This window comes from Aspergillus bombycis (genome assembly GCF_001792695.1).
Source record: "Aspergillus bombycis strain NRRL26010 chromosome Unknown contig00115, whole genome shotgun sequence".
In the NCBI taxonomy this organism is placed as follows: domain Eukaryota; kingdom Fungi; phylum Ascomycota; class Eurotiomycetes; order Eurotiales; family Aspergillaceae; genus Aspergillus; species Aspergillus bombycis.
The window spans coordinates 1-67,564 of NW_019170117.1; the positions used below are offsets into that span (position 1 = coordinate 1).

The window sequence follows — 67,564 nt, forward strand, 5'->3', positions numbered from 1 at the left end:
AGACTAGGTTCTCAACCAGGGCGTGGTGGGAGGGGCTTTTGACGGAGACGCATTCGTCGCGGTTGGTTACCTTGGGCATTGAGTTAATACACGTTTCTTGGTTGGGGGGTGAGTGGGATGGGATGGGATATACTTCGTTGTCGTGGATGTAGTAGTTCGTCCCGATTGCGTCGATACCATCATAGCTGCCCAGGTTGGCTCCTCGGATCGTGAGATGGTACGCTTCGACGTTCACGGCGAAGTCCAGGATAATATGGAACTTGGGACTATCGACCAGGATCAGGTCATGGACGGAGGCGTTTGTCGGAGAGATCAAGCGGACGAGACGGGGTCGATCCGTGCTATAGTCTCAATTAGATCAAATCGATTCAAGACCACTGGACATCTGAAAGAAGCTGAATCCTCATACTTGTTCAAATTCCGATACAGATACCCCTGTCCCTGAAACGCGCCCAATCCATTGGAAGAATAAAACTCGAAATCAACGGCTACACAACACCATCAGCCCCTAACCACACATATAGTACATATCACCGCAAGATGGAGAAAAAAAAAGATACTCACCATTAACAATCACCAAAACATCTAACAAAAACTTATGGTCACCCTCTCCATTAATAGTCGCATTAAGCAGGTCAACACCAGCAAAGCCCTGGAGGATTAACGAACGCTCAATTTCCCAGCTCCCGCCGTACGCGGCCGTGATCAGTCCGTCCAGCTGGAAGGCCCAGTTTGTGGCATTGCTGAGCACCACGCCCCGACTGAGCAGGTACTGGCCTTCTGGGACGACGAGTCGACTTCCTGGGTTGGGGCGCACGCAGTCGTTGAAGGTTGTCTCGAGGGCGGTGGAGATATCTGTGCTGTTATCGGCGACTGCGCCGTAGGATAGGATGTTGCATTCGGTGGTTTTTTCGGAGAGGGGCGTGGTTGGGCCTACGGGGCCAATGAGTTGACCGACGGTGAGGGTGGAATAGAGGAGGAGGAGAAGTGAGCGCATCATTGCTGGTTGGTTTGGGCTTTGGTGCTGGGCTCGATGCAATGGGAGATTGTTGTCGGCTCTGGGGTGTGAGTTTTATAATTTTAGATATTTTTGTTTTCTTATATATATTATTAATTAGAATTAATACACTATATCTCAAAGTACTATACATGAATTGCGACATGGGACTACGGTTTGGAGTATTCGGCGCATACTCTGACTTCGTGTTAGGGCTGGACTTGCTAGTTTGCTACTAATCTATACAGCAGATACCCTCAAGGACGTATCAACCGAGCATTGGATAAAATAACCGATATCCGACCTAAAATCCTTCCAAATATGACATGACAGTATTATCCAACCTATTCAGAGCATCAGGACAGGTTGTCGTGATTTTAGAGTCGATCAAGTCATCACTTTAATATAAGTTTCATGCAGGACGATAAGCACGTGGATTGCGACATGGCCGACATTATGATGCCAGTTAAGCTAAAGCTTGATTGATTCATTCCACCGATGCAGAAGCTTGTCCAATTTAACCGTTATCCCGCAGTGCCAAGGGGATATTTGTTGCTTATGCTAACTTGCTCAGCTATCTTGCGTGAGCTCATATGCGAGGAAATGATATCATCTGCGGCGGAAGCTGTCCCGCAGATGGAGGTTTTCTGGATATGATGCGAAATTTGAGGTAATTAAATCGTCTTGATAAGAAAAATGAGGCAATACACTATATTAACTTGCGGTAATTGATTCCGCATCCGGTCATATCGAGCCCTAATACTTTGGGTCCTGATCGAACCATACCAAATGCCAAGATGGCTTGGTTAACTTGCAATTACAGAATACGGTAGGTAGTATCTAGAAGCAATAATACAGATGATCCCATTGCCCACTCTAGGTATTCTAATTTAGTTGCTCTTCTCTGTTTCCTGCTGCAACGCCTCCTTCCGGGTCTTAGACTCAGGATCAAGATAGGGCTTCTCGGCCTGTGGAGCAACCCGTAAACCGTGTCTTAGATGAGGAACTGTACATCGAATTAGTAAACCCCCCAAAGTAAAACAACGGACCTGTCTACAATACTTACAGTAGTCAAAAATCCCCGTATGGAAAGTAGCCCGGTTATCCCAAATAGCAACAGCGTTCTTGGTCCACTTCCATCGGACCTGGAACTCGTAGCCCTCAGCGACAGTCCGGTACAGAGCGTCAAGGATACCATCCCCCACTCTCTTCTCAAGACCGACGATCTCCTTGGTGAAGTTCTCGTTGACGTACAGCGTCTTCCACTTTGTAACGGGGTGTGTACGAACGACAGGGTGCTGGTTGTGTGAGCTTTATGTTAGGTTATTCAATAACCAACACTGATGCGATAACCTACAATGGTCTCAATAGGATCCCTCCTCAGGCAACCGCTCGTCCGGAGCGCCTTTTCCGCTTGCTCGAGACCACTATGCTTGGCTTCTAGAGTCTCAAGAAAAGACCTCAACTTCGGCGAGAGAGCTGGCAACCAATCCATTAGCCTTGGCCTTAAGCCATCCAACGTCCTTGTTCACAACCCAAGAAAAGAAAGATAGAAAAAAAAAACTGAACTCACATTCATATAAGGCATACCCACTAGCCCAAATAGTATCCCCGCCAGCCAACCCCCCCTCGGTCCCGCATTGGGCAAAGTATCCATCTTCAACAGCGTCAACCCCGGCGGCTGAATCTCATAACTCACATCCGAATGCCAAATCTGATGCGACCTCCCATTGACCGCCGTCTCATCCTTGTGGATCGGATGCACCCAGGGCAAATCCGGGATAATGCCGGCCATCTGATGAATATGCAGATCGCCAAAGTAGGCCCCGAAGGCGATCTGCTCGTGCACATCCAGGTCCTGGTCACGAAAGAACACGACACCCCGTTCGGCGACTAGCCGCGCGAGGTCGTCTTTCTGCTCGTCTGTGAGGTCCTTCAGCTGGAGGCCGGCGAGCTCGGTGCCGATCTCGGGGGTCAGGTGCGTGATGGCCGTGGCTGCTTTCAGGAGGCGGGACTTGGTTGGGTCTGCGGACAGGCCGCGGTCTGTGAAGGGCCTTTCGATGAGGTTGGGGAGCTTGAAGGGGGTGTAATTTGGGTATTGGAGCCTGCGGCGCGGACGGACTGGAGGGGAGAGACGCCCCGGGGTGTTTGATACTCGGGGTGTGGGAGGTTTGGGGGACGTTCGGGGAGGGTGAGTTGGGGTTCGGGGGCTGGCATTTTGAGCAGAATATTTGGGAGGACTCTTTAGGATAGTAAGAGAGGACCTCTGCTTATGGTTGGGGGGTTATTTGAGATAGATTAAGTATTTCTTCTATCCTTGTGTCTCGCCGTGTGTAGGGTTCGCGCATTGTTAATATATCCTAAGACTAAATTGAAGAGTTGCCATTATTGGTGGGCTTATGCTCTCGCGTCATTATAGCTGCATTGATGCTATGCCATCAGACAGGGAATCATTAGAGTAGTGTCTAGAGCTAGTAAAAAGGTAATAGTCTAATACAGTCGACTCATCTGACTCTATGTAATGACAGGGTTATCTATCCTAAAGTTCATCCCAGCTTTGCTGTCCTCTGCGGCCCACATCTAGCTATCAAACAGGAAATCCAGCCTCTTGTTACCTTGGTCACTAGTCGTCTCAAGATAGTGAGACTTCTGCTCTGTCGTCATTGCATCCCATTTGGCGCGTTTCCACTTATTCCTCGCCACATAGTAGAGCTTTGCCAGCACGTATGCTACAATAGTCGCGACGTTGATGGCAATCAGCTGCGAGTTTCCCCGATGATAGTATGGCTTATCATCCTCGCGGTAAATATTCGAAGACGCAATCCCGGAAAGCTGAATAGTGATGTTATAGAGAGCAGCGCTGACAGCCCTCGTTCGGACCGCATTGCTTAGCCGAGAACACCACCCGACTTGTGCAGCGTGAATAGAAGGCCAGCCAAGAAGGACAAAAGTAACCGCGTAGAGCCCCCAGTGGGATAGCGTACTAGCCGAGGTATACAGAACAATGAGGAGAGGAAGAGACCAGAGTTGGGTCAGAATTCCGAATATAGAGATCTGTTTGAACCGCTCGGACAACTCAGTGATGATCAGCAGATTTATTGCTGCGAAAACGGTCACCGGAATGCCAAGTAAGGTGGTTTGGAAGGTGCTGAAGCCGATGGCCCTCAGCGATAAGCTGAGATATGTCTTTGGTGGTGAGGTAGGGATCTCGAACAGGATACCGATGATGTAGACTGGCCAGAGATCATAGTCCTTCAAACTCTGCCAAAGCATTTTCAAGCTCAACGCCTGACGGTTATGCATGTCTCCCTTCGATGGGTCATCACGCAGGACCCGGTTGACAATGATCTTCTCTTCTCGCTCGGTGAAGTATCCCTTGGGATTCCACCTGGTTGCTGTCTGCGTGGGGCCTGGAACGAGAAACAAGAAACTCAAGAAACCAATCACTATACTTATCAAGGCTTCGATAAGAAAGAGCCACCTCCATCCTTCGCGGCCTTGTACGCCACGCATATGCAAGACACCGTAGGCGATGAACGAGGCGATCACTCCGGACATCGAGTCAACAAACCAAAACCACGCCAAGCGTACGGGCATCTCGGTTTTCTTGTAGAAATATGAGAGGTACAGGATGGCGTCTGGAATGAAACCTCCCATGAAGAACCCAAGAAAGAACCGACAGGCAAAGAATCCTGCTCTGTTATGCATAAAGAACTGCCCACCGGATGCCAAACTCCATAGAATAATCTGAATGGGAATCCATCGGTCCGGGCCAATCCGTTTGCCGATCATTTGTGAAGGAATCTCCGCAATCAAAAAGCCGATTCGATACATGTTTTGCGCGTTGTTGTAGTCGTTGGTGTTGATATTCAAGTCCGGCAACAGATTATCCGCAGCAGCATTTCCCAGGTTACCCCGATCAATGTTGAGCCCAAAAAACATAACCAGGATCCAAAGAAAAATCTTCAGATCTGTTTTCCGGCGCACCGATCTTTCCTCACGGTAGGTCCATCTTTCAGAAGGGTCAAATCGATGTAAATTCTCGTATTGCGGATGTGGCTGGTAATATTTGGCCAGATTCGGGTCATCGAACACACTCCTCGTAGTAGCAATAGCATCGAGGTCGACCGACTTTTTCTTTGAGTAGAAGATGGACAGGAAGGTACTGTATTCAGGTACATCTTCCGGCTCAACAAGATTGATATGTGTTCCATCTTTCGCCACTTCAGTGCTCTGAATATCCCCGGTCTTATGTTGGTTGGCTTGGGGGCTTCCTGGCCGATTTTTATCGTTCAAATGACTTGAATCCGATGTAGTCGACATCCTAGTAGTTTCCTTGGACCAAGATCAACAGATACAGTCCCAAGAGAACCGGTTCAGGCTCAGCGTAAAGCAAACGAGGACTGGCTGGTCGACCGCATTATACGGGCAGGGAATGTATCGGTTATATAATATGGCTAGCATTGTCCGTGATGCTTTATCTCTATCGTACTTTTTGGCAATAGTCATTAAGAATGGAGTGCTCCCAGAGCTTGATGGTGCAATCGACGAAGTGCTGTCCCGGTAGGCCAGACGATAATAGTATCATACCGATTTATCCCTGAGCGCTCATGCCAAAATGACAGTCAACGGCTAATAACGAGGGATAGAAAAATAAAACGCGAGCTGGACAATGGCTCGGTGTAGAGAAATTGCGGTTAGGGCATTGCTCGTCATGTAAGTGCGTATGGCATCAGCGCTCACCAGATTGTTCTCATAGCCCGACTCCTCCGCCTCAACGCTTAGTGCAAATTGGCTCTATGAATCAACCAGTAGCTGGTTTTCGCAAGATTTCTTGATAAGCTTCCAGCTTATGGTTGGTGGATAAATTGAACACGTTGGGAACCCTCTTTTGACAATGAGTCGATAGCTCATCTAGAAGGCAAGAAGATATTACCCTTCAAATTGGCTAACCACCCTAGACAACAACTGAAAGTAACGGCCCCCCAGAGCTACATCCTAGCACGTTACTCAAGAGCGATATATCATAATATGTCGACGAATAACAAAGGTGTCACGCTCCGATGTCTTGAACGGCATTATATTAAAGATAAATTTAGTGCGACTGTTGGCGTCCCCTGGCCCCGTGGGAAGTATTGGCCTGGCAGAACCACGTTCGCTTGTTCTAGTCCTAGGAATGGATCCATCGCTTTACAATCATGGGTAATCGCGTACTGGCCAGATGGGTCAATCAAATGGACTGCGCATGCCTTTGCGGCCGGCACCGACATGGCTAGCAGCTATTCAGTGGAAGCAATCCCAACGACGCCTAACCACCTTGAGCCTGTTAACGCAGGTATTTTGATCAAGCAGGATGCCTGTACAGGATTCATAGAGGTTGACACTGGCAAGGTCCGCGTGATTTTTCCTACCACCGGCTCGGAGTTAATCAAGAGTATCGTCCTGAGCAATGGGACGACAATTGGCCAAAATGGCCGACTGATAGTGCGCTCACAAGCATCACCTCCAACGGAGACAGAAAAGTCAGATAGCCACCAATTTCTGAGCAACATTGAAAGCGTAAATATTGACCAGGAAGGCCCCATAAGGGCTCTATTGACCGTACGCGGAAACCACCGTGCGGTTGATATTAACAGCCGCTCACAGGCACCATGGCTCCCTTTCATTCTGCGATTTTATCTATATTATAATTCAGATTCCATCCGGATTGTCCATACAATCACGTATGATGGAGACCCACAAACAAGTTTCATCAAGGGCATCGGTATCCAGTTTGATGTTCCGTTGGAGGATGAATTACCTTGCAACCGGCACGTCCGTTTCGCAGGTGTTGATGATGGCATTTTTGGGGAGGCCGTACAGGGTGTTACCGGCCTTCGCAGAAATCCAGGATCAAGTGTCCGCACGGCTCAGATTAACGGCGAACCTCTTCCTCCTATGGATACCTGGCTTGGCGAGGTTGGAGATTATATGCAGTGGGTGCCGTGCTGGAATGATTACAGTATTTCCCAACTATCACCAGACGGATATACTATGAAGAAAAGAACTGCATCAGGTCACAGCTGGGTCAATATTCCTGGCGGTACTCAAGCTGGCGGGCTTGGATACCTTGGTGGTGCAACTCGAGGAGGTCTAGGGCTAGGAATGCGTTATTTTTGGGAACGATACCCAACCGGCTTAGATATTCGAAATGCCGCCGAAGCCACTGGAGAAATCACGCTGTGGTTGTACAGTCCATCCGCAGAAGCAATGGATCTCCGCCCATACCATGACGGACTGGCGCAAGAAACCTATGATGAGGAGCTTGATGCCCTGCGCATCACATATGAAGACTGGGAACATCGGACAGGAACGCCTGTTGGAATTGCACGGACGAACGAGATCTTTCTTTTTGCTTTTGACCATACCCCCACGTCCGCACAGCTAAGCAGTTCGGTACAGTATATGCGGGACCCACCGGTGGTGATTCCAGACCCTGAGTATATCCTGGAAACAGGCGTATTAGGCACATTTTGGTCAAGGGGTGTACCCACAGAGAATACCACACCTGCAGAAGCGGAGATTAACCGAAACCTTGACTTTCTTTTCGAATTTTACAAGACACAGATATCTCAGCGCCGATGGTACGGCTTCTGGGACCATGGGGACATCATGCACACTTACGACGGAGACCGCCACTCCTGGTGCTATGATATAGGAGGCTATGCCTGGGACAACTCTGAACTCTCTCCTGACTTGTTCTTCTGGTTATACTTCTTGCGGACGAGCAGGAAGGACGTATACCGTCTAGCCGAAGCCCTTACCAGGCACACAGGAGAGGTGGACGTGTACCATATCGGGCCATGGAAAGGGCTTGGGACCCGACACGGGGTCCAGCATTGGAGCGATAGCTGCAAGCAAGCTCGAATATCGAACGCCTTGTATAGATGGATCTTCTTTTACCTCACGGGAGGCGATGAGCGCACTGGCGAGCTGCTAGACGAGACACTGTGGGCAGAAAAAACTTTCTTAATTCTAGACCCATACCGTAAGGTACGAACGGATAAAGCATCTTATAAACCTACCACTGAGGCTGTATCCATCTCTTTGGGAACCGATTGGTCAGCCTTTGCAGCAGCATGGCTCATCGCCTGGGAGAGACGAGCACCCGGTTGGGAGGAGGCGAAAAGCAAATTGTTCTCGTCCATGGCGGGCATATCTCAGCTCCACAATGGCTTTGTGACTGGAATGGCTCTTTACAACACCCAGACAGGGCAAATCCACTCTCCCTCTCACGATTTATCAAACCAAGGAGTCGTCCAAATCTCCCATCTTTCCGCCATGTTCGGCCTGTTCGAGATCTGCGCGGTGCTTATCGATTGCCTAGCCAGTGATTTACCGAGAGGGTTTGAAAAAGCATGGGTGGATTATTGTCTTTATTTCAATGCCACCGCAGAGGAACAGGTACAGAGGTACGGGGTAGGTTTTGGAAATCTGATATTGCGCCAGGGACATTCTCGTTTGACAGCATATGCGGCCAATAGCCTAGAAGACTCGGTTTTAGGGCACCGTTCCTGGAAAGAGTTCTATAATGGTGATGGCTATGCGCCAGATTTGCCATGGGTCAGCCGGTCGGTAACCGGATGTCTCGTCCCAGTCAATGTTGAGGAAGCAAACTGGATATCAACCAATCTTTCGTCGCTTTATGGTCTGGCGGCGATCCAGAATCTTGCTTTGGTGAGAAGAGCTTTAGCATAGCACTGACAGTTTTCGGCATTCTGTAACCATCATTCGGTGCTACATTTATAGCTAGTCGGCATTCCATCGTACGGCGCAGACGGTAATACATGTGCAAAATCGCTGTAAATAGTTTGAGCCAGATGTAGACTTAAGGCGAAACTGAGCGACCAGCGAAGACGGTACAGATGCACACGCCCCTGCACAGCTACCGGGATGACATTGCCGCCAAGGTGCTCCCTTGCAAGAGTATCACAGACCGAGTGAGTCTTTGTAGTCTGCTCCATGATGTAGAATAATGATGCAAAACACATAGTTAACAGGATGTTTAGAGCAGCGGCTAGAAGTTGGGAGTTACAGTAGAAATACGGCCATAGATAGCCGCTATAGTGGTCGCTTTTAGTATCAGTTTGCAAGTCCTCACATTCTTTGTAAAATAAAATTTGTAAAATATTTTGAACTTTTTATTTTATTTTCTTATTTAAGTTTATAGTTTTTTATAAATATATACCCAGTTCCTTCGCCCCAGTTACCATGCCCAATGTCTTTTTACCCCATAACGCCGAAACCAAGCCAAGCCACAGAATAAAAGCAAAAGGTGTAGATGGAGTATTACTGTTCTCCTCCATCACTGCCACCAGAAGCCATTAATTGGAAACCCTTGACCAAACCCATGGCAGATCCTGCTGCAACACCGCCAACCAAGACCATTTGTAAACCACCTATGAGTCCGCGTCGAACATTCCGACCACCCTTCCAGCCGCTTACGAAACAAGTTTTGCCATAACCGAACAGGAACAGCGCCACAACCATAGTAGCGATGGACCAACGCAGCGCAATAAAGGCATCGTTAGGCCCAACGAAAAAGTAGGGGAGTAGCGGGATGAAGCCACCGATGAAATAGCCCAGGGCGATTGTCAGAGCGCAGATAAAGGCGCGTGATCCGGAAGGTTCTTGAAGGGTATGATGGAAATTCATGAGAAAAGATGGTAGCATCGGGGAGGTCGAAAGATGTCTGGTGAGTTCGGAGACGAGGTGGGGAGGAAGGTCGTAAGGCGCGAAGATATCGGAAATTGTGTCCGTCACCCCGGATGGATCTGTCATGGTTTGGCTTTCAGTCTCCTTTAATGTGGCGCGGTAGGATTCCCTGCACAGACATGTTAGTGAAAGCGGCCTTTGAGATCATGCGGGTTCTACTTACTCCTCGCTTTTTGCTCCCAAATATCCTCCTAGACCCATGGATATGGCACCCGCAATGAGTTCAGCCATTCCACCGAATACCACGACTTTTGTGTCTCCCAACGCAGACAGCCCAGCAGTCAATGCAAAAGGCACCGTCATACCGTCGGAAAGACCGATGATGGCATCCGATACCAGTCGACCGTCGATGACTTTAGAGTCCGCTTTCTCCGTTTTTGGCCGACAGGGCTTTGCCTCGTCGGCTGAAGACTCGAGGTCGCTCGACGATCCATTTCGAAGGGGTAGTTGGTATTCCTTCTCCAAGTCCGGCGAGAATTCCGAGACGGGGGAGTAGCTGGAGAGGAGTCCCCTGATGGAGGAAATTGACATGGTGGTATGGTGGTGTGTGTGACGACCTGGAATACTAGGACTATGTACAGTGCGGACCTTTCGAAAGAGAGTCAAGTGATGTCGGGAACGCTGACGGGAAGACGGGTTTATATAATTATGTACGTAAAAATGTTCTACTCCCGGTGGATCGCACTATTGTCTAGTGTCACAATGAAGTATCAACGACAGAGGACCTCCGATAAGGAGCGAGAGAGTCTGATCAAATGAGAGCACCACGGGACATATACCCTAGTAACAAGCATTGGAGGTATGCTCCACCGCGAGTGGGAATTGTGCACATTTGAGAAGAGCTTGTGCCGACTTGCTCCAGTGTCACCTGCCACAGAGCCTATTAAGGGAGAATGACCAACAACGTGCGTGAGGTGAAGAAGCGGTCATTTGCCTCAAATGAGGGGATCTCTTGGCACGTGGGGACGTGATTCGTCCAAATCCCCAGAGAAGCGGGTGGGGTGCCTGGAAAGCTTGGATTCAGGCACCTATCCCACTTCAGGCTTAGTCCTCCCTTCGCAAGGGCCCATCGGACCGGCGCCTTGGACCTATCATGTTGGAGTCATATCTAACCTCTGGATGCTGGCTGATCCACCACTGCAGGACGACTGGTCTGACCACTTCCCGAGGGTACCACAGCGCAATGGATTCCGACGTGATACGGAACTTGTCCTTGCATCCTGCATGTTCATCATTGCAGATGCGACTTACTACTACTAGTACTAGCAGTCCGATGGAGTCTTGAGTTCTTGCAACATACTCAACCGAGCATGGAAGAATTCCAAGGGGACATATTACATTATTAACGCGGTGGTACCCCACTAATATACTCACTAGTTCAATAGTGCTCGTTTTCGACGCAAGGGTCCGCCCGCTCTATCCCGTTTTTCGCAATTCCTCGCGCGACCTCCGGAGACCGCCGTAGCACTCTTCCACTTGATCAACATGTTGCAGTGATGTCTCACATGGCATGAACTGGCCGCAGCTGATCTTTCCCGATGATGTCTCCTACCAAGAATTCTGTTGGGAAAGAGATCCTGACGATGAAAGGTGGACCGTCCCTTTTCGCTCTGGAATGTGACGCCCTACCGGTGTGGCGCAACGAAATACCATGCGGTATGGGAATAAATATCGCGCGTCGAGCCCTGCGATAGGTCTCGCGATGTTGAGAAACGAACGACGAGATGCAGTGGACTTGGTTGATCCTAGCACTAGCAACAGCTACTTCGGCTCTACCTCATGAAGCCCACAAAGATGTCTGGGGCCAGCTCCGGTCAAACGTACGTTAATCATCCCTGTCGCCATGACTAAACGAAGATCTAATTTTATTAGATCAAACATGTAGTCTACTTGATGATGGAGAATCATTCCTTTTCCAACATTGCCGGGTACTGGGACTTTCATCCAGATATTGACAACCTGCGCAATAGGAAATACTGTAATGAATACACTAACCCCAACTGGACAGTTTGGGGCGAGCCTCTCGATATATGCGCCGGGCCTTACGAGACGGAAGTGCCATTGGAAGATCCGGATCACGAGTTCGCCGGGGTGACATATCAAATCTACCGGAAATGGAATGCAACAAATGACGACGTCCCTAACATGGGCGGCTTTATCGAACGCCAGTCAGAGAAATACCATGCGACCCCAGGAGAGTCGGCGTTTGTCATCAAGGCTTATGATGAGAAGAAATCCTCGACTCTTGCGGAGATTGCCCAGAATTTCGCGTTCTGGGATTCCTATGTGAGCATATTGTGCAACCTTCATACACTGGTGGACGTGACTGACGGGACAGTTTGCGGAACACCCTGGACCTACCAACCCGAACCGTCAATTTGCTACCTCAGGCTCGACCTGTGGATACGTCGATAATACGGACCAAGCCGCAGGGTTCTTCAATAACGTAACGGGCACTACTTGTGCGACTTCAATCTTTGAATCGCTTAGCAACAAGAACATCAGTTGGAAAAATGTAATGTGGTCCACTATTTCTAGGTCTCCAATAGCTAATGCTGTTCCAGTACTATGAAACCGATATTATTGATGGGTGGATGTACAAGGTAAGAAAATGGCATTCACCGTAAGGTACAAAAGCCAGCTAACAGTCCACAGTGGGTCCAAGACAATGCGATAGACAATTTAGCCCACGCCAGTGACTTCTACCGTGATCTGGAGGAAGGCACACTGCCAGCATTCTCTTATATCAACCCTGAATGTTGCAGCATAGATTCGATGCACCCGAAGAGCAATATGGCAGCTGGCGAGCAAATGATCAAGCACCTATACGATGCAGTCCGGAGATCCAAGTATTGGGATAATGTGTACGATTCCATTACATGCGTCGTTTCGAACGTCATAACTGACCCACTGTTTAGTTTGATCATCATCAACTTTGACGAGCACGGAGCTTTGCGGACTATGTACCGCCGCCCGTCAACGTTCCCCAGCCTGAAGATGGCATCGGGTTTGACGGAGAATCAGAGGGCCGCCCCGTTACTTATGACTTCACTCGTCTTGGTGTGCGCGTTCCTGCGTTCATTATCTCGCCATACATCGAACCGAACACCCTCATCCACAACGACGGCACCATGTACACCAACAACTCAGCGTACACCCACACCTCCATGCTGCACTTCCTGCAGGAGCTCTGGGAACTGGAGGGCCTCAATAATCGCGTGCAGTGGGCCAAGACCTTCGAGCACGTCTTCTCCAACACCAAGCGCGAGGACACGCCAGAGACGCTCAGCAAACCTGTATGGTACGGCGAAAGCTGGGAGCCAAAGCCCGAGCCGTTCTACCTGTTGAATCAGGACGAGAGCTACTACGCGAACCGGCCATGATCATGAAATATGTCAAAGTTATTCACTTCATTTGTATTCATAAACGTTCTTTTCGTTCATACGTCGTATCATCATGCCCAAGAAATGATAGAATAGAATAGAAATAACATGACATGAAAACTGGCAAGAGCGAAGATCAGAAAAGAGTAAAATCATTCTGAGGTGATTCTCACCAAAGAGATGGGTATCACAACAGAACGCATGAACGATATAAAATAACGACGTCGGTATAATCAAGCTCACAAACACCTTCGCCTCAGAAACAGGCAAGGGAAAATCTACTTCGAATACCTAAATCCAGTACACGTCAGCAAAGATCCCCAACCAGCACCCCCAAAGGAAAGAATAGAAAAGAGAATAGAATAGGATAGGATACGTACCCCCTTCTCCTCTCCGCCTCCTGCACCTCCGCCGCCGGCTGCGTCATATTCCACAACCGACTCTTATAAGCAGGAAACGCAGTATGGTTCCACATATTCACCAGAACACTGTCCCATTATTAGCAACCAAGGATCAAACGATACAAGCCCAGAAACCCCCGAAAAGAAGAGGGGGGAAAGAAAAAACGAACCTCTGGGTCCGGTCCTGATAATCCTCATTATTCAACTCCTTCACTCCAACCTTCATGCCGTCCTTCGTCCATACCACGTTCTTCTTTTCCATCTTGGACTTCGTGTTGCGCGTTACTTCTTGCACGATCGACCAGGTGATGTACCCGATCACGGCGAGGACGGTGACGACGACCACGAGGACGATGAGGGGGACGAGGCTGCCGCGGGCCATATTCTTTCTTTCGCTTTTTCTTTATTCTCGGCTTAGATTGTGATTTGGTTGGTTGGTTGGGTTGTTTGTTTTGGAATGCGATGGGATCGGTTAACTTGAGTAGGTAGAGTAAGTATTCACTGAACGAGAAGAACAGGATAAGACGAAATGGCTCGTCGCCGCCTTCTTAAATCAAATAAGGCGTAGGGCTGAGCGGGAGTGGATCAGGTGCGGTGGCGGCGTGGCTTAAGAACCAAAAAGATTAAATCGTGACCTTGGGAGAAATGGGATGGTGCCTTGCGATGCAACTATTTATAAGTCCGGGGTTCTCGTTTCGAAGGTAAAGAAAATAGAACAAGGGCGTCTGAAACCAAATCAAAAAAAAACATCCCAGGTGACAAATCAGAAAAGAAAAGAAAAAACCAAGGAATGAGGAGAATGAACAAAACAGCAGCCAAATGCCCTGTGCTAATTGCCAAGCGTTGGCAAGCGGGGCGGGGGTTAAAAATCGAATATGAAGAATATTGATGCCTACTTTTAGCGCCCTCGTTTTTTCTCCTTTAGTTCTCGTTTGGGCGTGCCGAGGTTGTCATGTTTACTTTGGGTATACTTGTCATCTTTTGTCAGGGCCCCTGGTTGAGGGATTTGATTGCCATTGGATCGTTGGTTATGGGCTTGCATTGAAGTGGCTGTGTTGGCGCTCTTGATGGTGTGTGTGTGTGGCTTGTGAGGCTTCAGTCTTGGTTCTAGATTAGTTACATTTAATTGACACTGACACTAATACTGACAGTGAAGAAGCCAAGCCACGGTCTTTTTATATCTACTTTAATGTAGAAGCCTAAATTTCTGGATCTTTTTCTGTTTGTTCCCTTTGGCCTCTTTTCAACCATGAAATATCTACCTAACTTACACTCCTCTGCAATCTTCCTATTGATGAAGATATTTGGCTCTAAGGTTACATGCCAACCACTGTCGTCATCATGAATCATACCTCCAGTACCTCAAACACTCTCGTAGTAGAAGTAGTAGTGATCAGTCAGTAGAAAACCATCATCTATACCCCCCTTACAGCAAAGTGAAAAAACCCAATTCATACTCCGATAAAACCAACCCTAATCATGTGCGACGTCCCTTTCCTCCCGATCTTCCCCATTTGCTTCCAATGCGGCACGGACCAGAATCCCTGTCGCTGTAAAGTCCTCGGCCCAACGTTAGGTATAGACCGATCGTGTTATGCCCTCTACTAGACATGTATCAGGGTGAATGGCTAATGGACGGTCTAGGGTTCTGTGTGACGATTGTTGCGGCGGTATGTACTGTACACATTCGTATCTGTAATGGTTGGTCTCCGAGGGCATATGAGTACTGACGCACCGGGGATGCAGATTGTTTGTTATCCTGCGTCTATCTTTTGTGGCTGTTGTTTGACCCAGACGGGCAAGGAGTGAGTTTGCTCTTTTTTCTTTTCGTTTCTTTTTTCATCCTATTTCTACTTGGTGGGTTTTCTTAAAGGATTGTTCCCACTGACTTGGCACTTACAGTATGTTGGGGTATCCGGTCACGTTAAATCAAAAAGTCAGCGATGCTATACCCATTTGATAGGGGCTGGGTGTATAATATAATTGTAATGACTTATATGCGATTCCTCAGCATGATGAGCGACAATCAATCTTAAACACTAGTCTTAAATTAACCTATTACTCGTAACAATAACTGTGCACAACAGAGTAGGTATAAAGTCATGCGGGCAAAACAACAAAACACAAAGGTATCCAGACCAAGAATCAAGCAACACCTCCGCCCACCAGTCTTGAATCATTCAGGCTGCTGGCTCATGATCGTAACTGTAATAATAACGGATCGTTTCAGGGTACGGGCCAAGACCATACAGTTGGCCGTCGGAGTACAAAAGCTCAGGTGAGCTTCTCCTTGAGCTTATGGAAGAATGCACTGGCGCGGTTCCTCTTTTTCTTCTGAGATGGGGTACCACTCGAAGATCCAGAATCCTTGCGCTCCGTGTCCTTGGGTGGAGTACTCGGCTTCCCCGCGCCGGTATCCTGAGGATGTGTCGGCTCGGCAGTCTTGGTTGCACTCGCTCCAGTATCACCAGCCGTTGCTGCAGCTGAGCCACCACCAGGTCCCGACACCTCAGATGTCTTGGTGGTCTCAGGCCCAGTCGTAACGGTCGGCCCCGCTTCGGAAGTTGTATCGGGCCTCGTTGGAGTTGTCGCCCGTGGTGATAACTGTGCCGAATCAGGCTGTGGTAGGGTGGCTTGGGGAGCAGTTTCAGCGGCTGCAGCAGTGACACCAGTGGTGGGTGCTGGTGTGCCTCTCGATTCATCAACCGGGACTTTCTGCTGAAGTTCATGCTCCATCTCTTTCTTCTCTCCGACGGCCTCCTGAACAGCAGCTGCTTCAGGATCTACGTGAGCCTCGGACATCGAGTGCCTCACCATTTCCGGAACATCGCCCACGGGTGCGCCAGAGCCACCGTCGGCCTGTCTCTTGTGAGACTCAAGAGGAACAGCACCAGCAAGAGCTGCAGTGGTGGATGTCGGCGCTGCGGACTGAATAGTGACAGGGTCAGAAGTCCCCTGGCTGGCCTGGCCCATGGGAAGGCTAGATTCAGGGATCATATTATTCGAGACCGGGGGAACAGCAAATGCGCTGGGTTCTTTAGACTGACCCCCAGTCAATGGATGGCTGGCGTCCTGCTCATAGCCGGCTTGGTCTGTCCGGGCGGTAGAGTGGATTGTGTTGTTGTTGAATGTGCTCGGGTCAGGCACCTTCTCTCCCGGCTTTAGTTTGATCGGGTTGCCCGTGCCACTCGAGGCGGGGATGGGATTCACAGAGAATTGTTCAATTTCCGATCGTGGGGTCGCTGGGAACGTCCCAGGGACATTCGCTCGCTGTTCGAGAGGGGCATGTTTGGCGAGCTCTGCCGTAGTCGATCCAGGAGCGGCAGACGAGAAGGCAGCGTCGCCTAGGGTATCCTTGCGAGACTCTTTGGGGACTTCGGCAGCCAATGCAGCCGTTGTAGAATCGGGGGCTAGGCCAGCCATTACTGCAGTGCCGTTTTGTAAACTCGAGGTAGTGTCTTTAGTCCGAATCTGATCGGGATAAAGCACGTTGTTGATGTTATGGTTACCGTCGTCTTCTTCCGGAACACTGTGGTCGGTTGTCCAGATGCCGTCAACAACAAACTTAGATAGAGGACGTTAGTGGATCCCATGCAACGACAGGCTGACGTGAAAGATGAGATTCTTTATAGCATTTTCTAGAGCGGGGAAAGAAGAAGAGGGAAATCCATGGGAGCCTGAGAGGTGGAAAGCGGCAAATGACGTCAGGGAAACACGGCAAGAGCGCGGACAGCGTCATGGAAGCTCAGACGATCCACGGCTACATCACATCATACTATTCCCTAATCGGGCTTTGAACGGGAAGGACTCGGGAAGAAATAAGCACAGTGGTGTGGTAGTAGTTGTAGTAGTAAGCAAACATGGAGAAGCTTGAGTCGTCTCGTCCCTTACCTTGTAATGCAACTTCTCCTCTGTCGCAGGTAACGAGACCTCTTTCTCGAAGATGTCGCCTTTTCGATCGAGTTGGATGGTCTTACCCCAGTCATCAAAGGTTCCGGTCACAAACACCTCATTTGCATGGCGAGGCCTAATTTCCCATGCAGGAAGTGCGTCAGTCAGCGATGCAATCGAACCCATGTTCCGAATAAAGGATGCCTGAGTCAGCTCAGGGAAACACGGCCGGAATCATCGAGATTGATCCAGATGACCATGGGCTGGAGTGGGAATCCCAGATCGGAGGAACACACAGAGTTCAATTAGGTTGCTCAACTTACCATCGAAACGTGTAGCTTCCCATCTCTTCGGTTCAGAGAGGGATTGGAAGGCGAAACCGTAGTCGAAGAGATCGGGGACGAGGAATTGATGAATCCAATTTCTTCTTTGTTATTTGGGGTGAACCTGTGTCTCAGAAGGGGTCACAAATCTCACAAGAAATGCAACCTGCCTGAAGAGGCTGGGAATTGAAAAGCTGAAGATCCTTTCAAGGCCCAAAGCGGGGTGGCGGTAACACAGACCCTTCAGCTAAGATCCAAGGAAGTATAAACCACTAACGAACACCGGGGTCCAGACTCTGTTGACAGCTGTCAGTATGGAATTTTAGTGACTTCTTTCAGAAAATGAGTCATTTCACGCCAAAAAAAAAAAAAAAAATCTCTCCAATGGTTTATTTAGTTATGGTGTTCGGCAATAATCTACAATGAAGGTACCCTTGTAACTACAACCTTGGAAGGTCGCCGCCGTTTCCGGCTTGGGAGATGTTCCTCTTTTTTTTTTAACGTTTTGCGTGTTCCTCGCAATGGTAATCACGAGTTTTCTAAAGCGTTTTCTCATAACACTACAATATCTCTCCCTTCCCTTATATATATATATATATATATCCGGTATGATGTTATCACCTCATTGTCATGCTTTGTATGGGTTATTTGTTTTTGTTCCCAGGCAATATAGACATCGCGTGTTATTATATCGCAATTCACCCTCTCAATTAAACTTCCGAAAAAAACTATGAAACGCAGTCTTGCGTGGGATACCCTGCTTTTTATCTGAATTTATCCTCAATTTAGAAAGCACCCTAATATTCTTTATCATCACACTACAAATTACAACTATAGCTTTGAAGCTATATCCCAAAGACAGTTATACTTGCCCACGATGCGCGGCGGACATCAACCAACCTAGTTGCGCTAAATTGGAAGAAGAATAAAGAACGGAAATTAAGGGGGGAAAATGCAATAGAGGTGGGTGGCTGCCGGAGCAAATAAAAAGTCACCATAATTAAACCCAGGCAAACCTGCATGTCAACAACCTCTAGAATGTGAAAGACATGCAGAATAGAGTGAAGGAAAGTAGTTGTGACCCATGAACATTTTGATCGCTCTTCGTAACGTTATACGTACCGGTTACATCCTGGACAAAAGTAATAGACAAACCAAGAGTACATAAAAAGGCTCACTTTATACATTCCTGAAATCCGATTCAGACAGAAACCCCCCTTGTTTGAATTCGGCACATGAGTCCATCCATAACCTTCGTCAAGATACACATTTAGATGGGACTTCTAAGGAGTACGCCTTTGACGCATCAGTCTCCCCCAAGGAGCCAAGATTAGACGTAAATCTCATATGACAACAATCTTATCTCATAATGAAGCCCGTGTCTATAAGATTAGGCGAGATCTCTGGCAGAAACTAGGGGAAAAACGACGTTGAGATTATTCGACTTGCGCCCTTTGCTCGACCTTTGCTCGATGGTGCAGTGTTCACTCCAGTGAGCGTATATTTCTCTTTGTAGAGCCTGAAATCTTCGGTAGAGGCATCTAAACCCCACCCCACTAATGGTCTAGTTCGGTATGGTATATGGTTCTAACATTGGTCTAAAAAAAAGGGGGGGACCAGAGGCGAAGCCCTACAGAGATATACTACTTGAGCTTGGTATTATGTGCGTATTATAGAGAAGCCGTTACGAACTATGACAGTCAACGTAGTTGCTAGAACCATTACCTATGCTGATACATGAATTCCCTTTCCGGCCACCTGGTTCGCTGTGATATGGATTAAGCTGACAAACGTGACGATAAATGTCATTAGACTGTGATCAGACAGATAAATCATTCTTTCGTTGTGAATAAATTCCGCTATTACTCCTTGTCTCCACCACTATCCCAGTTGACAATGTAATTTGATGCTCTGGCATTGAAAGGCATTTCTGCTCTTGATAGCTCGTCATCCTGGGAAGAACAAGCAAGAGCTCTTAATGTATGGAATGTTGAAACTTTTCGGTTCTATCATTCAATGTATGATATTAGCCTGGACAAGGTCAGAAGTTTGGTCTTGGCCTGTTTTTTCTGTTTCAGTCTTTTACTTCAAATCTAATTCCTAATAGCTCATAACCTATTTGTAAGGCAATAAGCTAAGGCGGCACACCCCGATACCACCGCGTCCGTGGAAAGGCTGAACCATTCTCAGATACAATTAGGTAAGGCGAATAAAAGAAAATACCAATAGCTAACAACGCTGTTAGTGGTATTCCGGGATGGATGTTGTCCATGAGGAATCCAATTTTACCAGTCATATAAATAGAAGGAGACTACGGTCCTACATTTCCTCTGCTTCCACTATCACTGAAGGCGACTGGAGACAATGTTGTGAGATCGTGCAGGACACCCCCAGCAGCATACGATGGCGCACACGACGTGACATCGAGTTTCGGACAAATCACACAAACTAAGGGCATAATAGCGAGAACTCAAACATACCTGATACTTCTAGAGTGCACATGAAAACTGTGTTCCCGGGGGAGAGGCCACTAGAGAGATTAAGAATAGTTATGCTGGACGCGGATGAATAAACAGGTTAAGGTGTATAGAGAAGACAAGAATATACCAGACCAAGGTTTCTATCGATGCTGTTTCCTAGAACTACTATGGTGAACCGTATTAGTATCGAACTTACATTTTCGACCTTCCTCAATCAAAGCAAAAAAAGTAGTCAGTACTGTCTGAACCGAGAAGCTACCTAATTGAGTATCTACTCCTTGACCTATTATTAATAAAATTCTACTAAATCATCTTATATACTCAATATAAAATCAATATTTTTTTATTAATTCGACTGATGCCGAGACAAAAGGCCAGAATGTGATTACTCACTGTGGCATCGACTTTGATAGGAAGTATGATAGGATACTCAGGCCCTAAATCTTGGGATACCGGCATTGTACTACTTGAACAGAAGGTCTCTATATATGCGTGCTGTGAGGGGTCAGGAATGCTCAGGGCGTGCCAAAGCCAAAAGGGAGATGGATTGATCAGATAAATGACTTGTAAAAGTGGAGGCATCTACAAGGCTAAACTGAATATGGCATTTTTGGCTAGACCGACAAAAAGACCCAAGGTTCTTCAGAGTGCTGATGGCATCGGTACTCCGTAGACGTCAGAGAGAGAAAGAGCTATTGTAGAATCATGACCTCAGCGAGTTGGGTTGAAGAGGTGGGGGAAGCGTTGCCACCCAGTAACATTGAGAGGACAGGAAATGAACTACATCATGATTGGCAAGTGGCTGCTCCTGCTTCTTAAATCATCCGAGTTACTTTGACCGTGCAATGCTTGATAATAGGCATCATAATCACAATCAAGAGATTCTTCAGGTGATTGGAATAAATTAATTTCGAATTAATTGCTGGGAAAGGGATAATAAATAAATAGTAGTAGTTATACTTAGATGAAGGTGGTGCAACCGAAGCCAAGGAAGGAGTTAGTATGACGGAATCCGCCCCCTTTTGGAGTCAAGCGTGACTCCAGGCCTCCTTCTAGAAGACACTTGGAATCCTTATGGAACAAAACACCAGACAACATTCCATGAATTCAAAGCTTCCCTTCTTCGGAAGACCGGCTCTGCCCTGGTTTCGTCTCCTTTCCCATGCATTCGATCATTCGATCATTCGATGTCCCTCTTGACAAGACAGACTATTGAAACCACCATCCAGCTATTGAAGTAGTAGATTGGTTCATGTGGACACCGATCCGCGCGATCCCCCAGCCCGTTAAGGTCCTGGCTGCAAAACCTTCCACTAGTAGTCGTAACGCGCGCATGATCATATCTTTTGAAAAGGATCCGATCCATCATCGGTTCCAGGCATTGGCTAATAGAAATAGTATGATTTAATTATCCGTGAGACTAATTAAGTACATGAGAGACGATTGACTCTCGTAATAATAGTAGTAGAAGCGGTTCAGGAGGAAAGAAACCACACCATAAGAATCCAAGAGTCGGTTCGCAGTAAACTTCGTTGAAGAAGCTCTGAGCCACAGAATCGAAGCTTCCGTGACTTCCATTCCAGCTCCCCACCTTTTTGCCTGAGTCTTGTCCTTTCCCCTCCCTTTCTGCAACCCCCCTCCGAACTCAGGCTTTCTACGATCATCAACATCATCTCCCCCCTTTCTTTTTCGACGTGGATTTAAATTCGGGTTTATTTTGCTCGTCCCCCTTTTCTGTTTTATTTTAGTTTGATTCTTTTTTCTGCTTTCTTTTTTAAAACTTCCTTTGCGCACAGGTAGGTGATTTCCATTTCTCTTCTACTTTATTCTCCCTTCGCTCTCTCATCCCAAGATACTTTCCACGCGACCCAAAGCAGAGGTGCAGGTGTGATACCTTAACCAGCCTTGTCGGTTACCCCTCCAAAGCTTGTCGCAATTGAAGCTATTTCCCTATTGCCACATGTTTTCTTCCTGAACCCACAAACAGGAATAAAGAGAAAAGAAAAAAAAGAAAAAAAAAAAGAGGGAAGACAGATATAAATGAATAAACAGTCTTTACACGGGACATCCCATACAACACACTCCTGAAACACTGAAATTACACTATCAATTAACAAATCTGCGTTAAAAGCCACCGCAAGCGTTGTGGTACTGGAGTCTCCATCAGAGCTACCACTCGGGAAATCGTCCATCATAGACCACACCATCTTTGGTCCGCTGCGTCTTTAGATTCTCCAATTAGACTTCTCCTTGAGATACCCACTTTTGGGCGGAGACCCCAAATCCATTACTACTTGTGCTTCCTGTCGGTTTCCCTACCCGCCCCTCATCCTCTTCCTTCTTGACTGTGCTGTTCAGGCTCCTGTGCGCACTCACACATCACTATTTTCATTTCTTGTTACCGTCCTAATTTCTTCCCGAACTCCTTTCATTCTTTCTTTGCAACCGTCCTCTTCACGCTACCTCATACCTAACCTTGTCCAGCCAACTTCCGCCCGCCTTTCCTCTCCAGCGGCTTCAAGTCGCGGTATTCGGTTTCCACACGTCTTCCCCGCTTCCCTGTGGCCGGAGAGATATCTCCTCCGGCCCCTACTGCCGACACAATGGCTGAAAGCTCTTTCTCCAGCGCTAGCCCTCACCTCAAGGTGGGCACAAAAGATGATAAAACTTCAGCATTCCGAAAGATCTCAGAGGACGAGGAGTGGGAGGTGACGTCACCAACTGACCCGACCTTTCAAACTGCAAATTCGGCGGCAGCGTCATCGTCCGCTGGAAACAACCTCTTCGGAGGCAATGTATTTAACCAACAACAAGGAGGGGGGATCCGTTTTCGCAGGAGTCCTTTTGCCGACCCTTCTGGGGAGGGAGATGAAGATCATGACGACTTCGACGAACACCCTGAAGTACCTCGCCCGACGGGTACCTTGAATGAAGGATTCCCGAATAACTACGCATTGGGTCGTCGGACATCTGTGTCTGCTGAATCTTTGAACCCAACCTCGGCTGGTTCAGATAGCTGGGTGCCCCCGCACCACCCAAAGACCGAAGAACAGGTCTCCCGATTGAAGACCGCCGTCAGCGGCAACTTCCTGTTTTCCCACCTTGATGATGACCAGTTTAAGACTGTGGTCGATGCTCTGGTTGAAAAGCCCATTCCTGCCAAGGGGATTAAAGTGATCTCACAGGGCGATGCAGGCGATTACTTCTACATCGTGGAAGATGGTCACTTCGACGTCTACATTCACCCATCAGGCTCGGTACAATCGGGTTCCGATGGAATGGGGTCCAAGGCGGGTACAATTGGACCCGGAGGTTCGTTCGGAGAACTGGCTCTCATGTACAACGCACCTCGGGCTGCGACAATTGTGTCCACGGACTCGAAGAGTACCCTGTGGGCTTTGGACCGTATCACATTCCGAAGGATTCTCATGGACTCTGCATTCCAGCGACGTCGCATGTATGAGGCCTTCCTGGAAGAGGTTCCGCTCCTCTCCAGCCTAAAGCCATACGAACGTTCCAAGATTGCCGATGCTCTAGACGCAATTAAGTTTCCAGCTGGCTCTACTATCATCAAAGAAGGCGATCCAGGCGATGCTTTTTACCTTCTCGAGTCGGGCGAAGCAGATGCTTTCAAGGAAGGCGTGGATAGACCAGTGAAGTCCTATCAACGGGGCGATTACTTTGGAGAACTTGCTCTTTTAGACGACCAACCCCGAGCCGCCAGCATCAGTGCGAAGACTGATGTCAAGGTGGCGAAGCTCGGTCGGGATGGATTTAAGCGGTTATTAGGACCTGTGGAGGAGATCATGAGAAGAGCTGAGTATGAACAGATTCAACCGAAACTTGAAGCTTCGTAGCAGCTCTATTTCGGTTTAGAAGAAGCTGGAGTGAATGTCCCCACGTCTTGATATGCGATCACCTGTCTCCTTTTTTCTTTTTCATCTTTCCTTTAATTGCTAATTGTATGTCTTGTTTTGGGTGTCTAAGGGATCTAGTGAAGGGAGCGTCGGGTGTTGTCTCCTGATACGAAAGATGGAGCCCAAAAGCTCCCCACGTTGTCGGCGAATCATGACTGGTCTTTAGTACTTCTTGTCACCATTATCCAAGAAGGTGATTTAGGAGGTGGCTACATGCAGGAAAACTGTTCTTTTGTCGGACCAACTGTTTGATACCTACAGTTGGTCCGCTTCATGCAGCTGCGTCCTTTTTTCTTTCCAACCATCTCGAAATGTTGATCTCGTCACTGAACTGTGGTCAATATACACATATGTACATGGTTAATCTCGTATATGGCATCTTATATCGCGTCATAGCTGAGAGCCTCTTGTTGTGCAAATAGGACTACTGTTATCCATGGCCAGAGGGGCACATTTATGAGTAGCGTAGTAAGGATGGGGCCTAGAGGACCGGAACTCATCACCGGACCACCAAATCACTCCGTAACACCCACTTTTCACCATCTGAAACCTCACTGCCCTCATGCAGGAGACATCGGTCGCCATGCCGATGTAGCAGTGCCATGCCCGTGACAGGGGCCACTGAAACTGGCTCGGGATTGCGATTCCCACGAGTCGATTCCGGGTAGAAGATAGTTTCGCCCCCGGAACAGGTAGTCAAGTATATAAGAAGGGTCCACGTGGTGCGAGCGAGTTGAGAGGGATGTGAAGGGGAAGAGAAAGTGAGGGTGTTGGAGTCGTCGTCTGCAACCATTAGTCTCCCCGCACGTAGACCATGATGCCCGCAGAGCTGCTTCTGCATTGTACAGCACATCCGTACAACCTCTACAAGTTTACCTCTTATCTACGAAAGGGTATACCCTATACTGCGGCTAGAAACCACACATCGGGAAACGGGTGAAAAAGAGAGGAAGAACTTACAATGCTGGGCAAAAAACTGCCCTTTCGAATACCGATAGATCCGAATATTCGCATTCAACCCTAAAGGCTCCCCACCCCAGATCTCCTTCATAGACCTCTCTCCCTCCCCATCTCCATTCGTCACCAGGTCCTTCAGCGCTGTCCCGCTCCACAACGACTCCGCAAACCGCTCATCCTGGATTTGGAACCGATCGTTGACGCGAACGGCGTCACCCTTTTTCGGTTTCCCGGGGGTAGTGGTCAGGGGCAGGGAGGAGAGGAATGAGACGTAAGTTCTGCAGAGGTTTGCGGTGAAGAAGTTTGGGATGAGGTAGATCTGGTCGGGGAGGAGGGGGTCGAGGGTGAGGTCGGATGAGGGGATGAGGGGGCGGAGAGGAGGCCAGTTTGGCTTGGGGGTTTGCTGTTTCTGCGGTGGTTTGGGGGGAGCGATGTCCTTCTTGGATTTGGACTTTGGGGGCATGGTTTTTGTGTTTGTTTTGGTTTTTCTATTTTTCTTCTTCTGTTTCTCTCTTTTGCTTGGTTTGTCTGTCGTGGTGGGTGTTCGGCTGGTTGGTTCTTGGTTTATTAGGGGAGAGTTTTTTTCCTTTTCTTTGTTTCTTTGAGGTCGGAGTGGAGGTTTGAGATTGACCGGGGGTATTTTCTTTTTCGTATTGAGGGTACGGTATTGAATGTCAATAGGGATATAGATATAGGTACTTATATGTAATAGTGCACAAACTTGGTAGTTGGTATAAGCGCTATATTGTCGTTATCTATATGTATTCCCCAGATTTGATAGTGATAGCTTCATGAGATAAAGTTCTGGTCGAGATCGACCGAAGTGGTGTTACCATCTCTGGATCCGTGGAGGAGAAACTGCAAGTAATGCAGGGGATTTCTTGGCATTACTGTATTTAGATTCTCGAGTTGAACTCTTTTGGTTCTTTGTTGTGGTATGCTTATACTTCCCGACTGGTAGTTACACCTTTTTTTTTTTTTTTTTTTTTTACAAGTACCTAGTACAGATATGGGCTGATAATGTGCAAATATCGTCGAGTCAACTCCTCTTGGTGGTCTGGGAGATCGCAACCTGAAACAGAATGGATGATCGGCCTTGGTACGAGGGAGTTATGGGTCAATGTACAGTACATAGGTACTTACTAGTGTACAAGCATCATACAGACAGTAACACAGCTCAAATATCGTCACACAAGGTCCTCAATCTTTCACAAGGATGAACTCTTGATCCAGTCGTGCCATGCATGTACTCGGTACCTCCTGGAGTAACAACTCTAAACAATGCGACAAAATACTCGAGAACAATCGGAGATCCAGACCGGTACCATACATGTACAGTACCTGTAATCACATGACCATGGGGTGTCGGACCAGTAAAAGCGGCAGAAAAAAAAAGAGAAGAGAAAAAAAGTAAAGAAAAAAACGACCGGCTCCTCTTTTCTCCTGCCAGTTAGATTGTCTCCTTCCATGGCCTCACTTCACCGCCCAGCTTCTCTCATCCCTCCAGCCCGTTGTCTTTCTTCAACCAGCAGCAGCCGCCGGTCATGTCGTCGTCGCAGACCATGACAGCGCCAGCGGTGGGCCATCGACCGCCTGATGCTGGTCCCAATATGTCGTCAATCTATGACTATGGTCGTTCTCAACAGCCTGACGACCACCGGTCCCCCTCCCCGCCCAGCGACTCCGCAATCCGCGCTTTGAACGATTCTGCCCCCGACCCCCCCGATGCTCCTTCCAATGGCCTGGCTTCTCCCTCCGGCATGATGCCTGTCAAGTCCGAGCCCAATGAGAATGCTTTTCCTCCTTCCGCTGTCGAACAAAGCTCGCAAACCGATACCAGGCGTCAGTCCGCGGCCAGTGCGCTCTTGGCTCAACTGCTCGGCAACCAGTCGTCAATGCCTTCCGACGGGCCAGGGCCCTCTGCGGAACACTCCGTACCCGCAGCGCAAGACACGAGCCAACACCAGGATATTGATGATGCGATGAATGGGCAGTGGTCGACGGATGCGCCTGCGGGAACCACGGCAATGTCTTCAGACCCGACCGGGGGCCAAGACCAGATCCCGGCCAACTCGACTGAGTTGCCGGAGTCTCAGCAAGAACAGAAAAACTCCGATCAACCACCGGAGGTACCATTTTCGAACCCAGAAGAGGACCTGAACATATCATTGAAACATGCCGACCCCTCGGAAGGCCTCACGGACCCTCTACTCTTTTCGAAGTCGGGCCTAGACCATTCCGACCTATTTACGCCGTTTGATATCACGGGCGCTGCCAAGGACCCGTTTGAGGCATTACAACAAAATGAGATGCTTACGGCTGCGTATCTGTCCCAGAGCGCTGACCTGACCGCCCTTGGATACTCCGGAGGACATCTACAGGATACCGGGTCGATCGCGGGATCAGAGCCTCGCATCCAGGCTTTTGCAAAACTGGAATTCGACGATGGCCATTTCTACTGCAACACATATTCCTTTATTCTCGGACGAGACGTACGGGCTGCCCGGGCTGCCCATCAGCGCGAATTACAGGTCCGACAGGTCATGAGACACACCCGCGCGAAAAGTTCGAGTGGTGGGAATACGTCGCATACTCCCATCCGAATGAAACATGAAGGCAGTGGCATCATAGGCAGTGTCGTCAGTGACCGCGGTGGAATTATGGGCTTTGATCCTGATGTCCCACCCCATCTTCCCACCCGTATAAGTCGACGATCGTCCAATTCTTCCCACGCCGAGTCAGGAGCTCCAATGCATGCGACACCGGCTCAGCTACAGTCGAATACCACTGATTACAACGCCCTTGCTATGGAATCTTTGAATGATGAAGGTGGAGATGCAAAACCGGTTGATGCTTTGGCTTTACTTCCGTCCCCGGATTCTTGTCCAACGATCCCTATTCACCCCCCTGCCACAACAGATGGTAGTGCCGCCGGACACCGAGGTATCTCACGGAAACATGTAAAGATCGCATATAATTTTGATAAGAATCTCTTTGAGATGGAAGTTATGGGGAGAAATGGTGCGTTCATTGGTGCTGATTGGTTATCGCCCGGTCAGATCAGGCCTTTACACAGCGGCGATTATATCCAAATCGGCGGAGTCCGAATACGATTTCTACTTCCAGATGTACCAATTGGTGAGACGGGTGCCGATAGGGTCGAGGAACCCCACGTGGCAGAAGAAGAAAATGCGCAAGCTTCAGCCCCTGCAACGGAGAACGATGAGGATGAGAAACGCCGCAAATCGGAAAGTACAGAGAACAAAGATGCCCCGAAGACTACTAAGATCATTCTTAAGACTAAAGAACCTGATTCGACTCGCCCGGTGCCGTCCATTGAAAGTTCTGCTGATGGCCAGCAACCTATGCGTCGTAGAGGCCCGGGACGGCCGCCCAAGGATGGCATTATGTCGAAGCGTGAACGGGCCGAGTTGGCCAGGGAACAAAAGTTAGCTGCGAAACGTGAGGCAAATGGAGGTGTCACTCCTCCCCCTGCCAACCGGCCAAAGGCCGGAAAGACAACGACTACGGGTGCTGCTCCCACTACACCCAAGGAGTCTATGGGTGCAGAGTCCCCTGGATCCAAACCTGAAAAGCGGAAGTACACCAAGAGGAAGAAGCCCGATGGCACCCTTATGGACTTCCCTCTCCCTTCTACAGAAGGTGGCCAGTTCCCTATGGATCAGCGCCCAGAGGACTTCATCAAAGCCCCCCCGGTCAAGAAGCGCAAGCCGTCGCGTTCACCCTCGCCCAACTACCCCCCAGAATCAGCGTATACTCCAGAAGATCTGGCCAAACCGCCCTACAATTATGCGGTTCTTATCTTCGATGCTCTCACCGAGGCTGGCACGCCGATGACGTTGAAGCAGATCTATCGTGCGCTGAAGTTAAAGTATCCTTATTTCCGTTTCAGTGTGAAACTGAAGGCTGGACGTCCAGTGTGCGACACAACCTCAACGGCAACAGCCACCTCTTTATGCATGCCGAGAGAGACGGTAAAGGGTGGTCATGGCAACTACGTCCGGGAGCATCAGTCGAAAAGGAGAAGAAGAGGCGTCCATCGCCGCCGCCGCCATCACAGCCGCCGCCGATGCCTGCAGCTCCGCAGTACATGCCTCCCATGAACCCATCGTACTCCAACCCAACGAATGGGCAGGCAAACATGGCGAACCCTCATTTCCAGTTTCCGCCGATGCCATCAAATCCATACCCTGCGCCCTCGCCTGCTCCTGCTCCTACACCTGCAGCTCAGCAATCAAGTCCCTATCCGCCACCATCTCAACCCGCCGCCTCTACCCCTTTCCCCATACCAAGTCCACTAAGGAACAACCTCCCGCCTGCTTTTGCTCAGACAGTGCCGTCCACATATACTTCCCCATATGCCTCCGATCCCCCTCCACAGCTGATTCAATATCAGCAATCGCAGCAACAACAGACCATGCAAACACAGCCCCAGCATCACTCACCTTACCCGCCAGCCAACCCTCCTCCGCCACCGCCTCCTCCTATGTCAATGAACCCGCCGTCTCAAAACCTTCCGCCCAACCCAGGCCCCCCTATGCAACACCAGCCCAACCTTGGTGTTGCCTCAGGCGAGCCCAGTTCCGGCCCTATGGACACCTCCGAAACGTCTTCGTTCAATGACCGGGCAAACAAGGCTATTGATGACTTCGAAGCGGTCCTCATGGAGGATTATGAAGACAAGAACTATATTCGAGAAGTGCTTAAGAGCGCCCGCGCCCGCGTTCTGGGAGAGGCCACGGAAAGCTCATTTCCTGGTGGCGAGCCGAAGGATGAGGCAGTCATTCTGGATGCGCTTCGTGGCCTAGTCGGAGACTTGAAGGGTGAGTAAACCAGGATAACGGCTTCAGGAATCCTGCATGGTTGCGCTTGAGACATGGGGTTGCTCCACAGGATTGCTTGGATTGAATGAGTTACGATTTGGAATTTCTTTCTTCTTATGTTTACGAACGTCTACATTTGGCGATTGGTCTGGTGTTGCAGGAGGTATAAAATTATGGGATCCATGATCGGTGACACAGCTATCACCGGTCTCACGAGTATAACATTGTGTTTTCCTCAGTGGTGTCTCCATTTCTGTTGTTTTTTTTTTGTTGTTGTTGTTTTTTTCGCTATCTCGATTTCTTTGTTCGATGATATCCACTACGTTCTGGGCTTCTTTTGATTCATGTCGTGGCCCCGGAACCATGAGATTTACCGGGTAAATTCTTTCCATTGTCGTGGCAGGTGCAGGAGGCAAAAACTAGGAGTTAGTTGCATAGACAAAAGATGAATCTGGGCATTACTGTCAGTCAATGACATTTTTTTTTTCTGACCACTCCTTTTTTCTTCATTTTTTCGTTGGTGATTTGTCTTTCTGCATTCTAGATTCAGAGCCCGAATTTCCCCTAGCCGCAGGTCGGTTTCTAGGGAACCCAAAGCCTCGTCAGGTCACGGGTGAAATAGGCTTGCGCTTGTTGTTGTTGTTGTTGTTGTTGGTGGTGGTGGAAACCGAAGATAGCCGACTGGCTGGGGTGCATATCCAATCCACACGGAGTATACAACCTGCAGGTTGGGTGTTTAATGCTCTAGAATGTGCTGCTTTTCAGTTGGGGATTGAGTCCATTAGCGAGGATCGGGTTAGTGGGCGGTTAACGAACTGATGTGAACGACATTGCAGCGATTCGGGCGGTTTTACCCCTCACCACCGTCGTCCGTCTTCCTGACTTTTCTAAAGGTTCCTTAACTATCCGATGACAGGCACCAATACTATTCGTGACGTTCTTTTCTTAGTTGGAAGTCAAACCCAACGGACGTTTCGGAGGCTTGTCTTCCTAAACCCAAGGACTCAGTTAGTGGTCTACTGTCCCTACGTCAGGGAGCATGGCGAGGTAATATGGGATAGGTCAGGTCATCGGGCAGCGATATCCTGTTCGTTTAGAATTTTTCTTTCTTTTCAGAAATAAAAAATATAAATATACATATATATATTTACTTTCGCGCAGGTTCCACCCCCACTTTACCGGATTGTGTAGACTGCATAAGCATGGCTTTTCTCAGGTAAAATAATCATATAATGAACTCCCTCTCGTTCCATTCTTCCGAAGTATCTACATTGAAAGATAAACCAGCAAGGGTGATCTTGATGTCATGTAGATAAAAAGCATCATGTACCGTACATATGTACAATCATCCGTACCTACCGTTGATGATGTGCAGTGTGAATAAGGACTGGTGAAGGGACACCGCGTACCTTACTGAAGAGTGAGCTGGACGGATGTGGTTTGGCTGGTTATACAACTGATGGGGCAGTGATTCGTTGGACCCGACGATGCGCTGTAATATGGAACCGATGGTTGATGTCGATAAGGTACCTGAACAGGTACCACCCTATAATGGGGGTACGTTAAAAAAAACCCTTTCCCCCATCTTGGCAAGAGTCATTCGATCATGGACTTTGACTCAGAAATCCAGTGGGCAAAACTGAGGAGGGGGGCTAATCAGTGGCTGGGTATATATTTCCATCCACCTGGTTGGTAGTTTGCTTGGAGTCACACTCGCCGAATGACGAGGGGTTCCGGGCAAATTAGGGCGCGGAGAGCAGCTGAGCTGGACGTCCAGCCATCGGATGACTGACGACGTCCATGGAGGCCTTCTGAATTCTTGAATCTTGTATGCCTGGACAACGGCAGTCAGTTCAGTCAGCGTCTCATCTGACGTCGGCGGAGCAACGAATTATGTGGGAAGAATGTTTCCCGGATGCACGCGAGAGGCTATTTCGTTATTGACGCATTTCTTTTTGGCTTTCTTTCCAATAAGTGTCGGTCGGGGACATGCCTAATTTGACCCGGCTGTACTGTCGATGCGTGTTGTCTGTATGTGCGACTACATACATCGTACATCGATTCTGACGGGCTTTTCACGGAGCATCATTACCGCCCTGTCTGACTGATACAGTGTATCGTTTTTAAAATGAGGCGCTCTCCTTGCCACCAGTTTTGCCCTTGCTTGATTTTTCTTTGGATATATGGTGTCATAATAGAGCACTGAGGCTGGGTATGATGCCATGAATTGCCACCGGGAGAACGGGTTGACTCTCTATGATTCTTTGTTCATATAATTGTTTGCCTTTGTATGTATAGTATGTATGTACGGATACTTACAAACATCCATACATAGTTACAAACAGAAGATCGTTCAATCTTTGTCATCATCCCCCCGTGACCCTCGCATTATCCCCTCTTAGGTAATCCCGTTCGTCTGAAGAGAGTTGAAATTCCATCAGTGGATTTTCCATGGCCGAAAATAGACAAGTTCCAAGCCCAGGATCTTCCCACTCTGAAGTTTTTTTCTTTTTCTTTTTTTTTTTTCTTTTTTTTTTAACACTAGCCCCGTAAAGTACGTAGTGTGTTCGTCGTACGTACCACCCGGAGAGACACGTTTTTAATTTTTTCCCCTACTTTATTATTTTAGCACGGGGGAAAGGAAAAGGAAAAGGTGCACGTCCCAGAAAACCCACCGCGAAGGTTCGAGGCAAGTCCCTCTCTCTTCTCTGGTCGACTTGCTCAAGAACGGGCGTTACGCCCTCACTCTGATACGTACTCTCCAGGTATGGAGTACGAAAAATATCTCCACTGCGGGCAGTCACTATCGCAGTAGTTCACCTGTGCCCCCCTTCCAATCACTCAGTGAGAGTGTGACTGCGACTTTGCATCAGTGTTGCCTTGTTGGGTCAGTGGTGCTCCCAGTCAAGACGGTTACTGGTCCTTTAGCTTTAGGGAATTCCACAGCCTTCGCATTGCCTCTTTTCTTGTTCCACCCTCCTATTTGGTAATGGGTCGTGTTATTTTTTTATGTTATTTTTTTTTATTCTTATTCTGCACGGGAGGACTACTCCCTCCTGTCTTGATCCTCTTTTTATGACTCTTGTTGCATTGCATAGATTATTGATGGGTTATTATTAGGATCCATCGATGAAAAGACCATTATAGAAAATAGAAAGCAAAAATAATAAATAATAAAGTAGAAAAATCGTATCCATATCGTAATGCTCCTCAGATGCAATGCATCATATCCTATAATTCTCTCTTATACTTCTCTTTTACTATTATTATCTTGATGAATAGGGATCACGGCAGAATCAGAACAATCGATTTCTTTCTTTCGTCGGTGGTATCAAAGTAGAAGGGGTTGCAGAAAGGAAACTCCAAAATTAAAGATCAGAAAAAAATAAAAATAAATAAAATAAAAAAACCGATCCCCAAAAACGGCTCCAGCGGCAGGTTTCTCATACCTACCAACCTCATTCACTCACCCCGACGACTAGCCTGAGGGGAGGTGCCCCATTTGCATTGGCGGTCTCCTGTTTGTCCAGAGGTGAACCCCTAATGAATGGTGGACAGATGACTTCCAAGAGTGATTCAAATGAATTATTCCTGTTTAATATTTTTTCCGGAGTAAACAAATTGTGGTGCTTGATGAAAGCTGAATTCTATTTCACAAATCATTGCATGAGATATATGATTTTTCTTTTTTTTTTTACCCTTCTGTCCCAAGAGCTTCAGCTAGACCGCTAAGGTAACCAGCAACGAACCATGGATCCGTTGCTTCGTGAGGGTTCTGGTCTCTTGGTAACCGGCGATGAAGTACCATACCATCACACTGCAGTTAGGGGAATTTTTATTTTATTTTAGTTTTTTATGTTATTTTAATTTTTTTTTTTTATTTCGCTACCCTTAAATTTGAAACCCTTGGCCGCGCTTCTCACTTTAGGACAAGAATTCCATGACGGGGGAAAGACTTAATATACAAACAGTAAGAAATTTCTGTTTAGAAAGGAAAACTCTAAAAAGAGGATTCCCGGTCGGGTCTTGCGGCTGGGCCAACCCCCCTTTACCTTTACCCTCTCTTGTTCTGGTGCTTTCTTTTCCCGCCATTTCATGATTCCGGGTGGTTTGGTTGGGCGATGGTAATTTCACTGTGACGGTTAAGAATTAATTTCTAACTGCTTTTTTAATTAGGATGGTTATTATTATTCTTTTGGTCTTATTATCTGTTTAATTTCTTAACTCCCTTTATTTTTTATTTTTATATTTTTTTCAATACTCTTCTCTTCTCCTCACCCTTTTCTTTTATTTCTGGGTCCTCCTGACCGGCGGATAGATAGACCAAACTTACTGTAGGGTAGAAAAAAAATTATTATCATAGTATAAAAAAAATCAAAAAAAAAATCTGTTTTCCGTTCTCTAAAATCCGACTCGTCCGGCCGGTAGATTGGAGACAGTGTATGGGCCTAGTACAGACAGAAGACGGATGGTACTAGACTGACTTAGTGTAGGCCTTCGGAAGATTCCCACGATGAATCTAGTGACAGTCATTGAATGGAAAGGACCCCTAACAAACTTCCTTTAGAATTTCGTTACTCGTTCAGGAGTCTGACTAACCCGTGACCCGGAGATCAACCTCAATCCACAATCCTCAACGGACGATGGTTACTAACACTCTCTGACACCTCTGAATTTACCACTAGCCTTCTTTTCTCTCCGTCTTGCCCTTCACTCTACTTCTTTTTCCCTCCTCCCCCCCCCCATCCTTCTCTCAGTCTCCCCCTCGCCTCGTTCCCTTCTCCATTTCTTTCCTCCACCTTTAACCGCCATTGTCCCTTTAATCTTCTTGAGTTTTTATTCTCGGGATTTTTTTTCTTCGCCATATATTCCTCTTTGGTTTGCCTCTTTAACCCTCAACGAGCTTTTCACTAAGTGTCGTTGTCTTCGTGGACCGGGGCTGTCTCCTTCGAACGCGTGAGAAAGTGACCTTTATTCCTTATCACATTAAGCAAAGGAAACCTCCCCCGTCGCATACCTTGGCTCCAATCTTACCCCCGACGAGTTCTCTTTGTCGCTAGCCTCAATTCTACTCTGGTGACATCGTGCCATTGGCTCTATTCGTCCCAGTCTTTGGAGCACGTCGATTTTGGCCACAGCCGTCCACGCAACGAAAAGAAAGGATCCACGGACTCCCACTAGAGGACCAAGGAAAAGCAAACAGTCAAATAAAGCGCGCTCCGTTCGCCTCGCAACTTTCATCTATTTACAACCGCGTTCCAGGTTTTGATACGTGCCGTTGAAGGATACCTCCATGTTATTCAACTAAGAGATACTCACGACGCAAAACTTCAGAGCCGCGGCTCACCGAGCAACGCTCTCCCCCCAGGATCAGGGCCTGGCGGACGTGTAGACGGTTCGTATCTGCTCTTTAATTTTTCTGTGTTGCCCTGCTTTGGAGATTTATTTTACCATTGTGGTATAATATACTGACTGGAAACTCTTACTCTATACAGCACCAGAACCGTCTACCTTCGCCATCCTGAACTGGTTTTCTTTTCTTTTCTATTTATTTCGTTATGCCGTCCTTTTTCGCGCCAGGCCTTCAAGGCCTGCCTCCTACTCCTCCCCACATCATGAGCGGTGGCAGAATGGACTCCGAGCACCCTTTTTACGTGGTTGGCCACTCCGCCTTTCCCCCTCGCTACTCGCAGAGCGGTTGTGAATTTATTGAGCAGTACTCCCAATCGAACTGCTACTCCAAGCCCGCCCCGATGAACATGCACCCGTCGTCGATGCGCAGTGGCAGGGATATGGCCATGATGAACCAGCCCATGTTCGGTCCGATGCCTACCGCAAATGTACTGCCTCCCCTCCGAAACAACGTCCAGTTACCCCCTATGGACAGCGCAATCCCGCCCCAGTACCGCCGACAAGACGTCATGGTGCAACCCGAACAGCAGCAGCGTAAGGAGGAGAAGGCTACCGGAGGTGTTGCAGCCCGCTTGGATTATGAGATGGACCAGATGTCCGACTTCGTGGCTGAGATGGCCCAGGGAATGTATGCTTTGTACAACACCAAGATTCACCTTGCAGATATTGACTTCGCGCGAAGCGTCTACCCAGGAACGTCAGTCCCGCCGCAATTCCGGAAGTACGTCTTTCAGATCCTGTCGTCGACTCGCTTGCCAAGCTCGACGATTATTCTGGGTCTCTACTATTTAGCCAGCAGGATGCGCATGCTATCTTCTTCCAAGGTGTTTTTGTCTGGCAATGGTCAAGTTTACCGGATGCTCACCGTAGCCCTCCTTCTGGGGAGCAAATTTTTGGACGATAACACCTTCCAGAACAAATCGTGGGCAGAGGTCAGCAACATCCCGGTGAGCGAGCTGAATACGATGGAGCTCGAATGGTTATTTGCCTTTGAGTGGAAGATCCACGACCGCATCTACGATGATCAGGACGGATTCGCATCCTGGCGCTCTCACTGGGACACGTGGCGGGCGAAGACCACCCGGGCCCATGATTCGCGTCATAACCTGGCCCCGATCGACACTAACGTGTCCAGGGGTTCTAGAATCTCCAAGCCGCTCATGTCCCCTGAAGGCCCCATCCCTCCCCAATACCAGCGTAGCTCTCACTTTGAGACTTCCTGGCTCAACCCGGCGGCGTCTGAGTATTCGCCCCCGTCGGCCCCCCACAGTGGTCCTAACACCCCAGACTACTACGCTGTTGGACCGTGGGCCTATACGAACCCGCCACCGCCATACTCTCGCACCTGGATCCCTCCCCAGCCACAGTACATGCCACAGGCGCCACGGTCGCAACCACCCTCCTACCACCATACCCCCTCATATGCGTTGCCTTTTGCACAGAGCGTATGGACAGGCCATGGTTCCTCCTGCGGCTGTTTGCATTGTGCTAAACACGTCGAGCACTACATGTGTGCTGGTGCCTTCGGCGGAATGCAACCTATTCTTGCCGGCTAGTGGGTAGCTTGCCAGCTTGTTTCGGAATCCGCGGTGTACAATGCACATTCAGTTCGATCGACCACTGTTTTTCGTTAGACTTGTTCACCTTTGTTTATTGATGATACCGCATCTCGCAATTTTCAGTCTGGTGATGACACTCTTTTATTCGGTTCTGGTTCCTACTGTTGTGTCTGAAAAGTCCTATGATCGCCTTTTCCCTGAAATATTTGAAACGAAAAACTTTCGAAAAAAAAGTGTTGCGAAGCGATATTCGAACAAGTGCCACATTTACGACACAGCTCGAACATGTATTTACGACAAGGCATAGACCCTTCCATCTCGATTTGATACGATATCGTTGTTTATGGGTACCTGCCCATCATGTTCGAATATCACTTGCAAAGATCGTTGGACTTCAAGTTTTGAAGTGAAAAGTCACGACATTCATGATCTTTTTTTTTTCCAGCCTTTTTTTCTCTTTTCAACTTCTCCTTTCTCTGTTTTCTTCTCCTTCTCCTCTTTATTTTCTTTGTTTGTTTTGGTTGGGCATATCTACTGGCGGATGTCACTCATAGATTGCGTTTTCTTGACGTTTGGTTGACTTTGGACATTGGTTTCCCTTTTTACTTCTTCCATTTTCTACTCAGCTTCTTGCCTTGAGTATCATGGCGTTAATACCTCGTTTTATTCGATTCCCTTGCCGGCTTGTTGCATTGTTCTGTTTCGGTTGGCAGATGCTGTCCCATTCTTCTCTTCACTTTAATCGGAGTCCTCCTCGGTGCTACGTCGTCAAGCCCCGAGAATCCATTCGGCATGCTCTGACGCCGGGATCGAGGATTATTTCTCTCGGTTGTAGTTTATCTTCTTTTTGAACACTCAACCTTTGTTATTTACCATTTGTTACGACTTGTTTATCGATCCGTGTTTGTCTTACAATTTTCTATATTTTATTCCGTCCGTCGTTGGTAAGACAATTCAAAAAAAAGTGATACTCCCCCTTCTCACCATGTCCTTCTGTTGCATTTTCTTTTCTTTTTCACGGTGCTGAACCAACCCGTGCCATTGTCAAACTCATTCCTTGATTGTAAGTTAGATTTAACTTCTCTCAACCATACTATATGAAATAGTGGAAAATCGATGAAAATCCGAATTTCCCTCAAAATAATAGGTCTCACCTGCGTTCCTATAAATATGTAATCCTGAATTGCGAAGTAGAAATGATATGATCATGATTCGTTAGACGTCTGTGAACTCAACGCAGCAGATAGATCAATCAATCAATCAATCAATACAAGGTGTGTTTCAGTTTTAGTCCCAGGAACTAACCATGAAGATTCTAGTATACGTTATCTCAAACCCAGACGTATTTATGCAACAATTCAATTAATGTACGAAGCAATTCAAACTATGTATGTAGTGTAGTAGTATTCTATGTATCATGTAAGAGGTAGAAGAAGATGTACGAGGAAAAAAACCTCGGGTATCGATGTTCCTTTTTGAAACGAACGGAAAAGAGGTGTACAGGTCGCTGCTCGTTACAATGAAGTAGATAAGATAGGTTTTCATAGTCGGGGTTCATTTCGTGATGCATATGAGGTACGGTGGTAGGTTGTTGGTATTATGTTTGGTTCCAAGAGAATGGCAAAATAGAGGAATGGAAATTATGTGGTGGGCGTTGCTTAGTAGACGCTTCCTCTGATACTTTGGTCTTCTCGTCTTGCGGCTTCGAGGTCGTCGTGGTATTCTGGGTCTGGGTCTTCTTCGTGGTCGATTGAAGAGTCTGGATGGCCGCTGTCTAGGTTTCGGTCTTGGTCTGGGTAGCCGTTGGGTGGTTTCTTGGATAGGTGTCGTCTGCCTGGGGTGGGGAGGTGGCTGTGACGGTGGTTGGTGTGGTGAGAGCGTGAGCGCCGGAGACGTTGTGCCTGTGTACCACTGCCCTCGTCATCGCCGTCGTTGCCTAGGTCGTGGGAGGGCTTTGGTTGGTGGGTGGTGGGTTTAGGGGGTTTGTCCTCGTGCTCGTCTTCCGATGGTGCGACACTGTTGGCTCCGCTTAATGTGCCGCCTCCGTCGCGGCCACTGAGGTGGAGAAGGGCGTAATTTGAACGCGGGGGGTGCAGGAGGTGGTCCTCGCTGTCGCGGTGAAACCTGGATAGGTCTGGACGCTTGGGGATGGGGCTTGCCCTGGCGGTGGTTGCGTTGTTGGAGTTGCTCTCTTGATTGTTGCTGTTGGGTTCGTTTTGTGGAAAGTCGGATCGAGTGGACTGGGGATTGGGGGTTTCTCTGTAATGTGGAGCAGAAGCAGGAATAATACTGGTGAAGGGCCTCGCTTCCTTGGAACTGTCCCCAAGCGCTGGTTCGGGCGCTGTTAAAACGTGCGCCTCAACCTGCGGTTTCACTTCCGCTGAGGACCCTTTACCTTTGTTGCTGCCTTGTGCTGACTTGTTATGAGTATGAATGGAGTCGTGGGCCTTTCTGTGTTGTGCATCAGGAGTATTCCGGGCAAGATCCGTTCCAGTCGCTCGGTTGGACCTTGTAGAGCCCTTCCTGCGAATTCCATGGTTACACCCGTCCGGACAACCGCCCCATTTATGCCGGATGGGCACGAGCGATTCAGATGGTGTTGGCACCGCTGGAGGAACTGCATTCACGACCCGATCTCGCTGTCTCTCCAGTTCCTTCTCCTTCCTCAACTCTGACCATGTGCGGAGCTGGTTCTGCAACACATATTTCCCATTATCCTCATTGAGTTTCATGATTACGAATTCGCAGTGGTTGATATTCCGGAGGTCTTCAAAGTACTCGACGCTCCAGTGGTACCATTTCATGAGAAAGACCCTGGTCATCAGGCCATGGGTGACCAAGACACAGACACTGGCAAAATCATTTTCTCCGAAGAGTCGCCACAGGGACTCGTTGAAACCGCTTATTCGGTCATAGGCATCAGCAGCTGACTCGCCGTTCGGGATCCGGTAGAAGAAGTGTCCATAATCCGCTCTCTCCAGCCACATTCGCTCCATTTCAGCAGAGCATGGCTGGAAGTTGCCGAAGTCCTGCTCGCGCAGACGAGGTTCTTCGTATACCTTGATGGTGTGTCTGGGGAAAGGGGACGGAGACGGGGAATCAGAGGTTAGCGACCGAAGGATTCCTTCCGTAGTTTCTCTGGTTCTGCGATATGGTGATGTGAAGAAATGGATCGTGTCATCAGGTCGCAAGAGGGCGCGCAGAGTGGAACCGGCCTCATGGGCTTGTCGATGCCCTTCCGGAGTGAGCTTTACCCGATGATCGGGAATGGTCTGGTGGATTTCGCGATTCTTGTTGCCTTCTGACTGGGCATGGCGGATCAAGATGATCATCTAGTCCGTATGAGTAAACAGAGCACATATATGATCGTTCTGGAGGACTCACCCGCGGTTTCCCCATGGTTAATGCTGCATTCGCAGGAGGGGCACAGGCGGGGTTGAAAAGATCAGTAAGACGACTGTTTCCCAGGAACTTTTCTGCAGACACTGCCTGTAACGTATCAAATGGATAGTCCAACCAGCCAGAGCTACAAAAACAAGCGGTGTACCCAAGAGAACAAGAGAACAAAGGAACAAAGCGTGGACGTCGTTGTGAGTTTGCAGTGCGGGAACCGCGCAAAGTACCTGATAGTTGCCCCTATCCGGTTAGTCTGTCCAGTGATGTAATCGTCCCCTATCATCTGAAGTCTCGAATACTAATAGCCGCTTTCATATTGGCCCGCAACATAGTAGGTGTTCCTCTACGATCCTGCGTAGCTCAAGGTACTCCGTATCATACTGATAAATGTGGACGCTCCGGGTAGCTCTTGCATAGCTGTTTCCACGGGCTTTCCCCTAGGAGTATCCGAGATGAGACAAGATCGAAATCAGACATGGGGTGTAAGAATCCCGATAAGATCTGATCTTGATAACGATGAACTTGGAATGTACTGCCCAAAACACAGCCTATCCCTTCGGGTTTCTCTAGCATACATTGCAAATATCATTTTCTTATTTAGACACTCCCATTGATGGCTTCCGGTCCGCAGCAGTAGTGATCGTCTGTAGATAAACAGAATCCCTTGATTTGGCCGACACACCTTTTGATGGATAAGGGGGATAGAACGTCAAAAATAGAAATCCAAAACTGAAAACCAAAAAGGAAGGGAAAGGACAAAGAATTGTAAAATGAAACTGCAACATCTGGACGTTGTTCAGGCCAGGTGTCAGACGGGGGAAGGTGAATATGGAGGGACATTCGGAGATGCTGCGCTAGTTGCCGCTGCGGCTCCCGTACGGTATCGCGTCTCACGACCAAAGTTGTCCAGTTCCTCTCTCCAACAACCTGCCGGCCATCTATGCCCCACATTTAATCGTTCCAGATTGGAAACCTGCAAGGGAGCTACATCATGGCGGACTATCTTTATGAGCTTTTAACGCCGCATTTGGCATCCACAAATGCATCCCCAACCCCATTGAGTCCTGAAAATGACACAACCACTGCCCAGTACCTCAACAGGTTGCCCACCCTCTCACTCCAGGCATTGCAAGAAACCGAACCACAGTCGCTCGCGCAGTCATCTCATTCAAATATCCTATCGCTTCAAGCTTTATCAAACCGCTCTCATAAAACCTTCATCTCTTCCGCCGACAGCCTCTCAGCTCTACGAAACTCTATCCCCCAGTTGTCTCGAGATGCACAGCAATTACGGGATGCGATTCCAAAGCTTGACGAAGAGGCCGTCCTGTTCTCGTCGAGATACAGTCGGGCCGCTGAGAATGCATCCCTGGAGAAGCGGAAGAAAGTAATGCAACTGGCAAGGAATGTTGACCGATTGTCGGACATTCTGGAATTGCCAACGTTGCTCTCAACTGCCGTGTCTTCAGCGGCCGCGAGTTCTGGGGCTGCGGGTAGTTCGTCCTCCACGACATATTCAGCAGCACTAGATGTGTATGCGCATATCAAGAGACTACAAACCCTGTATCCGGATTCTCCTCTAGTTAGAGACGTCTCAGCTCAAGCCGAGGACGCCATGAAGGACATGACTACGCATCTGATAACCGGTCTGCGGGCTCAGAACCTCCGATTAGCCGCTGCTATGAGGACCGTTGGCTGGCTGCGGCGAGTTGCCCCCGAGTTGGAGAATCTCCGTAGCGATGGAGGAACTGGGACGGGAGAAGGCGCCCTTGGTGCTCTGTTCTTGATTTGTAGATTGGCGAATCTGGTGGCGACGCTCGAAGCGCTAGATCCCTTACGAGAGCTTGCAGACCAGGAATCGCACCGCAGAACCCAGAGTACAGAAAAGAAGCCCGGATCCTGGTCTGATGGGCACCAGACAGAGAAGTTCTTAAAGCGTTATATTGAGATCTTCCGCGAGCAGAGTTTTGCTATTGTTTCTTTGTACAAGAACATCTTTACCCCTAACCAGGCCGAGTCGGAACTAGCAGCGACAGGATTGCGAGGGATTGACGCGCGAATTAAATCTACAGCACCGCGACCCGCTCAGCAAGAAGATCCACTACAGCACCTCCCACCAGCACTTGCAACGTTTCCCATGCATCTGGTTCAATTACTGACAGACACCTTGCGGGCATATCTTCCGAATGTTCGAGATAAGAGCTCGCGTGAAAGTCTTCTCACCCAAGTTCTATACTGCGCTGCCAGTCTAGGACGATTGGGCGGAGATTTTGGAATGATTCTTACAGAGATGAACGATATGGGAGACGAAGACGGCGAAGAGATGGCCTATGAGTGGGAAGAGGTGACGAGAAAGCACCGAGCCCTGGCTGGGCGCCTGGAGCAACTTACCGGGGGGAATACAGCATCCGGATCTTCCAAGGGGACCTTACGGGCGGCCTCACCCGTTCAAGGGCTTGGAGTTGCATGAGAGGAAGTTGGTCCCTGTTCATCTGACCGAAGGCTGAGAAGTGTTCTTACTGGTCTAAAAGGAGTAAATCAGGATTCTGGTTCGGAGCGCTAGCCGTATGGGGCACTAGCGGCGGGTGCCGTTTGGCCTCCGCTGGTCGTTGTCTGGACCGCCGGCTTCTCCGTCCGTCATCTTCCCTCCTCTCTCTCTTCCTCTCCTTGTTTCTTTCATCTTCCCGTTTTCTTCGCTCTCTCTCTCTCTCTCTCTCTCTCTCTTTTTTTTGTTCCCTCCCAGACTAGGGACATTTGAAATATATATTATGTTCATCTTTGTTTCTATATATCTTGAATGTCTGTCCTATAACCCTCTGATCGGTGCTGGTCTGCCGGCTGCCCTCGTTCCGTCGTTGTCTTCACTACCGTCTCTTGTGTGACGTCCTTCTCCCTTGCGTACGCACGACCTGTCTATACTTACACAGAGGAATGCAAGTCTCCCTATAGTCGGTGCGGACAAAAGACAACAAGACATTGAACAGCAGCTTCGGGATATAAATTCACCCACCGTGGTCAAACCTTCTACCGATGGCCGCCTCCGCTCTCTCAACCGGATTAATCGATCCCACCAAACAGGCCGAGTACCCCATTATTTTGGGTGAGAGGCTTTTAGGGAAAAATGGTGCTTCACTGTCGAAGCTGGTCAACATCCAATACAATTACAAGACAAAGTCCGCGACCGCGCAACAAACCATTACTAGATCGTCGCAATCGAGGGACCACTACAACCTTACCATTACGGATAAAGCCCCGAATGCTGATCAGAACACTTTGACCTATTCTTACCAAGGTAGTGTTGACCCAGAACAAGCTGTTTCAGAATCTGAAGAGCGAAACCTGGTCCTGGTGTTCGACTCCCATCGAAAGGCCTTTGTTCTGGAGCCGGTTACGGCACAGCTCAATTTTAACCTCCGCTCGGCTCCGGCGAAGACAGAGAAGCAAGTGCTAGAAAAGTATGACCAGCTTCGGACTTTGCAAGAGGATGATCAAGGCTTTGGAGACGATCGGGGTTCAGACCATGCCAGTGGGAATGACGATGGTCCAGCAGATGACACTAATCCGTACGACTTCCGGCATTTCCTTCCTAAGGAGAACGCCGACGACGATAAGTCGGTCTCAGACAACGCTACACCAGAACCTCATTATAACACAAGCAAAGCCAACACCCCATTAATGCCTGCGACTATCAAACCCACACCGAGTCCGAAGCCTAGCCCGAAGCCTCGTCCTAAAACCCAGTCTAATCCTCTTCGTCTCCCGAAGCCTGCCAAGCCGGCCAAGCATGACAGCGCAGGGACCCCTAAGACAAGCTCCAAGCCTGTACCTCGCGATGAGGGCGGGAAAGAGAAGGCGCCTGCTGAAAATGTCACAGTCGAGGCAGCCAAATCCCCATCCTTCGAAAATGGAAGCAGCGCTTTGTTATCCCAACAGCCAGCTCCTTCACCCGGGTCTAACATCATCATTGACGGAGACCTCATCATTGATATGGGCTCACCGCCACCTTCTCGACCTGCGTTCCGAATTGACCCTGCTCACTTCTCTTCCAACAATACACCAGCAAATAATGATGACGATGAAGATGAGGATATTGAGGATCTCCGGTTGCCCTCCCCTGCTGGGCACGGCGGGATACCTGCTCGTTCCGGAAGGGTAGAGTCTAGTTACAATGCGCAAGCTGGTGAAGATGAGGTTGAGGACGATGACGCTTTGGCGGCAGAAATGGAAGCTGCATTCGAAGAAAGTGCTCGGGAAGAGGAAGCTAGAAGTCATCAGTCATTGCACCATTATAATGCTCCTAGCGATGACGAGAGTGAAGTCAGCGAGGAGGAGTAATCCTCCATTTATCTTTGCATAGTTGGAATAGTTGTGTGTTTCTTGTTTTCATGTTTCAAAACCATATATAAGCATGGCGTTCATTTGGAGTTTGGAGCGGAATAATAAACTCAATGGAGTTTTACAATTATTGATAGCAGTGATACCACCTATTGCATCCCAACCTGTATAGAGGATTAGAATAGTTCCAATACCATTATGTATATTTCGAGTTGATTGATGCATGTAAATGAGTTGTTCTGGGGAGTCCAGGCCGGAACAACTCGATGATCCGATCTCAGATCACGCATTTGTCCGGCTGCGGACGATTCGAACTCCAACAAAAAACCACCGCCAGATCTGCAGGGGAGAGAATCCTCTACCGACCAAATTCCACCGCTTTGCCTCCATTCTTTGAGCCCTTTTGATTTCTTTACTACCTTCTCTCTTATCTTTCTCCGGTCTCTGAGCAGAGGCCCCATCCTAACAACAACACAACAGTGCGATTGGCCTTGAATCCGGGTTCGGCCCACGATGCGATGAAAGGTCTCTCGCGCCATGGTTGATCTGATCTGTTAATAACTTACTTTTAGCTTCTGGTTGTCAGCAGAGGACGGAGCTTCGGCGCTTCTTGTCCTTCCTTTTGGTCTCACTGGACGACTAAATGGTTGATACTGCCTACTTGTAGTCATTTGAACTTGGGTTCTTTCTCTTGTCCATATCATCGACCTTAACCGCCTCCAGAGATATCCTGTTCCTGCAAGGGTGACAACACAATTTTTCATGGCGTCCACAACATCACAACCGTCGGAGAAGCGACCTGTGCCCGCGCCGTCGAACCCCGTCCTTCTTGCGACACAAGTCCAATGGCTTTTCACAGATGAGGAGCTCACGCGTGCGCCGTCGCAACTCGACGGTATGGCCCTGGAGGCAGAACATACAAGTCGCAGTAAAGGGGTCAATTTCATCACTCAAGTGGGCATTATGTTAAAATTGCCCCAGCTCACCATTGCAACTGCTGCCGTATACCTTCACCGGTTTTTCATGCGCTACAGCATGGTCGACCTGCCGCAACGACCGGGAATGCATCCTTATCCGATTGCTGCCACCGCGTTATTCCTATCGACGAAAGTGGAGGAGAATGTGCGGAGGATGAGAGAACTGGTAGTCGCATGTTGTCGGGTAGCGCAGAAACAACCCAACCTGGTCGTGGACGAGCAATCTAAGGAGTTCTGGAAATGGCGAGATACGATTCTGCACCATGAGGACCTCCTTCTGGAAGCCCTTTGCTTCGATCTCCAACTTGAACAGCCCTACCGCATCCTCTACGACTTCATCTGTTACTTCGGCGTCAACGAGAACAAACCCCTCCGCAACGCTGCCTGGGCCTTCGTCAACGACTCTATGTTCACCGTTCTTTGCCTGCAATTCTCGCCTAGGAACATTGCTGCTGCCGCCCTTTACGCTGCCGCCCAACATTGCGATGTGGCATTTGAGGACGATGTCTCTGGCCGGCCATGGTGGGAGCAGGTCGACGTGGATCTGGCACAGGTGCGTCGCGCGTGCACAAGAATGGCACAATTGTACGAGAACAATGCCATGCAGAAACATAGCCAGTACTACCCGACCACCCCCATCTTCGCAGACGAGGGTACTGAGAAGACCAGGATCCCGCGCGCTGGCAGCCCGGCTGGTACCCTGCGTGAAACAGACACCACGAATGGACGGAAGCGGTCGAGAGAGCCCGAAGACGAAGCCCAGGGCCGCTCAGAAGAGCCACCGGTTCCGCACGACCAAGGACCGACGAATGGCGAACGATCTCCGAAACGACCACGCATGGGCTCAGACGCCGCCGCACAAGAGGCTTCGGCCGAAAAGAACCCATCCAACTCGACGTCGTTCAATTCCTCCCAGGGACCAACAGCTCCCCAATCAACAGGGACACGCCCACTCCCCCACGACCGCCACCACACAAACGGTCATCTCCCTCCCCCTCCTCACCGCTACCAACACCCCCTACCTCCCGCCCCGCGAACATTCCCCCGTCGGGACAGCGACCCCCGTCCAAGCGGTAGCGGCGCACGCCCAAACGCTCCAGTTGACGACCCAATTCAACAACGGATCGACGAAATCGTATCCCAAAACATGACCACTCCCCAAGGCGGACCCCCGCCCCGAGACCGACGCAACTCAGACCGATACCGCGAACACGAAGACTCCAGTCGAAGACGTCGCTCAGACCTCTCCTCCACCAGCAGAAAATCCGCCGACGAGCAACACCCTCCACCACCCCCTCCTCCTTCCTCCGATATGCCCCAGAACCAACAACCACCCCCGCCTCCTCCGCCACCAGACCAGGACGAAGAAGGCGGAGGAAGCGAAGAGGGCGAGCTATAGTCATTATAAGTTCTTTACGGACTCCTCTGCATCTTTACAACACCTTAAAAACAGCTATATCTTTGCTATAACATGGCTTATATCACTGGACATCCTATTCCATCGTCTATTCTTAGTCCGGCGGGTTCGTTAGCTACACTGTACAGTAAATATTTCTACGTAGTGTGGATGGGGGCAAAACGAAGTATACAGAATCATCGGTTTGAATATCTCGATGATATAATGTCATTACAGGAAGACGAAAAGAAACAGAAAAGAAAACTTAGGAAATTATGTTTGTAATTTATTGCTACCTAGGTCAATATTACTGGCTACTTCTGTTACACTGCTTTGGTTGGCTGGCGTTAGTATAATACATCGTTGTAGCTCTGGGTGGGTGTTGGTCTGTCGCAAAATTTGGAGCAATTCTATCCGACACATATACGTTATAGATGAAAAACTACGCAGGGGACGTAAGGATATGTGTACGGAAGCCAGTATGGATGCCATTGAAGCTAGATTTACCAGTGCTGTCCCGTGGAAATAGACGGACAAACGAAAGATACCCGTTGCCATAGTCTGGGTTTCGTCCCGCAGGCTAGGGACGCGCAGAGCGAGTCAAAACCCTTTAGTCGCGATGCCCAGTCCGTGATCAAGCAAGCTGCTGGAAGCGACGAAACTGAATCCTCCGAAGGGGTTGCTCTCTTCTCCCATGACGTCGTAGCCAGATGACATGGGACGCTGGCTGCTGCGCTGGTGAGCGGCATAGTGATCATCGAAGCCGGCAGAAGCAACGATCGGGCTCAGTGGCAGATGAGTAAAATCGTCCGAGAAGTTCTCGGCAAGTGCAGGATCCGTGACAACAGGGACGATCGGAGGTGTGACTGCACGGCGCGCAAGAGCTTTCCAGTTGATCTTGCGGAAGAACCGGTGGTTCTTGATCGTCTGGAGATCTTTGGGCATATGGTATCCAAGACGCTTGGATGGCTCCTTGCGAAGGAGACGGGTCAACAGGTCTTTGGCGTCCGGGCCAAGGAAGTAGGGCAGGGTTAGCTTCTGCTTCAGGATTTTCTCCTGCAGCTTGGCGTTGTTATTGGCTTTGAACGGGGGTGATCCTGTGAGAAGATCGTATGCCAATGCCCCAAGGGACCACCAGTCGCAAGCTTTGCCGTATGGCTTGCCCTGGATGACCTCTGGGGCCATATATTCAATGGTCCCCAGCGAAGAGTTGCAGCGGTCATCATCATTGGCAGATATCTTGCTAAGACCGAAATCCGTCAGCAGAAGGTGGCCCTCGTGGTCCAAAAGGCAATTTTCAGGTTTCAGGTCACGGTAAATCACACCGACGTTCTGATGCAGATGCTCGAGCGCAAGGACCATTTCCGCCATATAAAAGGCCGCCACATCTTCATCGAACATGCGCTCCATGGCTAAATGCGTGAATAGCTCGCCACCTTGGGCGTATTCCAGGATGAGGTAGAGTTTCTCATGGTCCTGAAAAGCGTAGAAAAGCTTGACAACAAACGGATGGCGGTTGACGCTCTCCAGAATCATACGTTCTGTCTTGGTCTGCTCCACGAGCTTTTTATGGACGGTGATTGAGGCCTTCTGGAACTGTTTCTGAGCATAAAGCTTACCTGTGAGCGTATGACGCACCAACAGGACGGTACCAAAAGAGCCTTTGCCCAGACAGAGTAGGGGCTCAAAGTCGTCTGTGGTCATCTTCCGGCAAAGCTGGGTGCGCATATCCGTAACACTTGACGTATTGTACGACTTCTCCTCTGCTACAGCATCAGCGCTGACGTAGTCGTGTTCCAGAGGCACCTCATAGCTGGTCAGAACCTCTGTTTGGTCACTGTCCGAGCATACACTTGCGTTGCTTTGTGCCTCGGAACCGATATCACTTGGCGCGCCTTGGAGAGAGCGGTCTCCGGACAAATTCAGCGAATCGAGCTGAAGTTTTAAAGCGCTAACACCATGGCCTGAAGCTGGCTGTGACATTGGGCTATTACCCGGTCGCGCTGAAGAGCGCAGCGCGCGTGAACTAGAGGCCGAGAAATCCGAGTCCTCATCGCCAGAACCCAAGGGGGTAAAACCACGAACGGTGGAGATTGCTGGGGCGGCTTGTTGCTTTTTCTTCTTTCGTCGGTCTACCTTTCCGGGGAGCGGATTCGCATTCAGTTTCGGTGCTGGGAAAGGGTTGCCTCCACGGGCACCCTTCTCGGAAAGCCCTTGTTTGCGGTCAGGGCTAGCATCACTCATTCGAAAGCTGACGGTTTGGTTGCTGTTCAAGCTGACCTCATCGCGGGGTTGCGACATGTCAGCTTGAGGGCTGAAGACGTCACCGACCGAGAGATCATCCTGCAATGTGCTCGACATCTTCGTTTGCTTTTCTTCACTAAAGCTTGATGTATCTCCCTTTTCCTTGCGTTATCCAAAGATTATCCGAAAAGGGAATGTCACACCCAAAATGACGACAGATCTAAAAGCGAAGAGGCACCGATAAGCACAATGCGTAAACGAAGAGATATCACATGCACTCAGGCATAGATCAGTCGATATGCACTTGTGAGACCTATCAAGAAGTATCTGATTATGGAACAGACAGGTTAGACCGGTTTTGCCCTCGGACGCACGAAAGTGGGGTATTCAGGGCAAGAGTTGCGAAACACCAACGCAAGGGGAGTAAACAATTATGAACCACGCGTACTTTTTCGCGATAGATCCTACTTCTGCTCAGCCGGGTGGGCTTGACTGATTGCACCGGATGCTCAAAAGCAGCAAATTACCGTCCGCCCTTGTTCAGGACGGACCAAGGACCCCTAGCCAATTCACCTTGTCGACAGAGGGTTCGGGAAACCGGGCAGATGATACAACCCGAGATCCAGCCAGCGCGGTAGTCCCTAGGGAGTATACACCAGTCGAGCTGTTGTTGGTGATCAGGGAAACAAAGCGAGCGTTGGCAGCGCGGCCAGCGAAGCGAACGATATCGGAGTGTAAAAGTGTGGGCGCAGACAAGCACATAGAGAAGTGGCAGTACGAATGTTTGTGATTATTGAATGGATTAATATCCGGGGACACCGAAGAAAGGAAGTATGGGATTGTCTTCCGGGACCAACTCCTGGATTACAAAGAGGAAGCGAGAGAGAGAGAAGAGAGAGAGCGAGCGAGAAAGTGTGACCGCTTGGGGCTTCCAGTCGGAGGAGATGTTAATTATTATTACTTGATTTAAAAAAAAAGTCAGCTTGGCCATGTACCCCGGGGGCCAATCAGCGTGTTCCGGTGCTAAGCGGCACTAACCCGATCAGGGACCGCGGGTCTTCACGTGCGGCAGTCATTGGGTCCTACTTTTACCTCATTCAACAGACAGAAACATCAACCGTTACAATTATGTTGGTAGTAGCTTGGTAGATCTGACTACGAATTGGCTGCGGAGTCCATCGCAGGTCTCAAGTGACGTCATGGACGGTGTTAGGGCGGACCGCGGAGAGGATATTGAGTATAGCAAGCTGCAAGACTAGGCTCTATACCCGCCCTCCATCCATCTCAGATCTTTCAAAGAATGACTGGGACCGGGTGATCTCTATGCCTGATCTTCCCACAAAGGCCAACGCGCTAGGCTTCTCTACTCGAACTGTCACGCGCTCGTTGGCGAATTCAACTGTCACTATGCGCGCGACAAAAGTCGCTAGTGCCTCCACGGTTTGGAAAGTGGTTTCCTCAACGCGCTACCAGACGTGGATATCTCAAATTAGTAACGGCCCAGCATAGACAACTGCACCTTGATGGTACGGACAAAAAAAATAAAAGAACTAACCTCTGCGACAGTCCTAGTCATTTCCTGGTAAGTGTCTACCACAGTTGATCCCCATGCCAACTGGCCCGGGCCTTTAAACTCCAGCGAAACGATCACAGCCTGCTTCTCAACTCTCTCATGGGAATTGACACCAAGGATACAATGGCATCTTATACCGTCAATGCGGAATTCTTCTTCCAGAACCACAGGGCACCGTTCAGAGTCCTGAAGATTGCCCACGACTTCGTTGTCTTGCTTGTAACCCCAAACCGTGACGCTGCGGTATTTCAGGCCTTCTTCCGCGCGCAGCAGGGCCTTGGGGAGATTTAGCCAAACCTCACATCGACCAAAGACGCCGTCAATGGGGGATGCCAAGGGTGGTGCTTGATTGGCGGCATTGTGCAAGTGTGACATTCTCCTAACCCCGGCCGTAGTCTCATCGAGTAACCCTAAGCTGCAGTTCGCAACAATGGCTGCTGTCAGTCGCACATCCTGACCAGCATCATTCTTCATCATCGAATTTCGTCGGTTGCCTTCCAGGCTAATCATCCGTTTCCCTGGATGTTCCTCATGCTGCCCCATATTGCGAATATCTTCTTCTAACCGGCGGTAAAGCTTCCCATAGTCGATAGAAAGAGAGACATCATCCGCATTAGCGGATGCAACGGCCGACGAGTAAGATAATTTCAGAGATGCAGTGCACGGCTGCGACTTCCCAAGCCGATGCCATGCCTCTGGTGCAGCAGGGAGAGGGAGCTCAATATCACGGAGTCGCACGCTATCTAGGACGGCAGGGTAAGACGGTATATGAACATTCACTCGCTGTTCAGCCATTGTAATCGTAATAAAAGCTCACAGCTGGTAACCGTTAAGCAAAAGAGAAAGAAAGAGAAAAGATGGGCGGGTGGTTCTCTGCTCGCAGCTGGCGTCCTTGCAAGCGAAAGCTAAGATAGCTCTGACGTCAGTACACCTGAATGTCTCTGACAACAATTGGTAGAAAAGTTGTACCGAAGAATTAGCAAATGCTCATCGCAGGGAACAGATAATTCGCCTAGACTACTTTCCAACGCAAGCAGCTCTTGATCAATTGCGGTTGCTTCTCGTGGTTCTGTGTCCGGAGAATTGAGAAAGAAAGATGGTGGGGTTCTTTAGCGCGGGGAGCTTCGACAAATATTACGCCGGTATGAACTGAACACCACATCAACTTAGAGTTATCTCCACCCAAATTTCTCGCCCCAGCTCAGTGAACCCCGGCTGGAGTTGGTCATCCGCCACTGTTTCATAAGCCAACAAAAGTTAGATAGTACATCCATACTACTTCAGCACTCCGGGCACTCGGGGTGAAATTGATACGGGGCCTACCACCCGTCCGTGCCCCGCGCATGTGTTTACGTATTTCATCGGTCAGTGACTCCATAACGGTAGCTCCGGTAATCCTATTAATACACATCCAGACCTCCCGTAGAGTAAACAAGCGATAGACTTGGTTGGTCAATGTACAATATCCTCGTAAACTGGTCCATATCATATCATATCAGGGAATCATGTATGCCGCAGGAACAAAAGATGGCCCTATCCACAACACCCGGCGCAGCGCTGGCCAACCACCAGGAAAATGTACCACATCTCGAAGAAAGCGTGCGGGGCGCTAAGAGATAGACAGTAACTAGACTGTCGTCGCATACCTTTTCCTTTGAATTTCGGGGGTTTCTAGTAAGTGCTCAAGGGCCTCAGAAATTGTCCTCACGTCAAGCAATAAACAGAAATTTTCGACAACAGGCACGTCGCATCTTCGGTGCGTCCATTCCAGGAAATGAGGGTAGGTTGGGATCGCAACCGATTCCTTTTGAAAGGTAGGGGAAAGTGGAATCAAGCAAGCACAAAGGAACACGGGAAGGAAAAAAAACGGGGGGAATGAACACAAAGCACATGGGTATCCGCCATGCATTCAAGACAACCAAATCACGAGAGACAGGTATTTACCAGTAACCACGACGGTCATAGGGCACATATTCACCCCGTGGGGGACTTCGAGGCCGTCCGTAGGGCCTTGGTGGCATATAGGGATCCTCATACCGAGGAGGCGGCGGTGGACGGACATCATAGGGGTCTTCATAGGGTCGACGTGGAGGTGGATAATCATCAATACGGGGACGGGGGGGCGTACGGCGTCCATAGCCATCGCGGTCATAGTAATCCCGGCGCATTGGAACTGGTGACCGCTCCCGGTAATGAGCACGAGGACTGTAGCCCCGAGGTGGAGGGAATCTCCGGTCGTACTCATCTACGGGTGGATAGCTCCGGCGAGGGGACCGAGACCGGTAAGGATCACGGAAAGGGCGCTCGTCAACAGGCTGGATCTAAAGGATTTCAAAATGAGGACCTCATCCCAGCTCCTTAGGCGCAATTTGGATCTTACATCTGCCACGCAGCTCACTCGGGAGCCTTTGAAATCACGTCCATCGAGCTTCTCAATGGCAGTCTTCAGGTCATTCGCAGTCTCAAATTCAACGAACCTTGAGGATTAGTGTTAACAGGGTCCTAGAGCCGTCCTGGTTATTATGAATTCACCCACCCTCTGCCAAGTTCACGGCCAGTTTCCGAGTAAACGACATCAAGACCCGCTCCACGTGCGAAGTCTTTAAGGTCCTAGAGAATTCCGTGGTGTGAGTTGATTTCCTGGTGCAATAGTGGAGTCCGGGAATATCCAACGGGGACGCATGAAACAGAATACAAAAGGAAACAGATTCGAGCCACGGTTTCACCAAACTAATGGGAGCTCCAGAAACGGCCTAAATCCATGCTGCTAGTGGGTATTCCGTCCAAATGGGATCTTCCAACGCCTAGCCTACCACAGCTCCCAAGGCAGCTGAGGTCCATGGAGCGTGCCTTGGAAGTACTGTGGGTGCTAGGGTTGGAATCGTTCCTCCACCGGGGAGGATATCCAAATGCCATAATTAGGAGGTTGTACCATGGCCGAGTCGAATCCTTAGGGAGTGCTATCCATGCGAACAGGGCAAGAGACAAAGGAAAATCGGGGGAAAAGCGGGGCAGCTTGTCATGCACTTATTGGCCAAAGTGCACGGCGTTCCGGGAATCCTGAGAAAAATAGACATGGGCTGCTAACCTGCCAACTTGTTTCCGGGAGTCCAGAAACCATCATACGGTAGACCGTGCGACGGGGACGAGGCATATTAGGACGGTCCATTGGGCCAGGGAAGTTCTCCTTGCGACGTGGCCCCCTCGCGAATTGTACAGTGAGTCGTTCGCCTTTGAAATCACTGCCATCTGTATAGAGGATTTGGTCAGAAGCGCAATTACCCCAGGAACCGGTGCGAAACTGAATACATACGGAACGCTGAAGAATAATAATATTAGCCATATATACGCGCCGTCGGGGGCCAAGCTCCTACCTGGTACGACATCTCTAGCATCCATCGCATCTTCGTATTCAATGAATCCGAAACCATTCATAAGCTTAATCTCAGTAATCTTTCCGGAGCCATGGGTACTAAAGTGTTCTTCGATATCCTGCTTGGTGACTGAAGACCTCCCATGCGCCCACGCAGGGCGCCGCGAGAAAAGGTTAGCTCATTGCAATCAAATATAACAAAGTTATCCAGAGTGTGTTATGGGTTGCCAATCCGGAGTTGGAAGTGCTTTAACAAATGAAAGAGGGACAAAGAATAAGTGCCAGTTCCCTCTATCAGCCAGGCACCTGGCGAGCGTTGAGAGAAAACAGCGGGTGCAGCGCAAGTCCCTTTGTTGCGCATCAGGGCCAAATGAGAGGAGAGCCTTGGCGATCCATCGGAGCATCCTGGTACTTGGGGCGCAGCAGACTAAATGGGCAACATTCCGATCGGGCTGGAGAATCGAGGGGTACCTTTCAGAGGGGATTGATAAACGGCTGCATACCATTGCGGGGAAGATTCCCGAGATAAAGTCGTGTGGACGACACTTCAGTCATGACGGGCAAAGAAGAATGGCGTCTAGTACTGATCAATGAGAAACCCGAGTAAGATAGTTCTGGCCTCAGGACCCGCAACGGCCAAAAGACAACGACGAAGAAAATCACTTCCAGATAAAACGGCGGTATTCGACGTAAACCAGGGGTAAGACGAGACCTTGGTATCAAGAGGGCCGCGGTCCTAACGGAATAATGGCTATTGTTCCTGAATCCCCAAGTGGGACGTTGGTCCAGAAGGTTGCTGGTGGCGCCTAATTAGAGGGCAATGGGGATCTCGGTGGCTTAACTTAAATCGCTGAAGGATGACCCTTCCAATGTTAGATTATCGGCCAACAGAATACTAAAGCTAGATAGCAGAAGCAGAGAACGAAGAGAGTGCGCGAGAGGAGGATAAGGAGAGGGGAAAGGGTAGAGGGTGGCAGAGTAAAAGAGAAAGACACAGAGAGATGGTCTGTGTTGACCGCCAGGCGAAACGGCAAGAACCAAAAGTTTAAAAATAAACTGAGAAAAGAGACGTCAAGTACCCCGTACCAACAGTGACCAAGGCAAAGTGACTTGTCTCTTGGAGCTTTCCAGCTGGAGGGAAACAATGCAAAATCAGTTGAGCCAAACAGCGTGACGAGAGCCTTCGCCTCACTTTTTTGCTGGCGGGTCCACGTGGCCCCGCCGACAGCCAAGGACAATCAATGAAATGCCAGCCTTGTGTTGACCTCCAATCAGACTGTATGCATCAATGGAAAATAGAAAAAGAGCAGTATTGTGTATGCATTCAATCTAGACAGACACTAGTCAAGGGGTTCATGACGGTCAACTGTAGCTTCTGGCTCGGAGAATAAAGGATACTATTACTCTCTCTCTCTCTCTCTCCAAGGTTCTCTCTCTTATTTTCCGAGAAGAGATTGAATCGCACACACCGAAGTCATCGATTACATGCACATTGCCTGTGAGATGTCATAACATGGTATTGTATCCTCACTGGTATTGGTACGGAGTACATGTTTGTATGTATGTTTGTATGTACATACATCCAAATGGGTCCTACTGCGCAGGATATACTCGGAATACACCGTACCTTTCGAGGTATTTCCACGGTTCCGTCCCAGCAAATCCCCACGGGGTTGAGCCGCAAGACCGATTAGAGGTAGATTGCTGTAAAGTCGCAGTACCAAGTCCTCCACTTCATCTGTAGGGGATCATACTATGAAATATTATTTTTATTTGGTTTTCTGTGGTTCCCATTCTCTATCCCACCAGAATATATTGTGAAGTAAGTCACTACCATAAAAGAAGAAACAGAGATACTTGAACAAAATCTATATACAGTAACCCGGCCCAATCCAATCAGCTGCTTTTATTTTATACAAGGCGAAATACGACAGTGGAAATTACCTAGTGGAGACCATACCTACTAGTTCCAATACCGGAGTCGATCAGGTCATGAAATATTTAGGACCCTCACCACCTTGAGGGGTTTGCCAATTGATGTCTTGTGTTGGCACCTTGATGTCACAGGTCTTGCAGTGAATGCAGCTAAAGGCAAGATTAGTACCGAACAAAAGAAAGAAAGAAAGAAAGAAAATAGAAAGTCGGGAATCACTTACTTCTGAGCATTGATTTGGAACCGAACACCGTGCTCCTTGGTCGAATCTTCAACATATTCATACACTCCAGCGGGGCAGAACCGGTTCTCAACCCCCTTGTACTTAGGCCAAGCAATGTCCTTATGCTTGTCCCAGTCTGCCACCTGCAAGTGTACCGGCTGATCTTCCTCGTGATTGGTCCCGGTCCGACTGACGCTGGTCAGAATATCGAAGCTGATTACGCCATCCGGCTTGGGGTATTCGATCTTCTCGCACTCAGAAGCTTGCTTGGTGGCTGCAGCATCTGTACCGTGATGCTTGAGCGTCCATGGGGTCCTGCCCTTGAAAAGGTAGGCTTCCAACCCGGAATACATGATGCCACCGTAAAGGCCGAGCGGAGTACTGAAGGAAGGTCTCATGTTGCGCACCTCATACAGCTCCTTCCAGATCGACGACTTTCGAAGAGCATCCTCATAGTCAAATAGGAAAACGGTTCCATCGTCCGCCTTACCCTGCAATGCCGAGAAAGCGGATTCAGCAGCCAGCATACCCGACTTCATAGCCGAGTGGGTACCCTTGATCTTAGGAACATTCAAAAATCCAGCAGTGTCACCGATCAGGGCACCGCCAGGGAATGCACACTTCGGGATCGACTGGAAGCCACCCTCGTTCAAGGCTCTAGCACCATACGAAATGCACTTACCACCCTCCAGCACCTCCTTGAAGAGAGGGTGGTGCTTGAGCTTCTGGAACTCCCCATATGGCGAGAGCCACGGGTTAGGATAATCAAGACCAACCACCATCCCAACACTGACCATGTTATCACCGAAATGATACAACCAAGATCCACCATAGGTGTCCTTAGGAAGCGGGTAGCCCAAAGAATGAATAATCTCCCCCGACTTGAACTTCTCCGGCTGAATTTCCCAGACTTCCTTCAGACCGATTCCATAGGTTTGCGGTTGGCTATCGCGTCTGAGGTCATACTTTTTGATAACCTGCTTTGTCAAACTACCATGACAACCCTCTGCCAGCAGGGTTATACGAGCGTGGAACTCCATACCACGCTCGAAACTTTCCTTGGCTTTGCCATCACGGCCTATTCCGAGATCGTTGGTTGCGACTCCAAGCACCGATCCATCAGGCTTGTAGACTATCTCACTGGCAGCAAAGCCAGGGTAGATTTCCACACCCAGTTCCTCGGCTCGCTCACCCAGCCATTTGGTCAACTCGTTCAGGCTGATGATATAATTGCCGTGATTGTTCATCTGCGGTGGCGCAGGAATTGGAATTGCCGAGTTCTTAGTTAAAAAGCGCATCTTGTCTCCTTTGGCCGGTGTGGCACCCTCGAATCTTGAGGGGTTATCCTCCGAGAGCCAATCTGGTAAAAGCTCATTGATAGCGGTCGGTTCTAGAACATTGCCCGAGAGAATATGTGCGCCTATCTCGCCAGCCTTTTCCAACACAATAACACGAAACTCTTCGTTACCAGCTTCATTAGCCAGCTGCTTTAGGCGAATCGCAGCGGCAAGACCAGCAGGGCCTGACCGGTAGAGAATTTTTGTTAGCTACCTAGATCTTCCAGTAGGATACCGAGCAAAGTGAAAGGGAGGATCCTTACCGCCACCAACAATACAAACATCGACCTCGTCTGATTCCCTCTCCACTTGGCGGGGATCAAAATGGCCATCCTCGTCTGTGAGCTTATTGGATAGCGACTGTGAGAAGCATCGAAATTGGCCGAGAGTCCGACTTGGTGTGAAGAGTGCTGCCTGACGGGTTGTCCTCCGGCCTGATGCCAAAGCCGAGCTTCTAGAGCTCCGAAGAGGGGCCGCGGCAGATGAGAAAGAAGCTCTTGAGAATCGGGAGGCAGCTGGTCGCAGTTCGCGCCTCAAAAGAGGCCAAACGGCTCCTTTCGAAGCCATCGCAACGGTAGGAAACAGGGTGGTAATAGATTAGCACACGGTTTGGAGGTCCTATATGCGGAACAAATGCATGGCAAGGGGTATACAGCGTCGTTAAAAGGACCCGAGGGGAGGGGAATTGGATCGAATGGTTAGAATCGGTACTGGAGCACTCAAGGTCAAATCCCTCCGTCACCGGCAAAGATCAAAAGGTGACTAAGTCCTCTTTTAGCGGGAGGCTAGTGGTCAGTCTGAGTTACCGCCTACCCGAGGTAAGGACGGCCAATAGGAATCGCGGCAATAGGAATCACATCCGCCTCGTTGTTCCGCTGTTGGCCGGCTATCCGTCAGAGGACCGGGGACATACAGCCGATAAGTATAGCATACTACTTGTATCCCTCCCCTTGAGACATCCGGGGCATAGAGCCGCGGTTCGATCTATATGGATGCCGATACAGGCTTATCGATTCTCACCAGATAAGATGTAATAGAGTCTGTGCAGGTTCAACGCTCGGTGTACCGATAAGGAAACGGCCCCTGCTAGGTACTAGTAGTAGTAGTCAACTAGCTATACAATCACATGAACGAAGATCTCACGTGAAGTTCCATGGAGGAAGAAAAAGAAGTTGGAATTCAAATAAGCATTCCATTCGTGCGTACTGCACGGAGACTAGTACTAGTAGGAGTAGTAGCAGCGAATGGCTTTCTTGTCGATGTGGCATGTGATGAGACGGAGAAAAGAAACGCCAGCATCCGAGCCTTGCGTCCTTTTTGTTCAAGAAAAGCTTCATTCCTGGAATGGACTCGAAACTACGACTGGTCCAGCATACACACTTGCAGACCCAAAGTGTTGTTGAAGACTTTTGGAATGCTGACAAACACCTAATAATGTACACAAAGGGCACCTCTTCACTGTTTCGTTCAACTGTATGGGGTGTATGGTATTCAGCATACCGCCGAGGCATGTAAAATACCAAGCCATGCGTTATCAAAGGAAATACTGTACTGAAGAGTGAACACCTGTACAAAATCGGATGTTTATGATAATATGACAGATCATGGGATGTGCATTTCTGTTTAAAAAAGCAAGTTCGGTGGATCACAAATTTGGCTAAAGATCTGGGGAAAAGCGGTCGGCGCCACCGTGTCCCGAGCGGCGCTTGTTGAGGGTCCAATTAGGACACCGTAGCCTCTACGGATGAGACGGCAGACTTTTTCTACCTGTCGACCCTTAAGTCTTTGCCGGGAGGGAGGATCAGGTTTCAAGTTTGTGTTTTTCTTTCTTTCTTTCTTTTTTTTCTTCTGCCCTTTATCTCTTTTTGTTTTATAGTATAGGGGCGCTCAGCCATGATGTATAATTTTTTTTTTCTGAACTCTACTTACCGAGGAAGGCAAGAAAAGTAAAGGGAAAGAAGGAGTCCGATGGAAAGAAGTTGTGTCCATGGAAAAGGAAGAGGGAGCGGCGAAATTTTTGTTCAGCTGCCTACAGTTAAAGCGGCATGGTGAAAGGAACGAGGGCGCGTCGTGAGGGAAACCCCGAGAACCGCAACGCGGAATGATTGGAAGAAAAAGGGAATGGATAGGCTGCGCGGTGGGACCGAACGTCGAGAGCAGGAGGACAGCGGACTGGAGGAAGCGACAGTGGCTGCAACCATGGCGCTGACCGGGAGAATACGTAAGGGGGCAACAGCCAAACAGAGCGTGTACGACCTGGTGGGGCTCCCAAACAGATTGCGTTGAGTGGGCCTGTTGATCAACAAACCAGAGATGACGGAATCGCACTGGGACGAAGGGTTGGCCACCCAAGAGCCGCTAGTGGAGCGCTAATTCAGTGAGAGTCTGAGTGAATCCATGGATGAGCGCGACCGTCCGTCGCTGCTTTTGCCGCCCACCAGTCGCCGGGCCCAGCCCCCCCCTGACGCCAGCACTCTCGGGCAACTGTGAGTCAGCCTATATAAAGGCCCAACCTCCCACTTTCTGATGCTCTTGGAATTTTTGATCTTGGTCTTGGCACCGCCCCGGAACGCCATACAGTCGTCTTCTCTCCGCCCTCCCCTCTACCTCTATCTCTCCACACTTCCGCCTGATACAGGTCGCAGAGCTTTGCTTTCAGCATCCTCTGCTTTGGTGGCTAAAAGACTCCGGGAAGAAATCTTTTTTTAGGAGGTTGTAAAAAGGAAAAGAAAAATATTTAACAAAATATTTTTCTTCCACAGTTTCAGATTCACTTACTGAAACGGGAAGCTTACAACCTTGCTCTACTCCTCAGGTGTCCATCTTCTTACGACACACTGCAAGAAACAAACACACTCTCTCTTTTTACAGATAGACATTGAACTTCCAGGAAAGGAAAAGAAAAGAAAAGGGAAAAAAAAGTTTTGTTGTTTGCCTTGTTTGCCCAAAAAAAAAGCGCATATTCTTTCTTGTGTCCGCTCCCTTCACGTTGCTGTCCATTACTCTTTCCCCATCATAGTTGTGACAGTTACCCTGTTGAGTTAATATCCTAGAAAACACTTCACTGTGCTTTTCTAGTTCCCTTCTCTGCTCTACATCACCTTGCAATACTTGGCTTGTTGGTCAGGTCTCCCTTCTCCCTTCCTGTCTATCAACATCTCTATTGTTGTTCTTGTTGGAGGTCTTGCTTGACTTCACCCTGAACTCAGTCCCGTTTCGCTTCTACACGAAGCGGTTTACTGTGATCAACTACAAGGCAGCTTTGCTGTCGGGGAGACATTGAGTTGTCCATCTCCACAAAGGGTATGTTTTCTTGCTTTCCCTCTGCGAAAAATTTTTTTCTGCCTTCTTTGACCGCATATTGCCTCACTTGGCGGTCATGTGGTGTTGTTGCTAGACCGACTTGTCGCATACATCTATGTATATGTTCACTCAATATATTCTTACCCTTGGATCATGCTACCTACCTGTCCTCTTATCACACTGGAGTTGCACGTTGACTGACTGTCCTTCGGGAACAGACTGCCAATCCAAGCTCTCGTATACAATCAGTTTTTGGCTGGTCTACAGCTCGAGTATCATCTACTCACGTCGCAATGGATTCTCTCACGACCCATCCCTCCACCGCGCAGCAGGCCCGGGCCTTCACTTCTCCTGCCTCTCTGTCCTTTCCCGGTGGTGCTGGTGACTTGACACCACCTTCCGATAAAGATGGAAACATGGCGATGAGCCTTCAGGGTGCAAACGGACATGTGAACGGCCAGCAGCAGGGAGGAAATGCCACCAACGGCAACGGGGTGACACCCGCTACTCCTGTTGCAACTCCAGGTGCCAATACTCCGGGGAGTGGCATTGTGCCTACGTTGCAGTGAGTATACTCTTGCTGTCTCTTCTGGTATACCAGAATGCTGAACAAGGATCTTCTTTCTTAAGAAATATTGTCGCTACTGTAAATCTTGACTGTCGCCTGGATTTGAAGACTATTGCGCTCCACGCAAGAAATGCGGAGTACAATCCAAAGGTATTGCATCCCACGCCTCCCTGAGCTTTGATTTTCAGGGTATAGTGTGGCTGAACTGCTCTTTTCTTAGCGTTTCGCGGCCGTGATTATGCGTATCCGTGAACCCAAGACCACCGCTTTGATTTTTGCCTCGGGCAAGATGGTTGTCACTGGTGCCAAGTCAGAGGATGATTCGAAGCTGGCATCCAGGAAGTACGCGCGTATCATCCAAAAGCTCGGATTTAATGCCAAGTTCACGGATTTCAAGATCCAGAACATTGTCGGCTCCTGTGACATCAAGTTCCCTATTCGCCTAGAAGGTTTGGCTAGTCGCCACCACAACTTCAGTTCTTATGAACCTGAGCTGTTCCCTGGTCTCATCTACCGTATGATGAAGCCCAAGATCGTACTTTTGATCTTCGTCAGTGGCAAGATTGTCTTGACCGGCGCCAAGGTCCGTGAAGAGATCTACCAGGCGTTCGAGCTAATCTACCCTGTGCTTTCTGGTACAGTACCTTGCATTCCAACCCGTTCGTAACATTGTTACTAACCATTCGAAAAGATTTCCGTAAGGTCTAAAAAGACTAATGTCGGTGCTCGCTTGCATAGGGGGATTACCCTTCACCTTTCGCACCCATGTATTAACATTTGCTCTTTTTGTTGTCTCTTTTCTTGCTCCGCGAGATTGTATCATGAACCAGGCAGGACGTGTCGCGTTGGCTTGGTCGTTGCCTTTATTCTCGAACTCGCATATCACGATTCCTTATGCTAGCATTTCTATGGCGTTCTAGCGATTTGGTTTGTTTCTGGTCGTCTGTTTCAACAAACTAAAGTCTTTTTCTACAATTAGAAGTCGCACACCGCAGATTCAAGGGGGCGGTACTGTGCGCTGGTCGATGGTTGCTCCCTCTTAATTACTTGTTTTTGCGTTCTTTTGCCTATCGGCTGCTGGCCCTTTCATCTTGACTCCGTCTGTATGGAAGTGGTTCTCTGAGCGCTATTTGTTTTCACGACTCTTTCGGAAGATGATGGATCAAATGGGAAGCAAATTTCCTGCGGTATTCCTCTAGACCTTTTAACGGAAGTGGACGAATGCACTGGCTGGTTGGTGAATCAGGCAATGAACCTGGTTCTTGTGGCACGATTCTTTTTAATTTTCCTCGATAGCCTCTGAACCAAATGGAGTGAAAACCATACAAACATGTTCCTCGTAATCTATTCATGTAACTGCCGCTGTACTTGGTACAGGTCACATTCCTTGTAACTTCAACGGTAAAGAACAGATCAGTGCTCTGTAACCTCCTAGTTAACGTTCATATACACTGTTTCACGTAAGAAAGTTTTCATAGGGCTTTTTATATACAAGGTATATCTACAGGGGTATATTTTATGTCCAGTCTTAGTACCACCCGATTACAGGACGCCCTTCCGCTGTGCTTTCTTAGTCTTGGCCAGCTCGTCCATCAACCGCAAGCCCTTCGCACCAGACCGGCTGCCATCACCTTCAAACTCACCCACTACAGCCGCCGGCCACTTCCAAATCTCGCCCAGCTCCGGCTCAAGTTTACCCTCCATGGCATCGACGATCTTGTCCCCAAGCACCGGGAGGAACTTGTACCCGTGCCCACTGCCACCCGTAGCGAGGAAGAGGTTCGGGTGGTCGGGATGATACGTAATGATGAAGTGACCGTCGGGTCTGGTTTTTGTTAGATCTCCCGCATTCACACTATGGGTTTTTTCAGAGTCAACTTACGTGTCTGTGTACCAGCAGACTCGAGTCTGGATGAATGGCCGGTCACCCATGCTAGGTAGCAGATTCCTCAAGGCGGATCTCAGAGCTTCTTCGCCTTCTAACGGAACCGGGACCCCGGGTTCCGGCAGACTGACTTCCATCGTTTCTCCTTCGACCCCGGGAACGGGTACATTCTTGGGGTTGACATAGCCGTAGGCGTGGCGAGCGATTTTCAACAGATTCTTGCGCGGGGGGATGATGAAGAAGCCCGTCGCGAAGTTGAGGATAGTAGGCATGTTCTCCAGCCGCCGCTGCTCCTCGTCGGAGATCTGGACGAACGCAACCGCCTGGCCCGTTGAGAGAGCCCGGCCGCGGAGGTCGACAAGCTTACCCGTCCAAGCACCCGTCGCGAGAACGACCAGGTCGGCCGTGAGGGAGGATCCATTTTCCAAGAGAACTCCAGTCACCTTGCGCTGGGAGGTACCGGCGGGTTGGTCTGCGTAGAGGAGGGACTTGACTTCCCCGGTTTTGAAGGTGACCTTGCCCTCCGTGTCGAGAAGCTTCTTTGCATATCGAACTCCGGCTTCGGCGTCCGACCAGCCTGAACCCCAATTCACGTAGCCACCCGCCACATTCAACTCCTCCCCGTATGCGTGCGCCACTCGCAGGACGTCTTTTTTGGATGGCAGTAGCTCGACGTCGTTTCCCAGTTCTTTGACGTTGTTGTAACTCTTCCTGGCGTATTCCTTGCCATTGGTGTTTCCTTCAGGGTAGACGAGAAGTAGTCCGCTCTGAATGTATCGGTTATCCTCGGCGCCCCATTCAGTGTTGCGCCAGCGCTCGATGGCTGCGTCCGCGAGTTTTGTGTACACAGGGTGCGAGTAGTCAGCGCGGACGATACGTGAGGCGTCCACTGAGGAGCCTTCGGGGTTGGGGATTGTAGGCGACGCCTCTAGAACTGTGACTTCGCTTGTGGGGTGCCTCCGGGAAAGGGAGAGAGCGGTGGATACTGTGTGGTTGGACAAAGAGTCAGCAGCCGTAAACTCATAATGATGGTTTGTTAAGAGTCAATGGCATTGCGCTTGTGTAAATCTCAAGAACAAAAGCAAGATTAGGGAATACCAGCTCAGTATGTCCATCACTCACATCCGAAGACACCTCCACCTACGATGAGGATTTTGGGTGGTAAAGCCATGTCTGTTGCCGTTATACTGGAATGACAGCGTTAAGAAAGAACTACTCCGTTGCGCCTTTTCTGCAGAATGGATATAGACGCAGAAAAGGTGCGGAGAGAGAAGTTCGGGGGACCTTTAAAAAATAGTGGCTCCATGTTCGGAGCGATATAGGAGCACCAAAGATTTAGTTAGCGATATGACAATTGATAGGCTCCCTATCGCCTCTTAGCTTGGCTTTTTTTTTTTTTTCTCGGCCGCAACGCAACTCCCGATCCAGCCAATTCAGTTGATCGGCTATTACCCCCGGAAAATCATATGTTGATATAATTATACCCCCATAGCGTCGAATATGCATTGATCATCATCTCCTGAAGGGTGATTTTGTTTATTGTTAAATAGACTCTCAATTGAATGCTTGTCAAGCTTCCCGAGAAAGGATATATATCGGCCCGAGGATCTTCAAAACCACGGCAATTGAATGAACATCGTATGATTACCGCATCCCACGCCCTTTAATCACTCAGCATGAGCGCGTCCCGAGTAGGCCGGGCCGCGCTAAAGGCTAAAGTGCCTGTTACCGGTCCTAAAAGGACCGGCAGTAAGATTCCGGTCGATGGTCCTGGGTCAGTATATGATGCTCCCTTCGATTGCTGTGAGCCATGCAGCATACTTCCGGGAATAATCGCCCTTCCCCTGGTAGGCATATATAGAAAGCTGGTTTATCTAACCGTCTCAACAGCAAGAAGCCGCCAGCAGCATCGCCGCTGCCGAAGCGGGCTAACCCCCATCTCCTGAATCTTCAAGAGGCACAGCCCCGCATGTCTCCTAAAGTAATGACCATTCTAGGGGTCAGTATCCTCGGCATGAGCACATACTGTGGGTATCTATACGCCTCCTACAGGCGAGAAGTGACCCATGCGCAGTCTATGGACGTGCCCAGGGATGTATCGGATCGATACAACCAGACAGCTAGGACTTTCGACGCAGATGTCGAAATGTCTGAGAAGCTAATGCGGATGGGGAAGAAGCGGCGAGATCTTGTCCAGAAGGCCCGTGGAAATGTGCTCGAGGTGAGCTGTGGCACGGGTCGAAATCTGGGATATTACGAACTTGGACAGCAGAGAAAGCCTAATGAGAGGGGGCAAGTAGAGCTTCAGGGATGCCGCTCCGTTACGTTTGTCGATCTCAGCCCGCAGATGGTAGAGATCGCGCGAGGGAAGTTCCAGAAGTTGCATCCCGGTTTCAAGGATGTTAACTTCAGGGCACAGGATGTGAAGGACGTCGCTCCTCCAACGACTGGGGATAAGCGGGCTTATTTTGATACGATCGTCCAGACTATGGGATTGTGTTCGATGCCAGACCCTGTTGGCGCGCTTCGCCACCTGGGGTCCATCACTGAGCCGGAAAAGGGACGGATCATGCTTTTAGAGCACGGCCGGTCGCACTATGACTGGTTGAATCGCATCCTTGACAATCTCGCACCCGCCCATGCGGACCGCCATGGGTGTTGGTGGAACCGAGACATTGGAGCGATTGTCCGGGAGAGTGGTCTGGAGATTGTGGAGGAGAAACGGTGGCATTTCGGAACTACATGGAAATATGTGCTGAAACCAGCACGTGGTAATTAGAGGTTAGGTGTAGGCAGTCTTGTATATTAACCGTCCTGTAATATATACAGCATGGGTGTAACCCAGCAAACAATTTAGAGAACTCTACACTTCGAGTTCGATGTATGTGATGAGGCTATGAGACGGACGTGGGTAGCTAGCTATAGATACTGGTGTAAAGCATTCTAGGTATATATTAAAATATAATATATAGGGATATAAATTCTATGTCAAGTTGATCCTCCCCTGTAACTAAGCTCGATTCAATATAAGGGTTCGTCCCGGTCGTTGATCAGCCACGTCCAGAGTCTGTCGACTTCCTCGTTGGGTCATCTGATCTCATTGCCCTGGGTTGATGGCCATCAGATCGCGGCAAGGTGACGAAAGGGACCGGGATAGTTTCATGCGACAATGGCACTGGATCGAAACCCTTACCGCGCGAATGCAAGTAGTTCGTCAGCGAGATGCAAATACTACCTAGATCAATCTAAATCAATATCTTCCACCTAGCGATGTCCTCCGCGATATGGAGCCACGAAAACGGCGAACATCGTGCCCTCTTGCCCGAGTTGGGAACATCTGTCTGCACTCAGTAAGCGACGATGGCCGATCGCCTCGGAAACTAGAATACTAGTACTGTTACGACCTGGAACCGGTGTAGAACCTCTCGATGAGGTCAAGATGGCGTTATGCACATGCGGGGTAACAGTTACGTTCTATCTTGTTGTGTATGTACGCCACCGATAGATATACTGTCATGTACCTGTGCCTGGGGTTTTGGGACGCTTCCCCCTCGCAGAAAGATCCCCAGCGTTCCATCGGGTCGGAGAAAAGACGGACAACCGGTTCTGGGTTGGATGCCTCATTTAAGGTTTATCAACCATGTCACCACTGTCCATAGACTTTTGAACTAGGGTTCCAGTGATGTCGTAGTAAGTTCTTGGAAAGTTTTTGGGTTCCTTGTGCGATTCGTCGTTGGTTCGAATATCATTTTCTTTTTCCAACCGTCCTTCATGTCGGGTCGAGCTGGACCAGAAGGCTGAAGACGTGTAGATTTATCATAAGCTGAAGGAGTCTGCCGTGTCGCCGTAAGACGCATGATAAACTGCATAATATTCCGTCTGGGAGGGTGGGGGACGATGAAGACGAGGTATGGACGCGTAGATAGATAATACACCCACGCCAGAGTAAGAAAAGAAAGAAGTCGACTGGCCAATTCTTTCGATTTCCCCCCCTCCTCCATCTCTCACCTTGAAACAAAAGGGTTAAGTTGTGGAGAGGGATACCCCAACCTAAGTTATTTGGTTGTCACAGGAGGGACGGCCCCCTTTCCCAGGCAACAAGG

General features: G+C 49.2%; 22 protein-coding genes across 22 annotated transcripts; 10 read left to right on the forward strand and 12 right to left on the reverse strand.

Moving 5' to 3' along the window:
- ABOM_010384 (putative rhamnogalacturonase) lies at nt 1–997 on the reverse strand (the record flags this gene model as incomplete). Its single annotated transcript, XM_022537512.1, has 4 exons — nt 1–70; nt 134–341; nt 410–488; nt 565–997. Coding segments are annotated over 4 exons (790 nt in total), but the record flags the coding sequence as incomplete, so codon positions are not given.
- An 890-nt stretch (nt 998–1,887) lies between these two features.
- ABOM_010385 (putative MFS transporter) lies at nt 1,888–5,320 on the reverse strand (the record flags this gene model as incomplete). The annotated part of the gene is made up of 5 exons (XM_022537513.1): nt 1,888–2,003; nt 2,064–2,295; nt 2,355–2,476; nt 2,588–3,118; nt 3,613–5,320. 5 exons carry the CDS (start codon nt 5,318–5,320, stop codon nt 1,888–1,890), a joined length of 2,709 nt encoding a protein of 902 aa, XP_022385031.1.
- A 708-nt stretch (nt 5,321–6,028) lies between these two features.
- Nucleotides 6,029–8,734, forward strand: ABOM_010386 (uncharacterized protein; the record flags this gene model as incomplete). Its single annotated transcript, XM_022537514.1, has 1 exon — nt 6,029–8,734. One exon carries the CDS (start codon nt 6,029–6,031, stop codon nt 8,732–8,734), a length of 2,706 nt encoding a protein of 901 aa, XP_022385034.1.
- A 591-nt stretch (nt 8,735–9,325) lies between these two features.
- On the reverse strand, nt 9,326–10,282 carry ABOM_010387 (VIT1/CCC1 transporter family protein; the record flags this gene model as incomplete). Its single annotated transcript, XM_022537515.1, has 2 exons — nt 9,326–9,860; nt 9,915–10,282. 2 exons carry the CDS (start codon nt 10,280–10,282, stop codon nt 9,326–9,328), a joined length of 903 nt encoding a protein of 300 aa, XP_022385033.1.
- A 1,193-nt stretch (nt 10,283–11,475) lies between these two features.
- Nucleotides 11,476–13,134, forward strand: ABOM_010388 (phosphatidylglycerol specific phospholipase; the record flags this gene model as incomplete). The annotated part of the gene is made up of 6 exons (XM_022537516.1): nt 11,476–11,571; nt 11,624–12,037; nt 12,090–12,266; nt 12,316–12,354; nt 12,407–12,615; nt 12,702–13,134. 6 exons carry the CDS (start codon nt 11,476–11,478, stop codon nt 13,132–13,134), a joined length of 1,368 nt encoding a protein of 455 aa, XP_022385030.1.
- A 278-nt stretch (nt 13,135–13,412) lies between these two features.
- ABOM_010389 (uncharacterized protein) lies at nt 13,413–13,917 on the reverse strand (the record flags this gene model as incomplete). The annotated part of the gene is made up of 3 exons (XM_022537517.1): nt 13,413–13,425; nt 13,515–13,622; nt 13,706–13,917. 3 exons carry the CDS (start codon nt 13,915–13,917, stop codon nt 13,413–13,415), a joined length of 333 nt encoding a protein of 110 aa, XP_022385029.1.
- A 1,892-nt stretch (nt 13,918–15,809) lies between these two features.
- Nucleotides 15,810–17,612, reverse strand: ABOM_010390 (carbohydrate-binding module family 48 protein; the record flags this gene model as incomplete). Its single annotated transcript, XM_022537518.1, has 2 exons — nt 15,810–17,099; nt 17,427–17,612. The coding sequence occupies 2 exons, from the start codon at nt 17,610–17,612 to the stop codon at nt 15,810–15,812; spliced, it is 1,476 nt and encodes a 491-aa protein (XP_022385014.1).
- Nucleotides 17,613–22,832: 5,220 nt separating this feature from the next.
- ABOM_010391 (cyclic nucleotide-binding domain-containing protein) lies at nt 22,833–24,086 on the forward strand (the record flags this gene model as incomplete). Its single annotated transcript, XM_022537519.1, has 1 exon — nt 22,833–24,086. The coding sequence occupies one exon, from the start codon at nt 22,833–22,835 to the stop codon at nt 24,084–24,086; it is 1,254 nt and encodes a 417-aa protein (XP_022385015.1).
- Nucleotides 24,087–24,645: 559 nt separating this feature from the next.
- Nucleotides 24,646–25,566, reverse strand: ABOM_010392 (uncharacterized protein; the record flags this gene model as incomplete). Its single annotated transcript, XM_022537520.1, has 2 exons — nt 24,646–24,929; nt 25,107–25,566. 2 exons carry the CDS (start codon nt 25,564–25,566, stop codon nt 24,646–24,648), a joined length of 744 nt encoding a protein of 247 aa, XP_022385012.1.
- A 1,081-nt stretch (nt 25,567–26,647) lies between these two features.
- ABOM_010393 (forkhead domain protein) lies at nt 26,648–29,955 on the forward strand (the record flags this gene model as incomplete). Its single annotated transcript, XM_022537521.1, has 2 exons — nt 26,648–28,989; nt 29,043–29,955. 2 exons carry the CDS (start codon nt 26,648–26,650, stop codon nt 29,953–29,955), a joined length of 3,255 nt encoding a protein of 1,084 aa, XP_022385013.1.
- Nucleotides 29,956–35,505: 5,550 nt separating this feature from the next.
- On the forward strand, nt 35,506–36,915 carry ABOM_010394 (putative cyclin-like protein (Clg1); the record flags this gene model as incomplete). The annotated part of the gene is made up of 1 exon (XM_022537522.1): nt 35,506–36,915. The coding sequence occupies one exon, from the start codon at nt 35,506–35,508 to the stop codon at nt 36,913–36,915; it is 1,410 nt and encodes a 469-aa protein (XP_022385017.1).
- Nucleotides 36,916–38,576: 1,661 nt separating this feature from the next.
- ABOM_010395 (acid phosphatase DET1) lies at nt 38,577–40,317 on the reverse strand (the record flags this gene model as incomplete). Its single annotated transcript, XM_022537523.1, has 2 exons — nt 38,577–40,250; nt 40,303–40,317. 2 exons carry the CDS (start codon nt 40,315–40,317, stop codon nt 38,577–38,579), a joined length of 1,689 nt encoding a protein of 562 aa, XP_022385018.1.
- Nucleotides 40,318–41,305: 988 nt separating this feature from the next.
- Nucleotides 41,306–42,784, forward strand: ABOM_010396 (Dor1-like family protein; the record flags this gene model as incomplete). The annotated part of the gene is made up of 1 exon (XM_022537524.1): nt 41,306–42,784. The coding sequence occupies one exon, from the start codon at nt 41,306–41,308 to the stop codon at nt 42,782–42,784; it is 1,479 nt and encodes a 492-aa protein (XP_022385016.1).
- A 560-nt stretch (nt 42,785–43,344) lies between these two features.
- ABOM_010397 (ELL-associated factor) lies at nt 43,345–44,649 on the forward strand (the record flags this gene model as incomplete). Its single annotated transcript, XM_022537525.1, has 1 exon — nt 43,345–44,649. One exon carries the CDS (start codon nt 43,345–43,347, stop codon nt 44,647–44,649), a length of 1,305 nt encoding a protein of 434 aa, XP_022385028.1.
- Nucleotides 44,650–45,411: 762 nt separating this feature from the next.
- ABOM_010398 (putative cyclin) lies at nt 45,412–47,025 on the forward strand (the record flags this gene model as incomplete). The annotated part of the gene is made up of 1 exon (XM_022537526.1): nt 45,412–47,025. The coding sequence occupies one exon, from the start codon at nt 45,412–45,414 to the stop codon at nt 47,023–47,025; it is 1,614 nt and encodes a 537-aa protein (XP_022385019.1).
- A 597-nt stretch (nt 47,026–47,622) lies between these two features.
- On the reverse strand, nt 47,623–49,383 carry ABOM_010399 (AGC family serine/threonine-protein kinase; the record flags this gene model as incomplete). Its single annotated transcript, XM_022537527.1, has 1 exon — nt 47,623–49,383. The coding sequence occupies one exon, from the start codon at nt 49,381–49,383 to the stop codon at nt 47,623–47,625; it is 1,761 nt and encodes a 586-aa protein (XP_022385020.1).
- A 1,145-nt stretch (nt 49,384–50,528) lies between these two features.
- ABOM_010400 (dihydroneopterin aldolase family protein) lies at nt 50,529–51,634 on the reverse strand (the record flags this gene model as incomplete). The annotated part of the gene is made up of 2 exons (XM_022537528.1): nt 50,529–50,732; nt 50,822–51,634. 2 exons carry the CDS (start codon nt 51,632–51,634, stop codon nt 50,529–50,531), a joined length of 1,017 nt encoding a protein of 338 aa, XP_022385039.1.
- Nucleotides 51,635–52,779: 1,145 nt separating this feature from the next.
- ABOM_010401 (putative pre-RNA splicing factor Srp2) lies at nt 52,780–54,274 on the reverse strand (the record flags this gene model as incomplete). Its single annotated transcript, XM_022537529.1, has 6 exons — nt 52,780–53,160; nt 53,220–53,316; nt 53,376–53,449; nt 53,928–54,088; nt 54,153–54,158; nt 54,214–54,274. The coding sequence occupies 6 exons, from the start codon at nt 54,272–54,274 to the stop codon at nt 52,780–52,782; spliced, it is 780 nt and encodes a 259-aa protein (XP_022385021.1).
- Nucleotides 54,275–56,197: 1,923 nt separating this feature from the next.
- On the reverse strand, nt 56,198–58,272 carry ABOM_010402 (electron-transferring-flavoprotein dehydrogenase; the record flags this gene model as incomplete). Its single annotated transcript, XM_022537530.1, has 3 exons — nt 56,198–56,297; nt 56,369–57,890; nt 57,969–58,272. The coding sequence occupies 3 exons, from the start codon at nt 58,270–58,272 to the stop codon at nt 56,198–56,200; spliced, it is 1,926 nt and encodes a 641-aa protein (XP_022385037.1).
- Nucleotides 58,273–61,301: 3,029 nt separating this feature from the next.
- On the forward strand, nt 61,302–62,243 carry ABOM_010403 (TBP family protein; the record flags this gene model as incomplete). Its single annotated transcript, XM_022537531.1, has 3 exons — nt 61,302–61,573; nt 61,639–61,726; nt 61,797–62,243. The coding sequence occupies 3 exons, from the start codon at nt 61,302–61,304 to the stop codon at nt 62,241–62,243; spliced, it is 807 nt and encodes a 268-aa protein (XP_022385038.1).
- Nucleotides 62,244–63,118: 875 nt separating this feature from the next.
- ABOM_010404 (NAD(P)/FAD-dependent oxidoreductase) lies at nt 63,119–64,632 on the reverse strand (the record flags this gene model as incomplete). The annotated part of the gene is made up of 3 exons (XM_022537532.1): nt 63,119–63,401; nt 63,459–64,446; nt 64,584–64,632. 3 exons carry the CDS (start codon nt 64,630–64,632, stop codon nt 63,119–63,121), a joined length of 1,320 nt encoding a protein of 439 aa, XP_022385042.1.
- Nucleotides 64,633–65,137: 505 nt separating this feature from the next.
- On the forward strand, nt 65,138–66,240 carry ABOM_010405 (class I SAM-dependent methyltransferase; the record flags this gene model as incomplete). The annotated part of the gene is made up of 2 exons (XM_022537533.1): nt 65,138–65,235; nt 65,352–66,240. The coding sequence occupies 2 exons, from the start codon at nt 65,138–65,140 to the stop codon at nt 66,238–66,240; spliced, it is 987 nt and encodes a 328-aa protein (XP_022385043.1).
- Nucleotides 66,241–67,564: the final 1,324 nt, after the last annotated feature.